A 72,089-nucleotide genomic window follows, 5' to 3' on the forward strand; every position below is an offset into this window, starting at 1 on the left:
ACGTCCATCAGAATTGATCTTCATATAGTATTGTTGTGGAAGTATATAATGATCTCCTGGCCCTGCTCATTTCACTCAGCATCACTTTATATAAGTCTCTCCAGGCCTTTCTGAAATCATCCTGTTGGTCATTTCTTACAGAACAATAATATTCCATAATTTTCATATACCACAATTTATTCAGCCATTCTCCAATTGATGGGCATCCATGTAGTTTCCAGTTTCTGGCCTCTATAAAGAGGGCTGTCACAAACGTTCTTGCACATACAGGTCCCTTTCTCTTCTTTAAGATCTCTTTGGGATATAAGTCCAGTAACCTTACTTTTTCTTAAGCTTTCCCTCCCTAGAGGGGACTTGGAATGACCAGGGCAGTTGCTTGTAGATTTAAGTCCAGTCCAGATTCTCAAATGATAAGCTCCCCCAAAACTCCACACTCTGGAATCAGCTTCAGTTTCTCTTTAGATAAGTCCCTATGTTCCCTGACTCTCAAAGTTTCAAAACTCTTCTAAGGAGTCTCTGTAAAAAGGTGTGGCCTATCTCCACCTGGCTTGGGAAAATCTAGGGAAATCCATTTTACACTTTAAAATCTTTATCCTTTCCCAAAAGCAGTCCACATAGAGAAGAGTACAAAATTTAGGGGTGGAGACAGGAGCCATTGCCATTTTGCTCCCAGAGGCTTGTGTCTCCATGTTTGATTTCAAATAGTTTACTGCCATTTCACAGATTTTGGGCAGTCTAGAAGAATGGAGTTTTTGATGAGGAAGAGAAGTTTTCTCCCAAAAATGTGACCTAAATTACTGTGTGTTTAAATTTAAATTGCATATGCTAGAATTACTTTTAATTGATGCATTTGGGAATAAGATTTTAGAAATATGTGTGCATTAATATTGTAATATTGCTACTAGAAGTTTAAATATGTGTTTGATTTGATTTTAACTGACTATTAAAACAAAGTTCTCTGGTAACTTACCTAAAGAGATCACTTTTGTATCTCCTAATTAGATGAAATCTGTTGCTTTCTAAGTTGTATACTGGGTAATTTGTAAAATTATAAGCTATGCTTTAAAATTTTGTCAACTCTGCTTGACATATATGTGTGTTGTGACAATTTTATGAAATTTAGTCCAAAGTTATTTAGATATTACCTATATTGTGAATCCTAAAAATTTTTAAAGGTGATTTTAAAAACAAGGGACAAAAATTATTTATTTGCAAAAGTAGTTGACAATTTGAATGGAACGTCTAGTTAGACTATCACAAGCTAAAGTTGATTTTTAAAATAACTTTTTTTTCATTTTACATATGTTAAAATTGGAAACTTGACTGTAAATTACTTGAGATTCCTATCTATTTGGCTATTTATGAAAATGGTGAGATTTCTATTTGTTATTTGAAGTTATTGTTATAATATTGAAATCTAAAAATCAATAAATATTATTATATGGACTGTACTGTTGGGAAAAGAGAAAGGAGTAGAACCTTGGGCACAGAAAGAGGAGTGGGTTGTTGAACTAGGGCCAAATGATGTGGTTTGAGTACCCAAAAATCATTTGGGTTTTGTAGCCACCAAATGATGAGAGTCACCAAAAGTTGGGACTTGATCATGTGGAGAATTCACAATGGCCATTCTCTTTGGCAAAAGGTAGATTTATTTAGGGAAGAGATTACAGACAAAATGAAGGGATATAATAGACATAAGGAATGATAAATGTGAAGTAGAGTGGGAGAGCATAGTAAGTAATTTTAATAATTAATTCTGGAAAGGACAAGTACCTTAGTCGAACTTGCCATTTTCAAGGAGAAAGGAAACACCTTAGCTGGCAGGCTAAATCCTGAAAGGGATTTAGCACCTAAAAAAATTAGCTATAAGAAGGAGAATTGGGATCAGGAAGCATAGTGGAATTAGGAGAAGCATCACATGGCATGGGGGAAGGGAAAAATGAAAGACACCATGAATCGGCTTGGGTTAACCCAAAGGAAGGTGACCGCCATGAGGTGGCTTATAGGTAGATTTTATTGAGAGGATTTGACCTCAGGGACATTATTGGGATTTCCGGCAGGGCAGAGCAGAATGAGACTTCTGCAGAGGGTGGGTCTCCAGAGTTTGACATAACTTAGATTTTAAATTGGACAACCTTCTCAAATGATGGGACCATGGAGCTAAACTTTCTGTATGCTTTAAGGACTCTAAAGTAGAATTTGACAGACAAGGGAAGTGGACTCAGCCCCTGCTCTGGAGTCCATTACCCTGGTTAGCAAATTTGCCAGGTTTGAAAAAAGCTTGGTTCTGGGTATAGAATTCCAGTTTCTTCACCTTTAGCTTTCTGAAGGTTTTGAGTTGGGATTTTTGATAATTAATCGGAAATTTAGGATTGGAAACTAATTCTGCATTTCATCTATTGGCTTGGGAAGGTGAAGTTTTAGTCTACCCTTCCCACACTACGTATGATATTTCCTTAGAAGTGAGAAATAAATCCATTCCTTGGAATTCACCACTTTCTCCAATTTTTGATATCAAGAGTACTTAGAGTAGGCTTTCATCCTGACAGTCCTGCATCTAGTATTGACTATGAGATTAGGAATTAGGATCTCTGATTAGTAAAATTTGCTGTATGGATGAAATCTCTTGGAATTATAGCTGATACTATTATAATTAAAGATGAATGAGGGGGAGGATTTATGCTTCAGGATGGGAAATAAAAATGCTGCCTTTGGAATTTCAAAGGTGTGTCTTCTCACCTAGGCACCCATTCTTGCAAGAATATAAAATAAATCTTTCTTGCAAAAGACAGAGAGAGAAAGAGAGAGAGAGAGAGAGAGAGAGAGAGAGAGAGAGAGAGAGAGAGAGAGAGAGAGAGAGAGAAGGGAGAGAGAAAGAAAGAAGGAAAGAAGGAAGTAAAGAAAGAAAAAAGGAAGGAAGGAAGGAAAGGAGGGAGGAAGGAAGGAAGGGAGGGAGGAAGGAAGGAAGGGAAGGAAGGAAGGAAGGAAGGAAGGAAGGAAGGAAGGAAGGAAGGAAGGAAGGAAGGAAGGAAGGAAGGAAGGAAGGAAGGAAGGAAGGAAGGAAGGAAAGTCTTCAGCATTTTAGGATTATATATCATTTACAAAGGGGCACATAGGTAATTCAGTGCTGGAGCTGGAGTCAGAAAAAAAAACAAACAACTCTCTGAATTCCAATTTATCCTCAGTGAGTTACTAGCTGTGTGACAAACTGGGCAAGTTACTTAACCCTATTTTCCTCAGTTTACTCATGGGTAAATTGGGCTGGAGTAGAAAATGTCAAAGTACTCCAGTATCTTTGGCAAAAAATCCCCAAATGGGGATGACAAAGAGTCAGAAGTGACTGAAATGACTGGGTGATAACAAAAATATTTTGAAAAGACATGAACAAGAATCACAAAGGATGAGAGCAGGTAGAGGATTGGAATATGCCGCAATGGAGAGTTTGGCCATTTCAATGAGGTCATAGACTCATCAGAATATTAATATATTAGATATGTTTTATTGTCACAACATTCCATTAATAATGTCAGGAATCTACTGTCCTTGTTTGAATATTTCAACCTTACAACCTTTGGTTAGAGCTCACACTTATTTCTGTGGCATTTAAAAATATGTTTTTTGTAAATGGTCCCCCAAAATGTTTAAACTTCCAGGAATACTTGCTTGAATTACAAGTGGCCCAGACCCTTAGAGGCTGGTGCCAAATCAAAAGTGGCTGCAAAGTACCCTGGCAGCTTGAACATCGAACTTACTTATTAATATTGCATTTCTTTAATCAAAACAGAGTTAGCTGGCTGATTTGAAATTATCAGGAGGGCCTGGATGTATTAGTTTCACATCATAATGTAATGTGTCGTGTGTTTCATTATAATGGTACATATGAATTCAATATGGGATTTTTTTTTATTTTATAAGTTAAATTATGTCCCTAATGGCAGCTCATAACAAAATGCCTTAAGGAGTCCTGAGACTTCAGGATATTCAGGCAGCTGTAGATTAAATTAGTTTAGGAATTGATTTCCACTTCAAATGGAGTTTTGCTAAATGTGAAAGTATAGATTGGGCTACTTTCTCAGGAAAGGTTGCTAGGCCTAAATTGTCCCCTCAAATTCTATTGCAGCTTATCTATTTATGCAGAAAAGTCTCCAGGTGTGATCCTTAAATGGGAGCTAGCAACATGTTGATTTTTCTGATACTCTAGTAGGGTCATGTTTTCAGCAACACATCTCCATATCCTTTGAGATACAGAGCAACAACATATTAAAGATTAAGTAAATAATGATTCTTCTGTACTCTGCTCTTATTTTGTGATATCTTGAGTACTGTGTTCTGGGCACTGCATCCCAGGAATATAATTGATTTAAAAAAAAAAAAAAAACATGTTTATTATGTGCTAGGAACAGTGCAAAAAGCTGGGCATGCTTACAAGTAAGCAAGTCAGTTTTGCCCTCAAAAAGTTTTCACCCTAATGGGGATAGATGACTCATTAAAGGGATGTGACCTGGGAAATGAAGTAATCAGAAGCATGGATATACTGGTCAAGAAAATAAAACAAAATTGAATTTATTATAGGTGAGGGATTCAGGGACAGAATCCAGACTACCAGTTGTAACGTGCTCTCCTGGCAGTTACAATTACTAGTCTGTCCTAGACCCACCAGAGTACCTTTGACCACTGTCCTTTGCAGTGTGAGCTCTACCCGGCTCGCCTCCTCTGAGGCCTTCTAAGGTCTCTGGCCACAATCTCTTGAATCTATAGCTTAATAACCGGTAGCGCACTCAAGAACAATCACGTGTAATCTTAAAAGCCTTTATTATACCTACTCACATAATGCCCTAACTGATGCCCTGACTTGTTGGTTCCCGAGTGAACACCTGGTCAGAAGACCCATGTGTTCACTACCAAAATCCTTACCTCTTTCGGCTACCCATCTTGGCTTGGCCACCCAGGCTAGGAGCCAGGGTGAACAGCACGAGGTTAAAGAGGGCGGTTGCTGCCTGCAGTGGGCTTATATAGGGCCTGTGAGGTCACACACACAGCCAATCAGCGAGAGAGTCACCCATTACGAAACTATCTCAATATGGCCAGGATCCCGCCCAAGGGCAGTCCTAATATCCACAGAAATTACTTCTGGGCCTCAATCCCGATGCACTGTGTCCGCCCATTTAAAGGGCCCTTACAACCAGTCGGGAGGAGGTGGACATGGTATGGATCAAGCTAAGATGAAGATCCAAATGATTATTGAGTAACATTCATGTCATCAGTTATAGTGACAAATTAGAAGGTTATATCACTCCAAAATATATTCATAAGGAGCTTTGGTAGGACCAAATTTCCAGGTAAAACGAATCTTTTCCAGATCTGTATGACACTAAGACTATGAAAAATCAGAAGGAATAATACAACACTTTTTTCCCTAACCTAGTTTTATGAGCAAATAACCAAGGAAATCACAACTAGGAACAGTTCCCCATTACTAAATGCTTTTGGTTATCTGCCAGTAGTTGCTGGGCAAACAAGAAACAATTTAGGTTTTGGGTGTAGTGCTATCTAATTCAATATAATGCAATAATGAATACTGAGCACCTGATATATGACAAGTTGCTTGAGGAAAAGACAATTCTCAGAGAGAGAATAAAGATTTTTAGGAACAACAACAACAGAAAAAATTAACAGTTTTGCAAGAATATAGAGTGAGTGAAAAGGAATAATGTACAATCGACCTGAAAAGTGGATTGGAGCCCACATAATTGAGACAGGCTTTCGGCCAAGTTGAAGAGTTTTCATTTTATTTTGGAGTGAGCCTTGAATGAGGAGCAATGTTATCAGGCATTTGCTTCTGAAAGATTATTTGGAAATATGTGAGAATGAATTGCAGGATGGAAGATCTAGAAACTGGATGTTCAATTAGGGTGCTACCGAAAAATCTAGATGAGAAATGATGAAGTGTTAAACTGGAATGGTCATTGGGAGAGTAGAGAAGGGAACATATTAGAAAGATGCTGAAGTAGATTTGACAAGAGTAGGCAAATAGAAATTGAGGAGGTGATATTCAAATATTCAAATATGATTCTCTGGTTGAAAACTTTGATATCTTTAATAACACAACTGTTTATTCAACAGAAATAAGAAAATCTAAAGAAGGAAGTGATTTGCAAAGGAGTTTGTGTTTGAGATAATAAAAATATCTATTTTAGGGGAGGAACTGTCTTTTTTAAAATTACTAGTGCTTAGTAAAATATTTGGCACATAATAGGTATTTAATAAATGTTTATCCACTAACTAATAATAGGAATAATCACAATAACATTAATGTAGCACTTCAAGGCCTGATATATCTATTATGTCATTTGGTCCTCAAAACAATCCTTTGAAGTAAAGGCTATCATTAGCTCAATTTTAAAGATGGGGCAACTGAAGCTAAGAGAGATAAAATAATTTGCTTTGGGTCACATAGTTAGTCAAATACCTCAGATAAAGTTTGAATTTAGGTCTCCTCAAAGTCCAGCCTTTTCTTTTCCATATCCCTTGCCAAAAGGACCTTCAGATTGTGACTTCCAAATAATACCATGGCCCCTTTCTAGAAGGAATTGAAATGGAAATAAAAATTTCCAAATCCAAGTGGATGATGTGAAAGAGGGAGAATAATACAATGCTCTTTTTTTCTTTTTTAAAGAGAATTAAGGTTTTAAATAAGAGAGAATCTAGACTAGAACCCTGAATCAATTGGGTGCGCTTATACAAATCATTTCACAGTTCTGGGTCTGAGTTTCTTCTTTTGCAAACTGAAAGAGTTTCACTAGATGACCTCATGGCTTTCTTCAAGCTAAAATTGATGATCATGTCTAGAAAAACTAGCCTTTGATTTAATGTTCCATAAAAAATTTGTCAAATAGTTCACAAAGAGATTTTTAAAATTTGAATTTATAAGTTTTAGTTTGGTTCAAACTTTGATTTTGGTGGTCTTTTTTTATTCCAATAACTAAGGCCTAAACATTCTTCTTTTTCTTCCTTTTCACCCTCTCTTTTTCCTTTCCCCTTTTCTGAACCTCAAACGTATTGCTTATCTCTACCTATTGTTGTTTTATTCAGCCACTTTTAGCTATATCCAAGTCTCCATGACTGCTTTTGGGGGTTTTCTTTACAAAGATACTGTAGTTGTTTGCCATTTTCTTCTTTAGTTCATTTTAAAGACGAGGAATTAGGACCAACAGGGTTAAATGGCCTGTCCTGAATCATGTAACTACTTAAGTTTGTGAGGCTGAATTTGAACTCATGAGGATGAATTTTCTTGTTTTCTTGTTTCCTAGCCTAGTATACCATCTAATATGCTACTTAGCTTCCCTTTAACTTTATATATGACGCCATAATTGCCAAGTCAACGTATGACACCATAATCATCAATTCCATCACACACAGCTAAGAAGAATCCCTTGCTTCCATAGGAAATACTTTGGAGCTCAACCAACAAGCTCTCTAAAATGATCGCAAGTTAATCATGGATGAAAAGTCCAACAATATTATTGACTTCCTTTTCTGTTAGGTTCTTACTAAGTGCTAATGAGATAATGAGATATTAGGTTCTTACTAAGTGCTAAGTTGGTACTTAACAATTCTCTAGTTTGGGCCTTTAAAGGGAGTTTTACCCCTTTGAACTTCTGGGGAGGAGCTTAATGTATAAAAGGAGCAAGTTCATTGGTAGAAGACAATGCGTTATCCCACGCCTATTCTCTGGGAGGATAAAAAGAGGCAACATTGAGTCTGAACAACATTCTGGATTGGGGAAGGACAAGAGCTGGAAGAGATTCAGAGCCAGGATTCCAGAAGAAGAAGAAGAGGTTAGCTGGAGAAGAAAACCAAGAAACCTTCTCACAGAGGAAAAGATTATACAGAAAAGAAACCTCCTCCCAGAGAAAGATTACAACTGAGAGACGATCAGAACTTTACACTTTTCCTGCCATGTCTTGAAAGTCACATTATTCAAGGCTCCCTAGTAGCATCCTGGTAGTATATCCCCTTAAAATTTCCCAAGATTTCTGTTATTTCTAGGTCCATTATAAAGAGTAGGTGGGCTGCAATAGTAAAAATTCCCTTGAGGCAACTGAGTATTTGTTATACTGGATAATTTGTTTTAGTGGATAATTTGCTGGGTTTGGAAATAGAAAACCTAAGTTCAAAACCTGTCTCAAATAATTCTAAGCTATGTGTGAACACAACCTTTCTCAGCCTCAGTTTCCTCACCTGTAAAACAAAATATCTACTCCATAAGGTTTTTGTGATCAAATGGAATGGTACCTATATAATATTTTGCAAATCTCAACATACTATATACATGCTACATACCTATAGTTATTAATATTATTGCTACCATCTCAGGCTCTCTCTATTAGATATCTCCAGTAAATCCCTATGACCTTCCCTTGTAAAATACAACCAACTGCCCCCCTCCAAAAACAACATACAAAAAGCAAAAAATCATTGATTGCTTTCTTTATTGATTGAAGAGTTTGATTTAGCAATATTGCTTCTTTTTATTAATTGGAGAGTTTGATTTAGCAGTGAAGATCCCTTCAATTCCAACAACAGATCCTTTTCATCAATTATTTTATTTTTAGTTAAAACTGAAATACTAAGCTAACCCTAGATGGAGAATAATGCCTTCTTTCACTTACTGGATTCTGAGAATTTACCAAAATAATACATGGAAGTAATGAGGGAAAGGGAAGGGGGAACCCCATTTCTCGGCGCATAGATAGTAAGATAATCCCATGAGGCGCAGTGTCCCCTGTAAATGAATTTACAGGCCTGAAAACCTAGATTGATAAATAAAAGGTTTAATGTAGAAATTTGGAAATAAAGCTCAGTTAAAAAGATTCCAGGGCCAGAGGGGGCTGTTGCGCGGACAGGAACCCTTACATGGTTGGAAGGATACTATGTGTTGGCTGGGAGGGCTCCTGCAAAGAGAGCACTATGGCTCATTTCTTTTATACCTAGAAGATAATGGGCGGTACCCCTAAATTCTTGGCGGGCTTTTCAGTTAGCTCAGATCAGGTGAGGGCTGGGGGAAGCTGAGCTGATAGTGGGGCTGGGAAAGGATATTCAAAGGGTGCCTTTGACCAGGATTTATGAATCAAGGTCAGCCATGGGTTGGGCAATTAGAAAGGAATCTTAAAGGGATCTCAACCTCTATCAGAAGAAGGGAGGCAGGGTGATTCAATGGAAGGAACATTGAATCTGAAATCCAGGGATGTAGATTCATATCTTAACTCTGAGGTCATTAACTGTATAACTGGGAGAAATTCATTTAATCTCCCTTGACTACAAAATTAGGGTTTTGGACAAGATGGCCCTGAGTTCCTCCCATAGATCTCTGAATCAGTTATTCTTTAACCTATCTTTCTCTCCCAAAGAAATTAATTTGAGCAGAGAATTTCCAGATTTAACTCTATATATGAAGATCATTGCAGAAAAGAAGCTTCTGTTTCATTAGAAAAAGAATGTAGATTTTTAAGTGAGTTTTCCTTTTCAAGAATATATCAATTACTTGCAATTTCGTTAATTAAATCAGCATTGTTTCCATAACCTCTTCTAAAAGAAGTCACAATACTGGTCAATTTAAATCCATTTGGTTCTCTTTAAAAAGCAGGCTGTCATCTGAAGGTACTTACTTTCTTATCTTGGGAAATAAAAAGAAAAAGAACTTTGGTACTTCCCAAACATCTTGTTTTCAAATACCAGGGATTTATTTTGCATCAGTTCAAACAGCTCTGCCCCAGAGGTATACATCTTTAGTGCTCTAAAAAGGCTGAACAATTCTATTCTCCTCTGTGTGTGTATGTTCATGTGTGTTCTGTGGGTTTTATTTTTTAAAAAGATATGGAAATTGCTTGAATATTTTGAAAAAACATCCATTAAGGGGAATCCATTTAAAGCACTAAGTGGTTTAATGGCATTTTTTTTTCAGGCCTATGGGAAAGATTCTAACTATGTCAGAAAATTAAGCTAACTGATAATATGTGGGAGTTCATTAACTTGCCATGAAAGGCCTAAAATACCCAAGACTGGTGTAGAAGCAAGGAATTTTTTTTTTCCTTAGCTGTGAGGAAATACAATGAATAATTATATTTTTGCCCCACTTTAAATGGAAAATGAATAAAACACATTTATTATTTGGAGCATCTAATTGCAGAATCATTTCAGTAAAATGGGCAAAGTACATAAATCAGTTACAAACTGTAAAAAGGAATGCCTTCAATAGAATATAAAATCCTTTGCATACATTTAATATGTCTTAGAGAACATTTCAATTAAAAGTGTATGAAGTTCTAAATTAAATTAAACATATACTCATCAGACTTTGGGATGTGTGGGAGGGGATAATTTCTAAGAGAAAACCTTGCTTTGGGTCTTGGAGACTTAGCAGACATAACTCCTGTCAAACTAGGAAGGAGAGAAAACAGTTAATGCAGCCATAATGGAGCTAGTACCTGCAGGGAGACTCTGGGTTGGATTCAGAGTTATTTGTCACCTGCCACTTAGATTGTTCTTATTGTTTTTTTTTTTTTTTATTTTGTTTTTTTTCCCCTATCTGGGGAATGCTGCCCATAACTTATTTTACTTTGAAAGATAAATATTGAGGGACCATCTGAGATTCATTTGCTTAAACCAGTACTACTGTTGTTGTTTGAACCAATGATATAATCAAAGGCCTGGTTTGAGGAGGAGGAGGAGGAGGAGGAGGAGGAGGAGGAGGAGGAGGAGGAGGAGGAGGAGGAGGAGGAGGAGGAGGAGAAGGAGGAGGAGGAGAAGGAAGAGGAAGAGGAGGACATCACAATAATAGAATTTATCTAAAAGTTTAAAGTTTATGAATATTTTCTCATTTGATCCTCACAACAATCTTGTAAAGTAAATGTCATTAATTTTGTCATATTACAGATGAGGAAACAGGCATGGAATTAGATGACTGTCCAAGTTACACAGGGAGTAAGTAACTAAGGCCATATTTGAACTCATCCTTTTGACTCTATATCCAGCACACTATGTACTGTGCTACCTAGTTGGCATGGCTCACACATAGATCATAGATCTAGTGCTAGAAGAAAAATTTGAATAGCATTGTCTGAATTCCAAATTGAATTGTTGGGAAAGACCTCAGCAGCCATCTAGTGGAGTCAACTCAGGAAACGAGTGTGTATTAAACACTTACTATGTCTAAGCTCTGGACTAAGCAGCCAGGGAATACAAATATAATAGGAAGTGTCTACCCTAAAGGAAGTTGGGAGAAGACAACATCCAAATGAAAATTAAAAAGAGGGAAGATGTATCAAAAACATCCTGCCAGGACTTAGTGGGGAAAAGAATGAGTGAAGTCATGGCTGCCTAGGTAGTTTCCAAAAAAACAAAAAACAAAAAAAAAAGGAGCTTCTGGGAGAATTCATCATTCAGAGGAGGAAATCACAGTGGTGGAGTGAATTTCCAGGGTGAGAAGATGACTATGTTATGATAGAGAAAATTAAGACTCAGGAATGGATTCCAGGAAGAATGAAATCTAATCCTTCTGCTAAATGTATTATGTGACTTCTAAATCTCTCAATTAGAAAGGGGAAAAAAAGGAATGAAAAGAAAACCTTTACATAATAAAATCATCCCTTCACACTCATTCTAACAACACCCAGATCAATTTGACTCAGAACACTGATAGCTGAGCAAAATATGGCCCACTCCCACTGGAGCACTAACACTCAAGGACCTCTTAAAATTTAAAATAATAACACATCTTTTTTTTTCTATTACTCAAAGGTTTCCAGAACACTTTCCTTGTAATAGTTCAGTGATGGGCTGGAACAATCAAACCAAAATCTACCTTTTTAGTATTGTCTCCAGCTATTGTAAAATACTAAGAAATGTACTTTTCTCTGGTTAAACAGGACTACTGTCACTCTTCATTCTATTATTATCATTGGTAATATGATTTCTTTAAAATCCAAACAATATCTCATGTCACAGAAGAGATATTGCAAGGGAATGGTTATATAAAGGAATGCCAGCCAGAGTTATATATAGCTAAAATTCTATTTTTCCTAATATGTAGCTAGGCAGGTCAGAGAAAAATTCATTTGGTCTACAATCAGGAATACCAGAGATCAAATCCATCCTCACACACTTACTATTAGATTAAACTTGGGCTAGTCACATCATTTCTAGTTATCTGTTTCCCCAACTATAAAATGAGAGTGACAACAACACCTACCTGGGAAGGTTTTGTGAAAGGGAAAAATAATATTTGTAAAGTATTTGGTATGTAGTAAAGTACTATATACATGTTTATTACATTGTCTCCTAACATTCCCCTTTCCCCAAGAACATTGCAGAGGCCAGGAAGACTAACCAGGAATAATGAAACTCTTTCAAAATGATCAGTGCTGATATTATTGATTGGCTAAGAGTATCAGGTAGTGGGATAAAATTACTTCCTAAAACCTAAGAAATAAATGCTGTAGTCTAATCATAGTAAAAAAAAAAAGTCATAATGATTAGATTATTATGGGGGACAACAAAGCAAAGGGTTCCTTTGTGTTCTAAGCCTAATAAAAGAAAGTTATGCCTGAACAAATCAGACATCTCTTTCTCCTCACTCACTGGAAGTGTTTTGGTGCTGATCATGCTGAAAACAAAGCAGGTGAACTATTCCTCAATATAGTTTTTTTTTTTGATAACTACTTTTATCTTGCCTAGAATTATAGCATAATAAAATTAGAACTAGATATCACCAATACTAGGCAAGGGTTTCACTCAGTCTTTGGCAATGGTACCCATATATGCAAGTCAACAAACATCATCTTGCTTAGAAAATCAGGAAAAAAAATAATTCATGCTTAAGCCAAAGTTGGATGGAATAATATATGAAATTTAGTATCTACTAAAGCTGAGAGAGAGGGAGAGAGAGAAAGGAAAGAAAGAATGTTTGTTTTTTTCATTTATTCCAGTCATGTCTGACTCTTTATGAATCCATTTGGAGTTTTCTTGGCAAAAATATTGGAATAATTTATTATTTCCTTCTCCATCTTATTTTATAATTGAGGCAAAGTGGCTTAAGTAATTTGCCCAGGGTCACATAGCTAGTAAGTGTCTGAGACTATATTTGAACTCAGGTCTTCATGAAACCAGGCCAAGTGCTCTATCCATCATACCACCTAGCTATCTTTGAAAATCCAATTGACAAAACTCTAAATATATACATTTGTGTGTGTGTGTGTGTGTGTGTGTGTGTGTGTGTGTGTGTGTAAATGGAATGCATGAAAAAACCACCACCACTGATAGCTCAAATGGTTTTGGAAGGTAGAGGGTAACATTAACTTCTATACAATTCTTATCTTCATATAGACCTAGAATTAACTATTGAATTATAATATGTTCATAAAGAAAACACACAAAACCAATATCAACAATTGCTAGGGCTCATCAATATAATTAGTCAAAAATTGAAATATTAACATTTCTGTGCTATGCATATAATCAAAAACCATTCTTAAATAGCAATAAACACTCCTCAAAAGAATTGCAATATACCAAAATATCATTCTAAATTTCTAATAATAGCAAAAATGCAAGTCAAAATAAACTGAGGTCTTACCTCACATCCAAAAAAACAAAACAAAACAAAACAAAAAACAAAAAAACAAAACAAAACAAAACAAAAACAAGCAAAGATGATATAAAATGGAGATAGGCAATAATGAAGGGACTATATAGATATATATATATATATATATATACTGGTGCACTTTTGTGGATATAGGAATCATTAAAACCATACTAAAAACAAATTGGAAGTATTCATAAAATATTCAAATGTCTATATCTTTTGATCTACATATCTTATTTATGAGGCATATATTCTAAGAAGGTCATTGATGAGTGAAAATTTCCTCATATGATCCCAAAAGGGTTAATGCAATATATTTGGTGGCAACAAGAAAGTGGAGCAAAAGTCCATCAATTGAAGAATGGATAAACAATCATAGTATATGAATACAATGAAAAATTACTACAAGATATTAAGATGACTAAGAAAGGAAGAAATGTAGAAAGATTTATATTATCTAAAAGAAAATGAAGATAGCAGAATAAGGGCAGTAATTTAATCAGTGACTTTCATAATGTAATAGAAAGAACAATCCAAAACCATCAAAAGTAAAGATTCCAAAAATTCCAAAAAAGCAAGTAGTGTGACCACAAGAAAGCAATAGGATGAGATACATAGATTTCCTGTCACTTGTTATTGAAAGGTTAAGATACATGCTTTTAGTAAGCCAATAAAGGCTAAGCATAGACCAGAATAATTTTTTCAAAAACAAAAATTTAGATTGTTTTATTTAACTATGTACTTTCCTATTGAACAAAGAACAGGGTATAACAATAGCAAGATAATGACTTTCTATATGAACATCGAGAGAAAAAGAGAGAAAGAAAGGAAGGAATGAGATAATAACAATAGCACCTAGTATCCTTATTCATTTTTATTATTATGGCTATCTTCTCAAAAAAAAAATCAACAAATTGCATTCAAACCTGACTGACTGGTATAAAAAAGTAGACTCTTTCCCACAACTGCCCAAATATGGCATTGATCAATGAAAACTTAAAAATGGGATTTCAATAAATTTCACCACACCAAACATTTATAGTCATTAAGTTGAGTATAATAAATGGCTTTCTAGATAGAAAGCTAGATAGGCTCTGATAAATTAAGAAAAGAGAATCCTCTGAATGGTGGCATAATTCAAATTTGTACTGCATTTTTCCATTGGGCTTGAGCCAATTATATTTTACATAATTATAACTTTAAATGGTGTAAATGCAAATACATAGGACCACTTCAGGGAATTCACTATTTCTGCTAATGATTATCTATCTGTAGTAACCACGATTGCTTTTTATGATCCACTAGAACAGGGTTTCTTGAATTTTTTCCACTCACAACTCCTTTTTGCCCAAGAAATTTTTAGACAATCTCAGATATATATATATATATATATATATATATTTTTTTATTTATTTATTATCTAAAATAGGAATGCAAAACTAAAAATTTATTGATAATAAATCATAATTTCATTACCCTTATACAATTGCGCATGAGGTCTTGAACCACAGTTTAAGAAGTTTTGCAACAGGTAATAAGATCACATCCAAATGCTATTATTTATTTATAAAATAGTTATTTTATTTTACTTTATGATCATTTATAGATTATTAATAAAATCAATAATATTATAGCAAATGATATCATAGAATGGTCATTATTTGAACTGCATCAAAGATATGAGAGACAATAATCAGCAGCAGCATGTCTATGTGCTATCTTCTATGATAGATTCTGGTGATAAAATACAAAGGTTGAATAATCCACACTCAAATAATTTAATTTCATGCAGCTCTGGTACAATCCCAAAATGAAAGGGAATCTCTCTACATGGAGGATAATACTAGAGGTTCAAGATGATATGAAATGGAAGTTCCTTGGAAAGACTGTTTCACTTCAGGATTCTTCACAACCTTTTACAAGGTCAAAAGATTAATATTGTTGTGGGGAAAAATCTTCCTTTTATTCACCTGCCTTATTCCCATCCTACCTTAAAAAGACAACTGTTTATAAATTATAGATACATATATATGTAATATTATATCTAATGTATGTATTTTACATTTATAATACATATTTAATGAGAATAATGTGATTATGTTTCATCATTTTTTAATTAAATTTTCTTTTAAAGAAAATTTAAAGCAAAATCAAACATTTATTTTTCTCCTCCTTCCCTGCAACAAAATAAACAAAACCAACAAACAAACTTTTTCAACAAATAATCAGTCTATAAAATAAATTCCTATGTTGACTATGTCCAAAAATGCATCTTATTTGCATGTGATTTCATCACCAGGAGACAGTACATGCAATAATATCATCAATTCTCTAGAATTTGTTTTTATGTTTGCATTGATAAGAAGTTTTGAGTTTTTGAGTCCCACAGGGTGGAGAACCACCAATCCATCTAAAGAAGAGTGAACTGACCAACAGATCAAGTCACTGTTTCTATGCAGATTCTTACTGGGATTCACCTATGAGGGGCTGCTGGATTCCCAAGCTGAGTGAAATAGGGTTAATCTACTACACTGCCCACATGAGTTAATGGTAACTCCTGAATGTCTTTGTGCTTCTACATAAGCTTTAAATTTCTTTCCAATTCCAGATGCATGTTTCTTTTCTTCTATATATTTTCTTGTGTCCTTTCAGTTTTAGGAATCTTCTATATACTCTTCTGTGCCAAGATTCTCTCATCAGAAATGTTCTGCTGTCAATTCATGAGTTCAGACTGAACATATGGGCGTACTATAATGATCATTCCATATAATGCACCCAGAGATAAAGTGCTTTTACAGAGAGAATTCTAAAAGCACCATCGCTGCTGCTTATATTGAATTACTACTATTTATAAAATCAATACTGATATATGATTTGCTAAGCTGATGGATAACAGTTTTTCCAAAGGATTTAAATGTAGAGATGGTTCTTACTTAGACTCGAAAAGAAATATCAAATAAGTAATGCAGAACAGGGACAAAAATTAAACTATTATAAACTCTTGAAGAGGAACAGTATTCCCTTTACCCAGCATGCACCCCTCCACACACAAATTCATACAAAAGATGGCATCAACTGTTGTTTTCCTTCCACTTCTTTGTTTTATCTTTTATTAAAGGAATGGGGAAAGACAGGATGGAAAAATCATGTATAAATGAGAGTCCTCACACAATATAATTTCCAAATAGAGCAAAATACACATTCTAGTCACGACATTTGAGTGGAACCTGACCATAGTTTATTGGAAAGATGTGTAGAATCAGGAAGCAAAGCTATTTTCCCCCCAGTGATTTCCCTGAAGCAAAAATCATATCATGTCACTCTTCAATTTAACAAACTAAAGTGACCTATTATTATCTCTAAGATAAAGGTTCTTAACCTATGGTTTGTGAATTTGTATCTTTATATTTTTACTAAAGTTTTTTTTTTTCATTTTTATTTTCAAAATATATTGTGTGGATAATTTTCTATATTAATTCTTGCAAAACTTTGTGTCCCAAATTTTTTTTCACTCTCCCCACTCCCTCCCCTAGAGATTAAGTAATACAATATATATTTCAATAAATATATTGCAATATAATTATTTCCCTTTATACTTCTTTGGAGTTTATTTATTTTAAAACATTCTGAGAATGGTTCCATAGGCTTTCCTGGGCTGCCCAATGGGTCTTTAACCAAAAAAGATTAGGAATCTCCCCCTACCAATCTTGGAAAAAATATCACCATCTTCATTTGGTACATAAATCTCTTCACAAAATGGCACCCTATTTTGCAGTTTCAGTATTCTAAAACCTGATTTATTTCTATACAATCTGTGGCCCAGTCATATGAGCTTGTTTCATGTTCCGTACATAAGATACTCCCTATCTTAGTTTTCAAGTAGAGTTCAAATCACAAGTATGGAGATGGATCAGAGCTGAAGGATAAGTTGAAAGGGGAGGAGAACATCTTGGTATTCAAGGCAGGGACTCAGGAATCATTGAGTCAGCTGCAGTGGAAAGTTGACCCCAAGGGACATATGTACAAAAATATTGATGTTAGCTTTTTGTGCAATAGCAAATAATTAGAAAATAAGGGGTTGCCCATCAATTATTAAAATACTTGAACAAATTATGATATGCAAAATTAATGGGATATTGTTGTGCCATAAGAATTGATGAAAGGAACAGTTTCATGAAATTTAGGAAGATTTAAGTACTAATAAAAGTGAAGTGAGCAGAAGCATGAAAACAATTTTTATAATAACACAATAACCATAAAAATAACAACTTTGAAAGACTTAAGACCTTTGATCAACACAAAGAACAAACATAATTCCAGAGAAATTAAAACGAAGAATCCTACCCATCCTCCTATCAGACTTGGGATGCAGAAACATACACAGACACACGCACATACATAGATGGATATAGATATAGAAATATAATTCTGGATATGTATGGTACATGACTATAAATATTTATTACAAGGGTTTTCTTTTTCTTCTTCTACTGGTTGTAAGGTGAAGGGGAGAGAAATTAAAAAATGAAAAATCTTTTTTTGTGGAAAAAATTAATAAAAGAAGAATTGATGTGGATCCTCATGAAATATTAAATTAATTTCTTAAAATAGTTTTAACAATTGATTCTTTAATACTTCAAAAGATCTATGATCTCAAAAAGGGAGGGAAGGTCCCCTTCATTGTTGCTATGGTAGGAACAATATATCAGGCCCTCCTCTATGCAAGCTATACTAAGGTTTTTTTTTTTTTTTTTTTTTTTTTTCCCCTTAAAAGGTTTTGAAGCCTTCCATAAGACTTAGTTGTCTCAAGAGACTAAGGAAATAACCTCCCAATGTTACTTTTTCATTGCCTGAATACCAAGCAGCCATGAGAAGTTGCAGGGCCTCTTTGATATTTGATACAAATAAGGTAAAGGTGATCTCTTAGCCAATTCAACTTAGGTATCTTCAAAGCATATATTTTTTTTTAAATTAATCAAATAAACATTTATTAAGCATCTACATGAGCCAGGCACCAAGCTAAGTATTAGGAATACAAAAATAGGTAATAAATAGTCCCTGTTTTGAAAGAGCATACTAATTGTGTAGGCAACATATAAACAAACATTTACAAAGCATAGATATATGATTAATAGAAAACAATAAACAGAAATACAACACTAGAATTAAGGGATTAGAAAGATTTCCTGAAGAAGGTAGAATTTTAATTTGGACTTAAAAGAAGTCAGGGAAGTCAATAATTGAGCACAGAAAAGTGTTCAAGCTAAAGGAGACAATCAGAAAAAAAATGCCTGGAGATGACACTAAATTATCTTACTTGCAGTACAGCCAGGAGATCACTGCCACTACATTGCAGAATAAATGTCAGGGAATAAGGTTAAAAAAAAAAAAAAAAAAAAACTTGAAAGGGGGAGGGAGCTGTTATGATGTTATGAAGGTCTCTGAATGCCATTTTGTATTTGTTCCTGGCAACAATAGGGAACCATAGGATTTTGTTGAGTAGGAGGGTGACATGACTTCATATATCTTTTAGGAAAATCCCCCTAATGGCCAAATGGGCTAGGACTGGAATGGTGACTGACTAAAGTCAGGCAGACTCATCAGTAGACTATTGCAATAATTTAGACCTGAAGTGATAGAGGCATTTACTAGAGTGATGGCAATGCCAGAAAATAAACATCTATGCAAGAGATGGCAAAGTGGAAATCAGCGGACCTTGAAAATGGCGAAGTGGGGTGTAAGAGACAGTGAGAAATACAGGACGACTTCTGAGTTCCAAGTCAGAGGGACTGGGAGGCTGATGTTACCCTCTGATTCAGGTGTTGAGAGGCTGACCTGTGATTCATTTCATTAATTTAGATCGGTTTCATCATGTGTAAAATGAAGGCAAATTGGAACAGATGACATCAGATTCCTTATAACTCTTCTCCATCTATGATCCAAGAATCATCTTTCAGTCTTTGTCATAAGCACTCAAGTCACTTGAGCTCATTTAGAAGAGGATTTAATTAATTGGTCTAAACATCTTTCACTAATGTTTCAGGAAATATATTATTTGTTGAGGCAGTGGTTGTAAAGGGCTAGAACTGAGCAAATGCACTTGGATAATGGAGCACATGAGACTAATTGCTAATTGGACAATTCTCTATTAACATGTTTGGAGGATGACCCTCCCCAGCTGTTCTGTGCTGGCTGGATCCTTGGGTGTGGACAAAGAAGGGGAAGTGGCATGAGTGGATGGAGTAGGAGAAGGAAATTGATTCATTCTCCTGGCAGTGGAGAGAGAGGAAGGAGGTGTGGAGATTGCTAGATCTAATCCCCTGACTGAGACCACAAAAGACCAAGAATAAAGACTTTTGATTATCCTGACTCCTGCTGATTCTGGGAAGACAGGGCTCCAAGAAATGGTTTGGAGAAAAAGCTGATCTGAGAGGCAGGAAGACAGGGATAAGTCCTGTCTTACATACCTACCAGGTGTGTCACCATCACAAATCCCATTGCCCCAGGCTATAATTTACTAAGCAGTTGTCCTGATTTGTGTTTATCTCAGAGAGTTAGTTCTCTTCTGGACTTGTCTATCTGAATTTAATCATAGATTAGGTCCAGAAAATCTATACTATAATCATGATTTGGTTAAATACATGATCTAGTTAATCATATAAACTCAAATTCTATAGCATATCCAATAATGTCATATTGTATACTGGGGCCAAAGATTTTTAAAATACAATTATTGTCCTAGCCATGCTTTTCCCAGAAAATTGTAGCTCTTCATGAGCTTAGAATAATTAAAACTACAAATAACTCAGGAGCAGCTAAGAGGTTTAACTTGAACACAGAAGCAATGATTATTATAGAGTCAGATATTTAGATCTGGAAGGGAATTACAGAAAGGCACATAGCAATGCCTTGGTTTGGACTTTATGTCACAGAGAGGTTAAATGACTTGTTTGCCCTTCCATGTCTAATAAACATTTGAGGTTAGATCTGAGCTTCCTCATACTAAGACCAAAACTTATTCACTTTCTCATGTTCATTTCTGTGACAAATGGCACCAAAGATATCTAGAACTTGTATGAAAAGAAAAAAATCATAATATCCTAGGGTAGGGCTAGAAGAGACTAAAAAGGTCATTTCTTAATTTTTATTTTTAAGAAATTTTTAAGAAATAAGGAAAGTAAAGCCCAAGAAAGTAAAGAAACTTTCCCAATGTTATATAGACATTAAATAAAAAAGATGGGAATCTGATCCAGGTCCTATGACTTGGCTTGGAAGTTATTTCTCTCTGAATGTGGATAAAAACATAGTATTTTGATTTTTTTTCTTAAAGGAGGTATTTGCTTTATTTTTCTTTTTTTCTCAGTTTTTCCCTTTTAATCTGATTTTTTGTACAGCATAATGAAGATGGAAATAGAAAACTTGCACATTTTAACCTATATTAACTTATAATAACCATATAATTTAACCATATTAAAAATAATTTATTATTTGCTATCTAGAGGAGGAGGGAGGGAAGGAGAAAAATTTGAAACACAAGGTTTTTCAAAGGTGAGTGTTGAAAACTACCTTTGTATTTGGAAAAATAAAAAAGCTATTATTAAAAAAAAAAAAAAAAAGAAGTTATATCTTTGATTGCCTAAGGTATAAGACTAGTAGTGCTATGCCTAGGTCAAAGATTGTATTTAGCACTGTAAAAATGTCACCAGGGTTTTTACATGTGTGAAAATGTATGTAGTATATCTTTTTGTGATAGCAAAGAATTGGGTAATGGCTGAATAAGTTGTGGTATATAAAGATAATGGGATATTATTGTCCTATAAAAATGATAAACTGATATTAAAAAGACCTGGAAAGATTTACACTAACTGATGCTGAGCAAAACAAGAAAAACCAGCAAAACATTTGTACACATTTATAACAAGAATGTACAATGATCAGCTATTGCAGACTTGGTTTCTTTTCTTTTTTCAATGATCCAAAGCAATCCCAATATACTTTGGGCAGAAAATGCCATCTGCATCCAGAAAAAGAACTAAAGGGACTGAATGTAAGTCAAAACATACTATGTTCATTTCTTTCTTCCTATTTTATTTTTCTCTATCAACGTGATTCATAAAGTAATAGGTATTAAAAATAAATAAATGTGTAAAAATTAAAATTAAAAAAAAACATAATGAGGTTATTTTTATTTTCCTAACTAGTAAGAGTTTTCACTAAAAGGGCTGAATTGGTTTTGGAAAAAAAAAAATATAAAATGAAATAAGTAGAGAATAGTTAGGTCATTAGTATTATATGTTACACATTATATCAACTATAAGCACTATTTCAATAGAATCCCCCTCATTAGTCTGAAAATTTGCAGATACCTCACATTTGAATGCAATAAATGAGGTAATAAAATTGAAGTAATAAATGATACTACAATGTAACATTATAGTGTGTATACTTGTATTTAAAAATATTAACCTAATGAGATTTTCTCATAGTGAAGTATAAACATCTGGTTTCATTAACTAATGCAACCTATTAACCAAAACCTGTTAGGTTTAATCTATATTGAATATATTCTGACTCGGTGATACTGTGTGAATGAGATGAGGTGAGATCTTGCAAGACAGTTATGGAAATCGAGTAAAGCTTCATCTACTTCAGAGTTTGAGTAGGCCTGAAGGACTCTGACCATTGAGTCAAGGGCATAATTGCATTCCCCTCTCATGATATCTCCTCCCTATTTCAGTCAAATATGGGCAACTATGTACTTATTGGTCAAGTTCAATTTCATGGGCAGATCTTGAGTTTAGCATGTAAGACTCTCAGCCAATGAGGATGAGGGTCAGTGGTGAGAGGGGGTATTTTGCACTAGGGATTAAAGGTGCTGTCCTGCCCACAGGAGGCGCTTGCTCTCTTCCATTGTCTGCTCGAGGAGTGGGACGCCCTTCTCCTGAGAATGTACAATAAACTTTGATTTTTTCTAGAGCTCTCGCCAGCTTTTTTTATTAAATGGTGACCCCCTCACCATTTCAGTCCCACACATGTGTAACCCAGGACACAAAAAGGGAGAAAGATTATGACAGAAAAATATACATACACACAAACCATATTTTTGGTGTCCAAAAAACTGCAAATTAAGAGGGTATGAATCAATAGTATATTAATTTAATACAACTGGGCTCTTAGAAATGAAGGAAGAAATAATCTCAGAAGTCTGGTCAGATATATAAATTCACACAAAGAAAGGTGAGCAGAAATAGGAGAACATTATCAGAAAATGCTTTAGGAAAGTTTGATAACATTGTTACACATAATGATCAATCAATTCCAAATAGCTGACCATAGAGAATACTATTCACCTCTTGACAGAGAAGTCATGCATTATATGCAAAATATAATAACTTAGATGATAAATGTGAACAATTATTCTGCTTGATTATGAATATTTCTTACAAAGGCTTTCTTTTCCTCTAAGGAATTGGAAGGTGCTGTGAAGAGGTGGGAGGAAGGAAAAAATACTTGATAATTGAATAAAAAAAAAAAAAAACATGTTTTTAAATCTTCAGTATCTGACCTTTGTATATCTGTATGCATTACAAGTATTTTTTCTTCAAAGAATTAGGTATCAGATATTAATTTCACTGCTCTTCTAGTTCTTTCAACATCAAGAAACACTGTGACAACCTCTCCAACTTCCAGATACTTCTCAGAGTCTTTGTTTATTTTTCATAGGTAGTACTGCTTCACAGCAGAACTATGTTTATTCTTAGTGTTATCCACTCTGTTTGGTTAGTTGGTTCCCTTTTCATTTTTAACTCTGCTTTGCTTTGTATTTCAGTAAGATTGATCAAACTATATATTTTTTCCCAAACTATAAAATATCTACTCAAATCTATTTACAGAACTATTTTCATTATCTATGAAGCTTGAAGTGTTAGCCCCATTTATAAAATGGTTAAGAATTGTAAGAAAAAAAATGTTGATGTAATGACAAGTAGAATTGTTCTATAATTGTAGAAATTCTTGCATCATGCCATGAGAATTTAAGACATTTAGAAAGGAAATAGAGATAATTATATTTCATTGACCTTGGAATTATCTGATACACTCTGTTGAAGACTAATAGACAATTTTCCAGGATAGACATCAAAAATATATTATTTAATGGATGCTTCATATTTCATATGACAAAGGACTTTATCTACAATGCATTCTTAATCAGTGACTGTGTGTCAGGCATTTTACCAAGAACTAGGAATAAAGGATCTCTCATAGAGCTTATATTTTAATGATAGAATACAATAAATAAATGGAAGCTCAAAAGGGGAAGGAAGTAGTAGAACTAAAATACAGGGGGCCTGATAGAAAAGGTAATGTCCAGAACTTCAGGAGTAAAGCTTGTAAAGAAATGAAGACATGCCTGACTTGAACACTTTCCTCAGAGAAAAAAGTCAATTAGAGAAGGGCTCCACCATGGCAGACTATCTATATCCAGTGTGAAAAGCCCAATGATGGAGGGATCTGCAAGAGTGAGACCATTTCTCTAGCACAATAAGGAAACTGCACAAAGTCAAGGATGAAGCCTGAGTATTTGATGACAAATGTAAAACATACATTAATACCCAAAAGTGACATGTTAAATAATGTTTTAGAAGTAAAACTGGAAAATATATTGAGTGTTCATAAGTTTAATTATTTTGTTCTGTGCCAGTTCATTTGCCTACAAATAGAAGCATATGTTTTTGATTGTTTTGAAGTTCTGAGGTTTTATCCTGCAAAAGACAAAATACTCCATGGTCTTGTGTTTCTTTTTTTTAGTCCATCCATCATTTTTGTTCCATCTTCAGAAGTCCTCCTTCAGCAAATACATAACAGCTGGTCCATCAATATCACATTTTCTTTTAAACTCGCCCCTTTTTTCTCCTTTGATATCAGAGTGACTCCAAACAAAAAAGCAATTGCATAGTTGGAAGGGAAGCAAAAATCTGTGAACATCTGAAAGAACCATAAGGGGCTTCTGGAAATATGCACACACACACACACACACACACACACACACACACACACACACACACACAAAACAGATCAAGCAACCAAAGCCCCTTCTGTCATTTACTTCTTTAAAATGACTTTACTTTGTTGAATATTCCAATGCCCCAGTGGAACATTAGTAGGAGTTCTTTGATGATTTTTGAAGTTTTTTTTTTCCCTTTATTATCCACGTTAATAGCAAGTTGCTAGAAGCTTAAATTATTTTAAATAATAAGGTAATTGTTTCTAAAATGGTTGTGCACAATTATTCTAACGTAAAAGGACTGAACAAACATCAAAAATGATGGTAGGTTTAATTTCTTATTTTCATTTAAGAAAATAATTTGAGTGACAAAGCAGTAAGTAGGAAGAACACTATTTCTGTATTCAAAGTCAAATCCAATAGTTGGCATTCCCTAACTAAGGATCTTTGGGTGAATCATAAACTTTCTCAGTTATAAAAACAAGAAGGTTGAATAAGCTGTCCTATGGATTATTTCAGCTCTACATTTCTGTAAATAGTGTTCCTAATAGAAATATTTGAGTTTTCTACATAAGATAGCAAAGTTTGCTAAAGATCACCCATTTCAATCTAGTGATTTAATTTTAAAGTTTATTAAACTGAAGTATAAAGTGATTCAGTGAATTGTTCAAGATTATTCATCTGTAATCTTGTTTGTTTATTTTCTAATTTGGTACTAGCATGGATCATATAAGGCTGAAAGAATTGGGGATGTTTAAGGGCTAGTGCTTCTGTAGCACTTAGTATATTCCAGGTACTATAATAAATGCTTTAAAATTATTATCTTTCTTGATCCTCACAATAATCCTTGGAGGAAGATACTTTTAGGTGTTTTGTGCAGAGACAAGAAGATCCAGGGGGCACACAACTGTTGGTCTCAAGAATATGAAAAATTGTCAGGTGGAAAACAGATTATCCTTCTTCTACTATATCCCAAAACAGAAGTGATGAGAAGAAATTGCCAAGAGGTAGATTTATACTTTGTTTCCAATAAATGTTCATAAGGATTGTAGCTATCTCCAAATGGAATGGACTGTCTTGGAAATAATCAGGACACATTTGATAAAAAGTGTTCTAGACAATAGGCATACAAAAATAACATTGAAATAATCTGTGACCTTGAGGACATTATATTCTAATAGAAGACAATATAGGTCCACATAGGTATATAAGAGACATATACAATAAATACCACGTAACTGGGTGAAGTTGGGGGACTATATGGAGAAGATTCTAAAAGTTGGGTAACCATAAAAGACTTCATTCAAATGAGGTACTTGAACTATTGAAGGAAACCAAGGGTTAATAGAAAGAAAAATGTGAGTGGAAACCATTCCAGGCATGGGGAAATGATAGCTGAGGGAGATCAAGTTCCAAGTATAAGAATCATCAAGAAAACCAGTATGATTGGACTAGAGATTTTATAGAAAGCAGTAATGTGCAATAATGGTGGAAAATTTGGATATAATTAATCTGTAAAGACTTTAACTGTCAGGCAAAATTTCTATTTGATTTGCGGTTCTTGTTCATTATTCAGGAACTTCTAGTTCCATCTACAGATGGTAGGAGTGGGACAAGACAGAGAGGAGACAAGTGAAATGGTCAAAATTATTTTAGGAAAACCAGTGGATGAATTGACATGAAGAGAGCTCTGAAGCAGAAAGACAAAGAGATTAATGAGATATTCTGAGAAAAAACAGTGATGAAATTCTGAAATGGGGTGGGAGCTGTGGGGGTGAAGAAAAGGAGATATATACAGTAGATATTGTGGAAATAGAAGAATCAAGATTTTGTTATTGATGCATAAATGAGAGTGAGGAGACAAAGATGGTTCTGAGGCTATGAACTTGGGTGAGTGGATGGATGGTGCTGCTTCCAGGAGAGATAATGGCCTTCTGAAGAAGAATGGGTTTGAGGAAAATAGTGAATTTTGTGAGAGAGGATTTTCCCACACTTTACATCAGTGGTTTTCAAACTTTTTAAATAGGGGGACAGTTCACTGTCCCTCAGACTGTTGGAAGACCTGACTATAATAAAAACAAAAACTCACACTCTGTCTCCGCCCCTCAACCCATTTGCCACAACCCAGTGGGCCACATAAAAGTCCTCAGTGAGCCACATTTGGCCCACAGGCCATAGTTTGAGAACCCCTGCTTTACATCTTTAAAGAAGACTAAGTGTTGTGATTGTTATTGTAACATGCTGTTATCTCCAGAAGCTGCTGATCACTCTCTGGGAGGAGATCTCCTGTGTCAACTCAAATCTCTTAGACAGATTACAGGAATTGTAGTCTCCAGACAGTTGCCATTAACTCTGGTGCAGAGAAGTGATTTCCCTTCCTGCAGAGAGCTGCCTCAAGTCTGGTCTAGAGCAGAGACTCCCCTTTCCTCCAGAGCTGCCCTCTTTTATCCTCCCAGAGAATGGGCGTGGGATAATGCAAGGGCTTCTGGGAAAAATTACTTCAACCAATGAACTTGCTCCTCCTAAGCATGCAAGCTCTTTCCCAGGAATTCACAAGTCAAACTCCCAGGAAAGGCCAGAACTAGAAAATTATTAAGTGCTAAATCGGTACTAGAAAATTGTGTTAAGTACCGACTTAGCACTTAGTAAAAACCTAATATCTCATTATTTCATTAGCACTTAGTAAGAACCTAACATTTATAGGAATTGGAATGAGGGGGAAGGGGATTTTATGTTCAGTCACAGGTTGGCCAACATACAGGATTCTTTATTTTATGTCACATTCCATTTTGGCATTCAGTCTGGTGAAAACTATAGAACCCTGCTAAGAGTAAAGATTTAATTGAGTAAAATAAAATACAAGGTATTATGAAGAAAACTATTCATGATGAAATACAACTATCAAAATAAAGACTTTTATGATATTGGGTTAAGAGTTCCTGGACTATATAACCCATAAGACCATATTGCATTTTTTTCATTCTGTCTTCAGTGAATCAAAAGATAAGGGACACCCACAGAAATCTGAACTGAATTGTTCTATGGAAATTCACTCTTTTTGCATAATACATAAAACTATGTCATGTTTTAAAATTTCCTCTGTATTCCTGGTTATTCAGCTCCTTATTTTCCCGGAGGCTCACACAGCTGGACAAGAAACTAAGCCAGGAGGTCTCCTTGTCATGAGATTTGTGCCTCATCAAGGCCAGCACAAAGATCAAAGGAGAAAGGAAGATGCAAGACAGCATGTCACTAAGCGCTATCTCTCTTTGTCCATTCTCATGGGATGTCAATATTCATTCCATGGTCTTTGGACCACAAAATCCAAACCACAAGACTTTACAATCTGGAGTCCATGGAAACTAGGAAAGATTAAAAATCCAGATTTTGGGGGTATTGACAAGAGCCTAGGAAAGCCTAAGTCATGAGCAAACCTCAAAGTATGGGCCATGAATATAAATATCGGAAGATTTTACTTAATATTCTGGTACATCATATAAATGTATTCCAATGGAAACTTTTAGGCAACCCAATTAACACATGTTCAAATAAATGGCACTTTCTGCAGGAGCCATTTCCCTGTCCCTGAACAGCTCTAGTACTGCTCACTAAGGTAATTTCCCATCTATACCATATTATCTTCTATGAACCTATTTATTTACTTATAACCACCACAAATTTTTTGACAGCTAGGACTATTTTGGATTTTACTTTTATCCCCAGTCTTTAGCCCACAGTCTGATACATATTGAGTCCAAAATGAGCACTTGCTGATTGATTAATTTATTGAGAAACAGGGACTTAGAATTTGTCATTGCTTTTACTTTTGTGGGGTGGAGAATAGTAGAACAAAATTTCTGCTTGTCTTCTTCAATTTACCTGACACAAATCTGAACTGAGGTTCTTCCTACTTTTTCATCTCCCTGCTACATTTTCCAATATAATTTACTTTCACTAACAGGATTATCTTTGCTTTCTTTCCATCCTTCAATATAAATGTGCTCCTGGGCTTGCCCAATTTTTATTGTCACCTCAACTTCCTTGCTAATCTAATCGTTTCTTCCTGCTTCTTTAAATGTCTATACTGGTCCCTACAGCTTAACTTTCCCCTGCTTTAAAAAAATATTTTATTAATTTTCTCTTTTTCACACCTTTGCTTGTCATGTGACCTGAGCTTTCTTGGCAAAACTGCTTCTTATTCCTGCATTCGATATTGCTGATCCAAGATTTTTCTCTCTAGAAATAGAGGAAAGTGCTCAGGGATCATTTATTCCAACCTGTCCCTAAACCAGAAGACCCAATCCAACATCCCAGGAACATAGTCATCTATTTATACAAAGTCAAATGATCTGAAGTTTTACTCTATCTTGGGATGATATGTTTTTTAAATTACATTTTCCCATGTTTTCAATAATGCCTTATATTCCCCCCCTTCACATTTTTCTAATTTTCTACTATCCTTGGGAAATAGGATCATAACATAGGATCATAACATCAAAGTTTTAAAGATAGAATGGCTGTAGCTCTTGCACTAGAAGATATAAAGAGGACCATATAGACTGACTTTCCTCACTGTACAGATGAGGAAACTGGGCCCAGCAAAGTAAGTGACTTTCTGAAGATCATTCAGGGCATAAATGGCAGAAAAGGGAATGGAATTTTCATCCTTTGCTCAATATGTAAGACTTTGCTTCTTATCAAAGGAACAAGCAGACTACAGAATTAACCCACTATGGAATTATATGCTTATTTGTGAGCTCTCTCACTTTTGAAATTACCTTGTAGATGCTTTGCATTTTCTTATGTGCATATATTATATATTATGTAGCATCAATCAATAAATCAACATTTACTATTGCATGATACTTTTTCTGGATATCTTTTGTTTTTCCAATAATTCTGAGATCATGGGGTTCCTCTTTTCATGGGTAAATAAAAAATAACTTTCTCAAAGCCAGACATACCTCAAAGTTCTGTAGTGAGAACTAAATGAGATAATGAATGCAAAGTATTTTCACATACATTAAGGTGTTATATAAATATTAGTTACTGTTATTAGTAATTGCTACTATTGCTATGTTTTTATAACATCCCCAAGTAGAGTACAGCATCTTGTTGGCAAATACCATGTTTAGTTTTCCCTTTCTATCTTATACTGCTTGAGGATAGAATAATCAATCAATTGGCAAATATTTATTGTATCTATTTCCACCAATTTTAACCCAATATATTTAAATTCAATATATGTTCAGCTGAAGCTATTTATCTTTCATCAAACTGATTGTTGACCTAAAGTCAACGAATTGCTTATTGAAATTTCCTTAACATCCTGTCTGTTCATTTACACAGATCAGCTCCCTTATCTGGAATGCTATTCCAGCTCCTCTCTGTCTTTCAGATTCCCTGTCTTTATTCAAGATTCAGTTCAGGTATCATCTATTCAGGAAAGCCTAACCTGATTCATTCAATTATATATACTCTCTCTTAATGTAGTTACCTTTCTCTCCATATATATATATATATATATATACAGATATATATATACATATATATATATACATATATATGTATATATATATATGTTCGTTCTCTCTCTCTCTCTCTCTCTCTCTCTCTCTCTCTCTCTCTCTCTCTCTCTCTCTCTCTCCTCCCTCCTCCCCTTTCCATTCCTCTCCCCTCTCTCTCCCCTTCCCCCCCTCTTCCCACGCTTTCTCTCCAGTGCTCCAGAATCACTTGTTTTCTATGCTTTAAGTAGAAGTGTTTTAAAGTGATTTTTCATTTGTTTATTCATTCCATTAATTAAGTGATTGATTTATTGGTTAAGTCATATCTCCTTTCCCTATTTCATTTCTTTCCTTAAATTATTCTTACCATACATATGTTGTACCCTTTTCCACTTAATCCTCATACGTTCAAGTATTAGCTCATGGCAGGTGGGGAATTATGTCAATTTCATCAGTATTCCCAGGTCAGGTCAAAGTGCCTTTCATATAATAGGTGTTGAATGCACATGTGTTTACCTAGATTGCTCAGAGGATAGAGTGCTGAGCCTAGAGTTGAGAGGATCTGAATACAAATATGGCCTTAGACACTTCCTAGCTGTATGATGCTAAGAAATTGCTTAACCTCTGTTAGCCTTAATCCACTGGAGAAGGAAATGGCAACCACTCTATTATCTTTGCCAAGAAAACCCCCATGGACAGTATGGTCTGCATGGTCACAAGAAGTCAGACATGACAGAACTGAAAACTTACCTTAAAAATTACCTTAAAAATTCAAATATGCTCAGAAATTGTGCTGTTTTAATTTTTTTTGTTTGTTTTACTAACAAAATATTGCAAACTTCATTTTAAAAAACATTATACAAACTTTATGAAAGATAGAAAGGGGCAAAACATATTCCAAGAGCCCCATTCATTTAATCAAATGTAATATTAATCACAATCTATAGTCAGAAAATAGAGAGAAAATTAAATTAGCAATACATACATATGTGTAGAGGGATATATAAGTATATATGTATGTTTCTATATTATATAAATACACATATATGCATATGCATTTATATATACAGATGTATGCATATATATGGATAGCTATGTATTTATATATATATATATATATATATATATATATACATATATATATATATATATATATATTTATATATGCCATGTGACACAGTACATTAGTGTGCCTCACTTGGAGTAAAGAAGATTCTTTCTGAATTTAAATCTGCCTGTAGATATTTGCTAGCTTTGTGATCCTGGGCAAGTCACATAGCCCTGTGTGTTTTGGTTTCCTCATCTGTAAAATGAACTAGAGAACTGGAGAAGGAAAATGGTAAACCATTCAAATATCTCTGCTAAGAAATCCCTAACTGGGGTCATGAAGATTCAAACACAGCCAAAATGATTGAACAATAACAAATGCAAACATTCACTTGGGGAAGTGGGGAGAGGGAGGGAAAGAAAGTGAGAAGGAGAGAAAGAAACTACTGGAGGGGATAGGGGATAACATAAACAACTGACAACACTGAGAATATTTAATATTTTTTGAAGGAAAATTAAATTACACACCCAAGGCAAAATGGTAAATATCAAATATGTTAGAATGAAATTAGATACATAAAAATTTCTTTATAGAAAAAAATAAATTTTAAAAAAGAAGCTGCATTATTATTCTTTTAGAGCATTGGGTTAAGTGTAGGAGCAACCTCAGAACCTATCTAGTCATTTCATGACTTTTCAGATGAGGATGAGAGAAATGAAAGTGAAGCAATTTGCCTAATTTCACATTGGCAATACTTCAGTATTGGAGTTAAAATCAGAAGTCAAAGACAGGATTTGAATCCAGATCATCTGATTTAATATATGGTGCTCTTTATCTTGTTATCTTGTACCTTCCACCAGAAGCCTTCTTACAGCATAGAAAAATTAACTGGTCATAGAATCAGTTGATTGAAATTCAATCCCAGACCCTATCGTTGCCAAACCTTTTATAGGTGACTATCTCAATTTGTCATCTCAATTACCTCTTCTACAAAATGGGGATCATGATATTTGTCTTGGGCTACCTGCCTTATGCCATTGCAAAGAAAATGCCTTATAAACTGAGCAACCTAGGAGGAAGGGGAGGTGCTATCTTTTCCCATTGCAGTGGATTTTAGGAGTGCCTGGCTTCTTGTGTGAGGGGAGGAGATAACAATAACAATAGTCCTATTCCACAGTGGAGACTATCTGCCAAATACTTCATTACTACTACAAAATAAAAATGAAATGATGATAATCATATGATATTCACTCTTCAGTAAGAAGATTCTAAACACCTAAAGAGCCTGGCATTTCTTTAATGATCAATTTTGTCCATTCATTCACCACCTCCTTACTAAGGGCTGCTCAGCCATGCTGCTGGATTGAAGCTTACTTTTTATCAACAGCTTTTTGTAAAAGTAGAAATAAAATGGATATTCAACCAGGAAGAAAATGCATAAAGGAGAAATAGACCAAAACAAATCATCCACCATGGAAATATAATACACACAACATCAGAGGTGATGGTAAATTAAAAATTAGAATTCAATTTAGTAAACATTTAAGCTTCTATTACCTGTCAAAGATATGAGATAGGATATATAAAGGGGAAAAAAGGGAACAGCCGTAACCTCATATGGATATTATCATTAATTACAATTTATTCACTCCATTTTTATCATTATGTGCATAACTTCCATTTCTATAGATCCAATGCAAGTCTCTTTCCTGAATTTTAGCCTTGTATTACCAGCTTCCCACTTGAAATCTCTAGATTTCAAATACATAAATAAGTGTGCGGAGAAATCATATTTCTTTCCAAAACCACTCATCTTCTAAACTTCCCCATTTCTATTGGAAAAATTAGCATCCAGTCAGCCAGGCTGACAACATCACCACTCTATCACTGTACACAACCACAACCACAACTCATACCTCTATCTTCTCTTTCCTTATAGTCAACCCATAGTCAAGTTGAGGTATTACCACCACTATGATATTTCCCTATCCATCCACCTTCCCTCAGCTGACATGACCACTGCAACTCCCTTCCAGTTCAAACCTTCATCACCTCTTTCCTAGAATGTTACAATGTTTCCTAATTACTCTCCTTCCTTCATCCTTCTCTTAACCAACCCATCCTCTATGTATTTTCTAATGTGATATTCCTGGTCGTATTACTCAACTCAACTCCAAAATCTTACAATTACCTGTAGAGTAAAATATAAACTCAAAGCCTTTCCATAATCTTGTTCTAGCTAGCTAGCTTTCCCAGATGGGAATATAGTGTCCTGTGCCACATATTCTATGTTATGAGCAGATTGGTCTTTTTCTTATATATACCATCCAATCTCCCATATCTGAACCTGAATACAGTTTTTCCCCCATTATTGGAATATATTCTATATTCACCTTGCCTCTGAGAATTCCTAATTTCTCTAAAGCTCAACTTAAGCATCACCTTTGACCTATGGCCTTTTTCACACACCACCCCTTCTTCCTTCATTTAAGCACTTTGTATTTGGTATGGAAAAGTTTCAGTGAATTTTTAAGCTATTAAAGTTCTACCCACTCCTATTCATTTAGACCTTTTAATTATTTTAATTAATTTAGGACACCAAGATTTGGGGCAATCTTGTATGTGTTATAATTGGTTCTGTGTGTATATGCTCTCTCTGTAATAAGATATAAGCTCTTTGATATAGCCTGTGTTTCATGGTAGTCTCTATCCACAGTCAATCCATTGGTAACAATGTTGTGGCAGGTATTGTGTTAATCACTAGGACCTACAGGTATTGTGAATGAAACCATCCATAACCTCAAGGGAGATTATCTCATACATAGTCGGTGCTTAATAAATTATTTGGAAAAAAAATAAACCTAAATACTGAATAATTATAATGACTAAGAGTAGAGCTAATACATCTTATTTACCCACTTAACAGGGGTGGGATACTATGAAACCAGAATATTATAATCAGAATCAATTTTTTTTTGTTATTGCTTCCAAATTGTTTCATTTTTCAAGTCTTTAAATATTTCCTTAGACAAGGGAGGAAGGAGGAATACATTTTGACCTCAAAGACAATGGATTTAAAAACAGACAGCACATTAATGGTCACAAAATTCAAAGGCCTAATTCAGGAGATAAGGAAATTGAATAGGGGAAAAAAAAGATGAAGTGTCTTGTCCAGAGACACAAATAGTATATGAAGCAGAATTCAAATGCTGATTTTTCTGATTTAAACTTCAAAATTCTACCTATTATGTTACCAACTAGATCATATTGCTGGAAAAACAAAAGATATCCAGAAAAGTTACATGAAACGATAAATATTGATTTATTGATTGATGCCACATAGTATACAATATCTACATAGGAAAATACAAAGCATCTACAAGATCTGTTCAAGAGTGAGAGGGAACACAACTAAGCATAAAATTCCACAGTGGGTTAATTTTTCTGTGATCTTGTTCCACTGATGAGAAGCAAATTCTTACTTATTGGCAAACGATGAGAGTTCCAACCTCATTTCTGCCATTTATTCCCTGTATGGTCTTCAAAAAGTCACTTACCTTGCTGGGCCAAGTTTCTTCATTTGTACAATGAAGAGGATCAACCTATATGACCCTCTGTATATCTTCTAGTTCAAGAGCTACAGACATTCTATCTTTAAAACTTTGATGTTATGATCCTATTTCCCAAGGACAGTAGAAAATTAGAAAAATGTGGAGGGAAATGTAAGATATTATTGAAAGTCATGTGAAAACGTAACTTGAAAAACATATCATTTCAAGATAGATTAAAACTTCAGATCATTTGATTCCGTATAAATAGGAAGATTTTGGCAGTCTTTGTCTTATTGAAGAAAGGAGCAATGATTTACCATTTCATTAGTGCCAAACAAACATTAGTTCTGTCAAAACAGAAAAGAGCTACTTTTCAAATTGAATCATCAAAAACAGATTCACTCATGCTGTGTCATTTGTTCTGACATGTTTTTACATTTGATAATTAATATATGCTTTGATAAGCATGCTAAATATGAGACTGGAATGGCCATTTTAATTATGTGTTCCTTCCCTTTTTATGCAATATTTTTTTTTTTCTGGTGAGGTGTCTTACAAAATAGAACTCAGCAGGGCTGCTTATAGTGCCAAAGGAATTAATAGCATATTCAATATTCTCTTCAAAAGTTTAATGACATAATTTTACATATCATAGGAATTACTTAAAATACAAGTCATAATTCTGTAAGGATAATCTTTTGACAAAAAGGCTAGAATGGTTGCCTTATATCAAATAAGAGAAAAATTAATGGGGATAAATGTAAAATCCATAATTAAGATTCAAAAAATCAATTATATAAGTACAACATCAAGGAAGGTGGCTTTGACAGTGATCAGTATATATGAGAGAGAGGAAATGAGTGAGAAGTTCTTGAGCTTACCATAAGTCAAAAGTGTGATACAAATTGGGAGAGAGAGAGACAGTGAGAGACAGAAAGACAGAGAGACAGGGAGAAAAATAGAGACATAGAATGAGGAATAGGAACTGAAAGAAAGGAGAAAGGGGTAGAGAGACAGAGAAGAAAGGGGAAAAGGAGAAAGAGAAGAGAGAGAGAGAGAAAAAGAGAGAGAGAAAGAGAGAGACAGAGAAAGAGAGAGAGAGACAGAGAGAGAGAGAGAGAAAGAGAGAGAGGGGGGGGAGAGATGGGGGGGAGAGATGGGGAGAGAGAGAGGGGGGGAGAGAGGGGGGGAGAGAGGGGGGGAGAGAGAGGGGGGGGAGAGAGAGAGAGAGAGAGAGAGAGAGAGAGAGAGAGAGAGAGAGAGAGAGAGAGAAGGAAGGAAGGAAGGAAGGAAGAAGGGAGGGAGATATTCTGTGGACTGCATCTACATCTTCTCAGATCATAGGCTATTGAAAATTTGAGCCTCTAGTCAAATGTAGAGCTCATCTTGGCATGGGTTATTCATTTAGTAAGTGAAAGTCAGAGGCAAGTTGATTAAAAAGTTGATATACTTGGGAAGATCTAGGATGGTCTCTATGCTTTATTCTAATTACTTCTTTGGCTTTCCTTAAATACTAAGTAAAATTACACTTTCTCCTGAAAGTCTCATCAATCCCTCCCTTCATTATAGTGCTTTCCCCCTATAAATTATTTCCTATTTATCTTATATATTTTTTTTCTTTGTAATAAATTTGCATGTTGCTTCTCCAATTGGATTGTAAACTCCTTGAGGGCACAGATTAAATCGTTTCCCTTTTTTGTATATCTAGTGCTTAGTACAGTGCCTGGTATATAGTAAAAATTTTAATAAATGTTCACTGATTAACTGATTAAATCCCTTCCCTGACACATACTTCAGGGGCTAGTCATAATCGTGGTAGAGTGACAACTAGGTGATAGAATGGTTAGAACAGTGGGTCTGGGATCAGAAAGACTTCAATTAAAATCAAACATCAGATACTTAAAAGTCTTATAACCCTGGACAAGTCACTTATCTCTGCTTCATTTTTCTCACTTATAAAAAGGAGGAAATAATGGCACTTATTTTCCAGTATTATTATGTGTATCAAAAAAGACAATACGTGTAAAGTGCTTATAACAATACCTAGCACAGAGAATATATAAATAATTGTTTTATTTTGTTATTCTGTCCTTTTCTAGGCAAATATTTAAAACTACATATTACAGGGGTGGAGCCAAGGTAGAGCAGAAAACTCTGTAATGTACTCTAAACTTCTCTCAAATCAAAAATAGATTAAGCTTCTAAAATTGTTTTGAAGTCAAAGAATCCCCAAATATTTGGAGTACAACATAATTCTAGAAGAAGTTACCTTGGAAGAACTTCAGAACAAATCTGTTTCAATCAGACAGGGGGCCATTCTTCAGAGCTCAGACCCCAGCACAGGGAGAGGGGACAAGGACCTCGGGCATGGAGTCAATGAGTGGCAGTTCCAGTACCTGGAAATCTTCTGTGAGCCCCTTAGATTACTCTGTCCTGGTTGCAAGCAGGTGGCTTGGTAGATTTGCTACTAAAGGCAAATTGTAAACCACTGAATACCAGGAGAATGTTGGACTTAGCCACCATTACCTAGCACCTGAAATCAATCAGCAGAACTGCCCCAGGGCAAATTAAAGCAGCTGTTATTCCTTTGCATTAAACAGACCTTAAGTCTTTACAAAATAAATAAAAAAACAAAAAGAACTCTCACTCACTACAGTTAGTCTCACTATAGACACTACAGACATCTTTTGTGGAGAGAGGGAAGAACAGATCTCAAATCCTGAAGTTCCTAAAGGCAAAGCAAGTCCAGAAGAAACCCCAAAGAGAAACATGAACTGGTCCCCATTTCACAAGGCTTTCTTCAAAGGTTGCATAAAGGATCTTAAAGGAGAGTTAGAAGAAAAATGGGGTAATGAAATGAGATCATTGCATGAAGGAATGGAAACATTTAAAAAAAATAATGCAAGGAACAAAAACATTTAATTGGCCAATTGCAAAAGGAGCTAAAAAAGAAATAAGGAAGGAAACTATATCTTACTAACAAATACCATAGATATCAAAGCATTATTGATACTAGACATATATGCACCTAGTGGTATAGCATGGAAATTCCTAGAGGAGAAGTTGAGAGATGCAAGAAAAAAATAGACAGTAAAGCTATGTATGTGGGGGATTTCACTTAATCTCTCAGAATTAGATAAATCAAATCACAAAATAAATTAAAAGAAGTTAAGGAGGTAAAAAAAAAATGTTAGAAATGTTAGATATGATAAATCTTTTGAGAATTTTAAATGGAGACAGAAAATAGTTTACTTTTTTCTCAGCATTTCATGAAATTTATACAAAAATTGACCGTGTGTTAGGGCTGAAAAAATTATATAGTATTAGAGTTAATTTTTCTTTAAATGTTTGGTAGAAATCTCATGGAAATCCATTTAGTCCTGGGGATTTTTTCTTATGGAGTTGATTAACAGCTTGTTCTATTTCTTTTCCTAAAGTAGGATTATTTAAGTAATTTATTTTTTCTTTTGTTAATCTAATCAATCTATATTTTTTTGTAGTTATTCCTCCATTTTACTTAAGTTATCAAATGTATTGACATAAAGTTGGGCAAAGTAACTCCTACTTATTGTTCTAATTTTCTCTTCATTGGTGGAAAATTCTCCCTTTTCATTTTTGAGACTACCAATTTGATTTTCCTCTTTCCTTTTTCTAATCAAATTAACTAGAGATTTATCTATATCGTATTTTCATAAATCTAACTTTTAGTTTTCTTTATTAATTCAATAGTTTTTTTTATTTTTTTTACTTTCAATTTTATTAATCTCTCATTTTATTTTTAGAATTTCAAGTTGGGCATTTGATTGGGGATTCTTAATTTGTTCTTTTTCTAGGTTTTTCAGTTGTAAGCCCAAGTCATTGATTTTCTCTTTCTTTATTTTATGCAAGTAAGCATCTTGAGATATAAAATTTCCTCTTTTTACTGCTTTGGCTGCAGCACACAAATTTTGGTATATCGTCTCATTGTTGTTATTCTCTTGGATAAAATTATTAATTGTGCCTATGTTTTGCTGTGTCACCATTCATTCTTTAGGATGAGATTATTTAGTTTCCAATTACTTTTTGGTCTACTTTGTCCTGGCCTTATAGTTCATATGATTTTTATTTCATCATGATATAAAAATGCATTTATTATTTCTGCCTTTCTGCATTTGATTTTGAGATTTTTTGCCCATCAATCGGAGAATGGGTTAATAAATTAAGGTATATGAATGCTCTGGAATATTATTGTTCTGTAAGAAATGACCAGCAGAATGATTTAAGAGAGACTTGAATAGGCTTACATGGACTATTGCTAAGTGAAATGAGCAGAACCAGGAGATCATTGTACATGGCAACAAGACTATGCAATGATCAATTCTGATGTACGTAACTCTCTTCAACAATAACATAATTCAAACCACTTCCATTTGTTCAGTGATGAAGAAAGCCATATACACCCAAAGAGAGACCTGTGGGATCCAACTGTGGACCACAACATAGCATTATCATACTTTCTGTTGATGTTTGCTTGCATTTTGTTTTCTTTCTCAGTTTTTTTTTCCCTTCCTTCTTGATCTGATTTTTCTTGTGTAGTAAGATAACTGTATAAATATGTGTACATACATTGGATTTAGCATATAATTTAATGTAGTTACCATTCATTGGACTACCTGCCATCTAGGGTAGGGGCAGGGGGAAAGAGGGAAAAAGTTGGAACAGAAAGTTTTGCAAGAGTCAATGTTTAAAAATTACTCATTCTTATGTTTTGTAAATAAAAAAAAAAGCTTTAATAAAAATAAGACTATACATTTCATAAAAAGTAATAACCTGTATCAGTAGAAGGGATTTTCCCCATCAAGGCATTATTGATGCTAGTTGCAATCACAGATCTAGATTTTACCTCAAAAAGTATAGCAATAGTATTGGATACAGAGCCAACATTAGCATCAGAAAGACCCATATTCAAGTCTTGCCTCTGACATATGCTGACTCTCTTGACCATAAGTAACATAGAAGGGACCAGTACCTATTCGTAGTTTCTTTCTAACATCGAGAAAACCATAGACCCAATCTGTACTCCCATATATCACAGTCATGTGGTATGGTGGGAAGATTAGTCTTATAGTACCAGAGAATCAAGATTCAAACATTTCTAAGTAACTCAGAGAAACTCATTTGACCATACTTGACCTTAGCTTCTTGATTCTCAAAATGAAAAATTTTTTTTGTTTGTTTGTTTGTTTTTCAGAATGATTTCTCAGGTCATTTCAAACTTAAAACAATCTCCCTAAATATCTTTCTTCCCTATCTCATTTTATTATCTATTCTTGTCTTCAAACAGATCATTCCGTTTTATGGGGAAAAACATTAAAATTTTGAACAATTCTATGTTTTTGAGGCTGATTTTTCTAATCCTTTCCCTTCTCCTTTTTGAAATAAAATAATCAATTACATCATTCAGAACCATTATCACTATGCCAGTATTCCTAAATGAGCAACATCCCTCCGGAACTGACATCTGAGATGCAAGAAACATGGATAACAATGTTGCCATAGTGATAAAGATCAAAGGAAAAGAAAACTGACATTTTTCTCAGAGATTCCCATTGATCCACCTAGCTTATAAATTTATTTTTGGTGAGGCAAAGAATTCTCTAAATGTATGGTTTCTCCTTATCAGGATCATTAAAATATAAGAAACTATTTTAAACTCACCAAAAAGTAAAATTTCAACTATTTCTTATTTCTATGAAGAATGAATTCATTGAGTTCTATTTTCAGATACCTCCTTCATGCTAGTTTAAAGAATACATTGGACGTGATTCCCTTTGTCCTTCTTTGTCAGTGTGAATAAATTAGACATATGTACAGTACCCAGTACAGAGAGCAATAAGTAGCTAGGTGATAAAATAGATAGAGCTCTGGACCTGAAATCAGAAAGACTCACCTTTGTGAATTCAAATCTAGCTCAGTTACTTACTATTTGTGTAACTTCACAAATCACTTTACTCTGTTTGCCTCGGTTTCCTTATCTGTAAAATAAGTTGGAGAAAGAAATGTCAAATTACTCTAGTATCTAAACCTCAAATTGGGGTCACAAAGAGTGGAACATGACTGAAAAACATGACTAAACAAAGAGCAGGAAGTATCTACATAGCAAAATGTAAGAGTTTAAAAAGTTCATAGAGATCATTTCATCAAAATTTCTCATTTTATATATTAGGAAACTGGGCAGCAGAAAAGAAAAGAAAAAAAAAAAAAAGATTGTCCCACAATGCTCTTTATTAGCAGAACCAACACTCCAAGAATTCTGATACCCAAACCACTGTTCCTTCTATAACATGGTTCTGAAACTGACACTAAAATCTCTTTTAAGAATAGTTCCTAAGAAAAGGAGAAATCAATGAACTTTTTATTCAATCTTGAAAAAGATTTTTTAAACTAAAAACTTACTCTTGGGCCCTTAACAAGCCTATTTGAACTCAACTGTAACTTTAGGTGAAACCTTTTATATCTCTGGACCCCAGAGTATGCTCCTTTATAAAGGATTTTAAAGAGATGTTTTCTAAGATATTTTTCAACTCATGGATCTCTGATCATAAGCCATCAAAATCACAAACTAAACTTCATAAAGTAGATTTAGTCAGTCCCTAAGGGAATAGTCATTCTTATAATGTAAATCTTAGGTAGCAGGAAACCCAAAAGGATTCATGAAGCTTCAAAATTCTTTCATTTCAAGTCAGAGAGTTATCTTTATTGTAATAGAATCTGGTAAAATCAGAGTGTGTGTGTGTGTGTATGTGTGTGTGTGTAGCAATAAGTATCTTTTCTGCTGAGCTATCTCTCAAGCTCAATATAGAATGGGCTTTGCTGAAATTTAAAACCACATGGGGAAATGAAAAAGGACTGCCTCCCTGGTAGTTCCTGCTTAGGGAATGTAATGTTTTGTTTCTCTAGATTGTAATCATTCTCTGTGAGCAGGTTTCTGGAGGCAGCCTTAGTTTCAGTTTAATTCAATAATGCAGCCAGGACTTAAAGTCCGGATCCTTTATCGTGTCCTTCAAAGTCTTGAACCTTTTCCTGGGGTCTGGCTAGCTTTAATAGAGGCCTATCTCTTTCCTTGGCTCCCTGATGAGCTCTTGTCCGAATGTCTCCAGCTCGAATGAAGGTTGAAGTGGGAATGAATCTGACTCCGCCTCCAAGAGTGTGGGATTGTGGGTTTCTGCCTTGTGAATCTCCAGGAAATCAATCCTAGTTGTGAATCTCCCAAAGTCCCTGAAGTTCTCTCCTTGACTGAATCTTGACTCTCAATCTCCTTCCAGTGGGCTTGTCCTTTTATATGCTCTCTAAAGGTGTGAAGTCTAATGTGTGAACCAATGAGGGAACTCCTTTTAAGGTGTGAACTAAGTATATAAGTACATAAATACCTTGTAAGAATCCTAATGGAAGACTGAGGCTAAATGTTCTAGATTAATTACTTAAACTTAGGAGTTCTGAACTGTAGGAGAGCTAAAACCAATCAGTCAAGAGTCTGCACTAATTGTGGAACCAATAAGAAGATGGTACCAGCCTAAAAAAAAATATATATATATATATTAATACATCTAAATTGGAATAATAGAGTAGATTAAAATGTCTAACCTCATTGTATTTGAAATTAATAAGGAAGTTAGGAGTCTACGTGGACAGAGCGCATGAATGTGAGTCATTTATGTTACAAGGTTCTAAGACATGAAGAGTTAAAAAAGAGGGAGACATTGGAAAAGGGGCAAAGATGAAAGAAGAATGGGGGATGTTTTCTTCAAAAAAGTTATCAATAAGTGGAGGAGAGAAATAGGAGGAGGTTGGTGGGCAAAGCTTGAATTTCACTCTCATTACAATTACTTAAAAGAGAGAAAAATATATATGCATTTTCAGTGGGGTACAAAAATCTACCTAAGAAAACAGGGATGAAGAGGAAAGGGTATTAAGAGAAGAGAGCAAGATAAAAGGGATAAAAAAGGAGGCAATGGTCAGAAACAAAGTCGGCTTTTCAGAAGGGAAAGTTTGAAAAGATTAAAACTAAAAAAAAAAAAAAATATGAAGTGAAATACCCAGTTAGCAATCATAACTATAAATGTGAATAAGATTAACTTCCCATAAAATGGAAGTAAATATCAGAATGGAATAGAAACCAGAATCCAACAATACATTGTTTATAAGAAACATGTTTGAAACAAAAATGCACTCACAGGGATAAAATAATGGGCTTCAAAAAATATATGCTTCAGCTAAGATTTTTCTTTAAAGCAGAAATTATGACCTCAGGCAAAGGAAAAAATAGATGTAATTAGGGAATATTCAAGGAAACTACACTTTTAAAAGATACTCTAGACAATGAGGTATATCGGTGCTAAACAAATATGCACTAAGTGGAAAAGCATCCAAATTCTTAAAAGAAAAATTAAGTGAATTGTAACAAGAGGAAATAATAAAATTATTTATGTGGAGGAATTCAATTTACCCTTATCATGGCCAGAGAATGTAAAAATAAAATAAATAGGACAGACTTTAAAGAGATGAATACATTTTAGAAAAATAAGCCATGATAGACCTCTGAAGAAAACTGAAAGGGATTGGAAAGGAACATACCTTCTTCTCAGCTGCACATAGAAATATTACAACATATATTGAGAAAAAATTTCACAAACACAGAAAAATAGAAATATTGATTATGTCCTTTTTGAACCATAATGCAATAGATTAAAATTTAATTAGAAATTTAAATTATTTTCCTAAAATTGAGTGGATCAAAGAACAAATCATAAAACAATAATTTCATTATAAAGATAATGTCAACAATGTACTAAAATTTGGGGCTTGCAGCTAAAGAAGTTGTTAGGGAAATTTTTTATCTCTGAATACTGAAAGAGAGAGAAAAAGAGAGACAGAGACAGAGACAGAGAGACAGAGAAAAGGAAAAAAAATATCAAATTAAAAATTACCAATTAAGCACCAAAATAGAAATTCTAAAATTCATCAGAGAGAATAATCAGATTTAAAATTGAAAATTAAAAAAATGAATTACTAATTAAAATTAGGATTTAGTTGTATTAAAAAAAAAACTTTAAAAACAGATAAATCATTGGTTAATTTGATTTTAAAGGAAAATAAAGTTACTAGTATCAAAAAAAAAAAATGAAATAGGTGAAATTACCAGTAAAAGAGGAAATTAAAATAAATATAAGGAGCAATTTTTCCATTTATATACCAATAAATCTGATAATCTAAGTGAAATGGAGGGATATTTATAAAAATATAAATCTCAGTTTAACATAAAGGGAAATAGAATGTTTAAATAAACTTATCTTAGAAAAAAAAAATTGAAGAAGTCCTAAATAAATTTCCTAAGAAAAATTTCCAGTACCAGATAGATTTACAAGGGAATTCTACCACACATTTAATTTCAATTAATTTCAATGACATATAAACTATAAGGGAAAATAAGCAAAAAAGGAATCCTGCCAAATTCCTTTCATGACACAAATCTGATTTTGATAACAAACCAAGAGGAACAAAAAAGAGACAAAGCAATATATAGACTATTTTCCCAAATAAATATGAACATAGACATTTCAAATAGAATACTAGTAAGAAGATTACAGTAATATATTATGAAACTTATTCACCATGACCAAATGGGATTTATACCAGGAATAAAGGGTTGCTTCAATATTAGAAAAAAACTATAAGCATAATTGACCACATCAATGATAAAACAATAAAAAATCATGATTATCTCAATAGATGCAGAAAAAGCTTTCTGCCAATACAACATTTTTTTCTATTAAAAAAAATCACTAGAAGGTATATGAGTATATAGATCCTTCCTTAAAATGATAAGTAGCATCTATCTAAAAGCAAGTGCAAGCTTTATCAATAATGAGTATAAACAAGAATCCTTCTTAATGAGATCAAGGGCAAAACAAAAATATGTTCATTATCACCACTATTATTGAAGATTGTATTAGAAATTCTAGCTATAGAAACTGGAAGATGAATGGATGTCCATCAGTTGGAGAATGGTTGGGTAAATTGTGGTATATGAAGGTTATGGAATATTATTGCTCGGTAAGAAATGACCAGCAGGAGGAATATAGAGAGGCCTGGAGAGACTTAAATCAACTGATGCTGAGTGAAATGAGCAGAACCAGAAGATCGTTGTACACTTCAACAACAATACTGTATGAGGATGTATTCTGATGGAAGGGGAAATCTTCACATAAAGAAGATCCAACTCACTTCCAGTTGATCAATGATGGACAGAGGTAGCTACACCCAGAGAAGAAACACTGGGAGGGGAATGTAAATTGTTAGCACTAATATCTGTCTGCCCAGGTTGCATGTACCTTCGGATTCTAATGTTTATTGTGCAACAAGAAAATGATATTCACACACATGTATTGTACCTAGACTATATTGTAACACATGTAAAATGTATGGGATTGCCTGTCGTCGGGGGGAGGGAATAGAGGGAGGGAGGGTAATTTGGAAAAATGAATACAAGGGATAATATTATAATATATATATATAAAATAAAAAAAGGAAATTCTAGCTATAGCAAAAAAATGAATAAAATAGGCAATGAGGAAAGCAAACTATAATTCTTTGCAGATGATATTATGGTACATTTAGAGAATGCAAGAGCATCAACTAAAATCTAGTTGAAACAATTGAAAATGTCATTACCACATCATGATATAATCAGGATAAGTGTGATTAATTCAGTTTTATAATTGAAGAATATGAGATTTGGAAAGTTTATGTGACTTATCTTGCTAATAATAACAAATGGCAAAGTTATGATGAGAATTCGATTTGCTTTAAAATTTTCCAGGTTTCATCAACTATGCCATCCTGGCTCCTCCGTGAAATCCATTTTGATCTCTCCATCTTCTGTCAAGGCATAGTAGAAGAACATGATTTTAATTTAATCAGCCACTATAAAGGATATTTTCATCTGACCATTTCTAGTGTAGAAATTCCATCTGTTGATTGAGATGAGTAACTTTTTTCTAACTTATTATCTTATAGATTTTCCTGGAACTAAGAATAAAAGTAATTTGTTCCTGTTGACACAATTGGTAGGAAATAGAGTCAGTGCATAATCCCAGTAATTTCATATTCCAAGGAGAACTTTCTATTGACTTTTTCATAATATACTTTATAAATTAAATTCTGACTTCTAAATGTAATTCCATAAATTCTAAGATTATAATGATTTGGATTTTTCATAAAGTTAGTATTAATCAGACCTAGGTTATGTCACAATTATGGATGAAGAGTCAGAGGACCAGGATTACACCTTGCTTCAGACACATTACTGGTGACCTGGTGCCTGGAAGAGAGCTTCTTTGTTTCTTTGCCTTTTTCCCCTCATTTATACAAATGTAGATTTGAGACTTGATCACCTTTAGGGTCCTTTGAGTTCTAAATCTATTACACTATACTTGAAGAGTTCCCTCTTATACACAAGTATACCTGTCCACAAGCATTTTATTATTTGATCAAGATCTAGTGGGAGACAAAACCAAGTAATTATAGTGCCACTTCCTTTTGGAAAGGTCAGTATCCCCTCTGTTTCATCTCTCAGCTGTACTAAGATATCAGGTATTTCCAATCCTCTATGATCATTTAAAAAACAATTACCAATGATTAAGTCAATTTATTATGTATTTCACTTCTCCAATGATTTCCCTGCCTATTAATTTGCACACACTCTATTTCCCTAGTAGGCTTTAACCTTGTTTCCTTCCATATCCAGTTGGCAAGGTTTTCATTATATTATAATTGCATAGATTTCTGTTCTCTATGCCCTTATCCAAGAAAAATACATTAAAAAAAAAACATTTCCCTTCATTTTAATACCATCATTATCTTTATGCCAATCTTCATTTAATGCTTAAGTTGTTTTTAACCCTACAGAGTTGAAAAAAATAAAATGTCTTAATGTTTTTAATCTGCTTTCTTAACTGTTTCTATTTCATTCAATTATCTTTCATTTTAGCAAAAAGACACAACTAATAGCCTACATTCTCATGGGTCAAGTACAGAGGTAAAAAAATGAAAATATCCCTGTCTTCAAAGGGCTTATTATTAAGAGAGAGATTTTATTGTTATATCATTAATTTTTATTAAGAGAGAATATATACATATAGGAATATATGCAAAAACGTAAATACTGCATCAGGATACAAGAGCGTTTGTGTGAGTGTGGATATATGTGGTATGTATATGTTTGTGCTGTGTGTATGTGATCAATTAATCAGCCAGCATTTATGAAATGCTTTGTTCTATGGAATAGGTTTTGGAGCTACTATTGGGATACAGTGACAGAAAGGAAATAGCACTTAGGCTCAAAGAGCTTGGAGTCCCCTGGAAAGATTCAGTGGGTATAAAAGTAAGTATAATGCATAAACACTATAACAAGTCATTGAAGGTGAGACCCTTAATGTATATTCCAGGTTGTTTTGTTTTTACTTTTAAACATCTTCCTAAAAATACATATGGAAAATGTAACAATTGGCTATAAAAATCCTGGTCAGTAATTTATTAAATTTTAAAATTTATTAAATTTATTTTCCCATCAACCTTGGAGAGACAGGGAGGACATGCTAAAAAAAGATGCGCCATAGGGCATCTTAATATAGACTCTCAAGTTATTCTCTTTTGCTTAGCCGTAAAGCTCTTTACTTAAAGCCATAACAAGGGGAATTCATCTTCATATATATATATATCTGCTAATGTGTAGTCCTCTGAAAAAGGAGGAAATTGGAGAACGGAGAGAAAAATACAGTGGTTTAAACAAAAGTGCTTTAGGAAGAAAAGACTGGTGTTTTACAGTACATTGTTTAATTTCTGAATTGTTCTTTTGATTTTATTTCTAATTTATTATTCCCACTCACTTAGTTGGGACCCCCCCCCACATAAATCACTACAGCTAAAAATAAAGAAGCAAAAATCCATCCAAATAATATCATTTTAGAAATGTGGCCCTTATTCAATCAATAAATATTGATTGAATGTCAAAAACATGCCCTAGAGATTTTACTTTGCTTTCTAACTTTTGAGTTAATTTTCAGGAATTTTCAGGAAAGGCAAATGTCTTTGATACAGATTAGAGAAATCTAGACATAAAGTAAAAAGACCTGGGTTCAAATACCACTTCTGGCATTTGTGATACATCTGAGTAATATAGATATATTCCTTTTTGAACTTGAGTTTTCTTAAGTGTAAAATGCTGAGACTGTCCTTGGAATTTCCTTCCAAATCCATACTTATAAAAAGAAATCTCTAATATTTCTTCACTTAGAAAATTGCCTTAGACAATGAAAAGTTGAGGGGCTTGCCCTAAGTCATACAATCAAAATGAATGAGAAAAAGAATCATTACCTGTGAATAACTTTCCAAATTTCCTGATTGTATCCAAGCAATTAGAGAGGCTACTTCTCACTACGTTCAGAATTGAGGATGATAACATGTGGTCTCTGAATATATTTTAAAAGGTTAGAAGGCAACAAAAATACAACCACAAGGTAAAATACAAAGTAAAAGAGGAGTATTCCATCAGAGAAAAACAGACTAAGGAAATAAGACAGACACATTACAAAAAGGTAGCAGTAAGAGAGAGAGCTTCATGAAGGACAGGGAAATTTAACTGTGTTTTAGTAGAAACAAGTAGGACTCTTGTAAAAACTGAGGCTAGAAGTAGTAAGGACCTGAACTCATGCTGTGAAAAGAATGAATGTGAGAGATGCAGTAGAGACTAAATATACTCAGGCAACTGATGGTTTCCTATCTGATTGAAATCAGGAGATCTAAATAGACTACCTATCAACTCAACCTACTTAATCAACTTAATCCTACCTAAATCAACCTAAAATACTTGAATTATGATCTTGACAATTCATTTCAACTCCTTGATTCTTGGTTGCCTTATCTACAAAATGTAAATAATGAAATTTATTCTGTGGGACTTGCAGAGGAAAGCACTTAAAAAAAGTGAAAATACTATTCTTTGATTCATATTTAGTCTCCACAGTTCTCTCAGGATATGGATAGATGCCATCACAAGTTTACTGAAATTGCCTTCAATCAACACATAGCTGAGAAGAGCTAAGTACATCATAGATGATCATCACAAAATCTTCTTGTTGTGTACAATGTTCTGCTCACTTTACTTAGCATCAGTTCATTCATATAAGCAATTTTTATTTCTAAAGGTCACTGGCTATATAACTGACACTGAAATTTGAGTATGTATCCCAACAATCTACTTTTAAATCAGGCAAATACTTCATGATAATATGCTATTATAACATTTACAAAGCACTTTTCCCTCAAAATACCTATAAAATAACATCTTTGTCACACTCTGTAGTCTCATTATTTGAGTCTTCTTCCTACTTCTCATAAATGTCTATCTTTGCACTCACTGTGCCCAATTCCTGTGCCATGACTTCATTAATTTATGTTTTGTTTTGTTTTGTTTTGTTTTAGAATCCCTAATTTCCTTCAAAACTCAGTTCAAGTGCCACGTTACACCTGAAACCCTTTCTTATCTCACCAAACCCTCTGACCCCTTACTCCAGCTACTACTGTATCAAATTATATATATATATATATATATATATATATATATATATATATGTATATATATATATATATACATATATACATATATATATATATATATTCATTTGGTCATTTATGTATAGATTTTCTTTCATCAAATAGAATATAAACTTATTGAAAGCAATGGATGTCTTTTTTTCATGTCTTCCAGAACGTAGTGTATTGCCTGGCCCAGAGTAGAGTAGATACTTCCAAAGTGCTTATGGATTGATGGGAACTTTTGCTATTTCCAGTTAAAGGTTGAGAAAACTGAGACAAAACTTGCAAGTTCACCCAGCTAAGAAGTGATAGAGTCAGGGATCCAATCCAGGTCTCCTAGCTATGTCTCTTCCTGTTTCTCCTATACCACAACTGCTTCTTAGTAACTACATTTAAGTATATTAATTTGGATGGAATTCGAAAATAAAAAGGTTCCAAGACTTTATAAGCTGATGCTTAAACTAGGAATTTAAATGCATGCCCCATGCTGGGATATTTTGTGCTTTTCTTGAAGCTTGTGTGCTAGTTTTCCTTTGAGATTTTTGTCACACTGTATTAGGACAAATTCCTCACCACAGGGAATATGCCCAATATGAGCAACTTGAAGAGGTTTCTTTATTCTTTATCAAGCAAGATGTGATGAGCCAGTCTCTACCTAGAAATGTCATCATTTATGCAGCTGTCAGCTAAATGTGATCCTGGGCTGGGTACAAAGTAATGGACTTGAGCCAGGATATCTAATATCAAGATATCTAAAATCCCAGTCTCAGTTTTTCCAATCCCTAACTTCCAGTGACATAGCAACAATACTGTTGAATAGCTATTAGGGAAAGATAAGGCCTCAGAGAGGTTGTTCTTAGGATGCACAACAGAAACTGGCATTGACTACATCATCATAGCCTTTCCCTAGATGTGTAAAGGAATATAAGATCACAAATCCAGAGCTAGAAGGGATCTTAAGGATCACTGAGTCCAATCATCTCCTTTTACAGGTAAATAAATCAAGGGTAAGTGATTTGTCTGAGATGATTGTGATAGTAAACATCTGAAATAGAATTTTAACCTAGGTGTTCTTCATTGCAAAGCAAGTATACTATCTTCTACCTTGGAGATCAGCACAGGCCAGAAATGCCAACAAAGAATCCAGGAGATTATGGGATTTATAGAGCTAAAAGACATATTAGAAATCCTCTACTTTTTAGAGATGAGAGAGCTGAGGTCTTGATAAAGTATAATAATCTGTCTGAGAACATATGGACACAAGCACAATTCATTAGACACTGGTTTCTAATAGAAGCATCTTTCAAAATAAATAATAGAAATTATAATTTTGGAATTAGGAACACCTGGGTTCAGGGCCTGCCTCTAGTAAATATTGTTTATAAGCCCCTGGACAAGTCAACTAACTTGTCAGTTTTTCAGGCAATTTTCTAAGGTTATAATTTACACAGAGGGATTTCATAGTAAAGGAAGCTCATCTTTTCTCTGCCATAATGTTCCCAGACTTGCCTAAGAAATCATCTTCATTCTATCATCCTCGCTGCTATCAAAAATGTCCTAATTTCTTTTTTCAGTGATTCTATAAAGGATGTACTTATATTGTAATACTTTATTCAATTGTTAAAAAAGTCACTTTTTTCTGCACAATAGCCATTAGAATATTTAATAAAGAAGAATAAATGCAGGACAACTTGTCCTAACACCATTTCTATTTTGCCTTCACTGAAAAGATAAAAGATATCCTCTTCCTCCTTCACCTGTTCATCAGCATCATCCTTGGTTTTTATGTCACTTTATTTTGCAAAGAACTTGAAATATATTTCCATTTTAAGTGCACACAGAAAAGAGGGCCAGGCACAAACCCCAGCATCCACCCACAAACTTCACTATGGTCACCTCCCACTCTGTCCTCAATCCTCAAACTCTGCATCCTGTGAAATATCAAAGTTGGCCTCTCAAACTAATTCCATGTTTGTTCTCATTCTCCAAAATTCCTGGAAACCAAGAAGAGCTGAAGCCATTAGTGATGCCCATGCCTATTAAGAGCCACATAGCATGGTGCCCACTTTTATTTTCCTCTGCCTCCACATCCTGCTATTCTATCTCCCCATCACTGATCCACCAACAAGGATCCAGAGTAAAATAGTGTAAAATAGAGTAACTTATTTAAGAGAGATTCTGCTGCTGAACAGCAAGCAGCCAGGTGTGAAATTGCGGATTGAATCAGGCTTTCCTCTCTGTTTTTCTTTTTTTTTTTTTTTTTTTTTCATTGGCATTTTTTTTCCTCCTGGAAATAGTGGACCTATTTTTTATGTTGGAGCAATACCTTTTTAAATTAATTCAATTCAATTAAATAAGCATTTGTTAAGAATTCACTTTATAACAAGCAATAGGAACTATGCTCAGTACAGAGAATGCAAAACCAAAAATAAAACAATCCCGGCCTACAAAGACTTTATATTCTGAGTGTGTGTGTGTGTGTGTGTGTGTGTGTGTGTGTGTGTGTGTATGTGTTTATGTGCTGGGGAAGAGAATAGATGGGCAACCTGTGTACAAATACAAGACTATCAATGCTGTCCAGTAAAGCAGCATTTTATTTCCTCCCCCCAGAAGTAGCATGGATGATTTTGTATGTAAATCCTCTACTCTGCTCTGATACCTTTCTAAATCTTTAAAGCAGGTTTGCTACAAATCTAAGGAGTAAAATGAATTTGCAAACTCTCTGTTTGGACCATTACTACAAATTAAACTTGGAATCTAGAAAACTTGAGTTCAAATCTTCCACTAAATGTTTACTGGTCAAATAACCTTGGACAAGTCATTGAGTTTCTTTAAGCCTCAGTTTCCTCATTTGCAAAATGAGAACCGAAATAGACACTATCCTGCAAATTTGATATCATAGTTCAAATAGACTAAGTAAACAATAAACTTTAAAGTACTCCCATAATTATTAGGTATTAAGTGCTCTACTAATGTCAGCTCTGGGGAGAAAGTCCTTATGTAAGGAAGGGAAGTTAGTCACTGCCACTCAATAGAATATAAATTACTTGTGGTATAGTACATATGTATATATATATATATATATATACATATATACATATATAATCTTAACACAATGCTCTTCTTACAGTACATACTTACTATATCATACATAGGGTATGGTTGAGCTCTTTTCAAATTACCCCAAACCAAGCAATTAACGTCAAGTAGGAAAGAGGCTGAAATCTAAGAGATCTGTAATGATGACATGGCAGAGGAAAGTTTCTACTCTGGCCAATCAAGAATTACATGTAGGGGCAGCTAGGTGGCACAGTAGATAGTGCACCAGCCTTGAATTCAGGAGGACCCGAGTTCAAATCTGGTCTCAGACACTTAACACTTCCTAGCTGTGTGACCCTGGGCAAGTCACTTAACCCCAGACTCAGGGGGAAAAAAAATATTACATGTCTTCTGACATACAGGATATTTGTATGAATGTTTAGACTTAACCTGCTTACACAGACAAGTTCCTATAAATAGCCCTTCAGTGATGAAAAAAAAAAAAAAGGAACTGGGAACCATATGGCCATGTTCTTCCCCTTCGTTCAACCTATGTAGAGTTTTCATTAGAATACAATGAAAGTAGCTGAAAACAATGAGAAAGAAAATACATATATACATGATTACAAATTGAATTGAACTGTAATACAATGAGGAGTCAGTTATAATAGAAAGGAAAGAATGCTGAACTTTCCCATCAAGAATAGAATTCAAATCCTGTTTCTCATACATGTTATCCACTGTTGCATAAGTAATAGAGTCTACATATGTGTGTGTTTGAATCCTGCCTAATACCCTTACTAATAATAAGCAAGACACAATCTCAGATTCTTAATTTCTTCATATAATAAGATGGAATAAGAATAGGAACTTTTATACCACCTTCCTCACAGCTTCAAAAGGAACCACTTTGCATTTCTTAAACCACTATGGAAATATTTGATTCATAGTATCAAATAAATCAATCATATATCTTCCTCTCATAACTTTTCCTAATATTTCCCATGTGACCTAATTACACAATCAAATATAAATCGCAAATACAAAAGATTTCAGAAAAATTTAATTTTTCATTTTGCATTCATTATACTCCTTTCCGACCTAGGAGTCTGCCATCCCTCTAGTTCAAACTGTGAATACAGAAACTGATGGTACCTAAGTTGCTAAAATTTTTCAGTTTCCATTGATTTTTATAAACTGAGAAATATAGAAACGTATAATATCTCTTTCTGATATTTTTAACGGCAAGAAATTTTCCCTTCAATCAATATTTGCTATGCTATTTGAATGAAGCCAGAGGACATTTAAGTCTAAAATATGTGAAGGGAATATAACTTTCAAAAATTACAAAAGAAGGTATAGCTCCCTCTCACTGGTTTACTTTTGAATAATCAGGCAGGCTTATAATTGGTGCTAATAATAGTGAAGCCAAGATATATATCCTTCTTGTTGCTATTAGTGACAATTCTAAATTAATTTATTATTCAATGCCATACCAATCAAATCAGAAAAAAATTGATTTTAGGGCTAGAAAAAAATAACAAAAGTCTTCTGGAAGAACAAAATTTCAAGAATATCAAAGGCATTAATAAAAAAATACAAAGAAATAAAGTGTCCTAGCATTATCAGATCTCAAACGATATTGTAAAGCAGTAATAATCATCAAAACTATCTGGTATTGGCTCCGAAATAGAGAGGTGAATCAAAGAAATAGATTAAGTACAAAAGACACATTAATAACTAGAATATGATAAGCTTGTGTTTGATAAACCCAAAGTTCCCAGCCTTTGGGATAAGAACTCACTATTTGACAAAACTAATTGGAAAACTGGAAAATAATAGGACACAAACTAACTATGTATCCTAACATACCATAGTCTGACCATAATCTCACACCATACAGATAAATAAGGTTAAAAATAAGGACATGACTTAGATACAAATGTTGATACTATAAACAAATTAGAAGAGGAATAGTCTACCTGTCAAATCTTAGGAGAAAGAGAAAAATTCATGACCAAACAAGAGAGGCAAATCATTACAAAATGTCAAATACCTAATTTTCATTTTATTAAAATTTAAAAGCTATTTGAACCAAGTAAAAACCAAATTGCAAGCAACATTAGAAGGAAAGCAGAGAAAGAGTATAAGTTATAAAGAACTCATTTCTTCCATATATTGAGAAATGAATCAAATTTATAAGAATACAAGCCATTCTCTCCAATTGGTTAAACAGTCAAAAAATATGAGGAGGCAGTTTTCAAATGAAGAAATAAAAGCTATCTATAGACTTTTGAAAGAAGTGCTCTAAATAACCCTAAAACAATTTTGAGGTACCATCTCACACCTATCAGATTGACTAATATGACAAAAAAGGAAAAATGACGAATATTTGAAATGATGTAGGAAAATTGGGACACTAGTTAATAACCTGTTGGTGGAACTGTGAACTAATCCAACCATTCTGGAAGGCAATGTGGAACTTTGCCCAAAGGACAACCAAACTCTGTATATCCTTTGATTCAGGTAATACCATCACTAGGTGTTATTAATATCATGAAAAAGGGAAAATGACATATGTACAAAAATATTTATAGCAGCCCTTTTTGTGGTGGCAGAATATCGGAAACTGAGGAGATGACCATCAATTGTGGAATGACCAAATAGGTTGTGGTATATGAATATAATAGAATACTATTGTATAAGTAGAAGCTGCAGATTTCAGAAAAACCTGGAAAGACTTACATGAACTGACCCGGAGTAAAGTGAGCAGAAATAGGATAACATTGTATATTGTATCAGCAAAATTATGTGATGATCAGCTATGAATGACTGAGCTCTTTTCAACAACACAAAGGACACACAAAGGAAAATGTTGTCCCACATTCAGATAGACAACTGATGGACTCTGAATTCAAAGTATTTTTACTTTATTCTTTCTTTTTTTTTCCTTTTTGTTTACTCATAACTATGACTAATATGGAAATGTTTTTATATGATAATATGCATATAAACCATATCAAATCGTCTACTCTTTTTGGAATAGAGGAAGAGCAGGAAGAGAAGAAAAAATTTTGGAACTCAAAATTTTATAATAATAAATGCTAAAAATTATCTTGAAATGTAATTGGGGAATAAATAAAATACTATATTTAAAGAGAAAGAAATAAATGTGGAGCAAGATGGCAGAGTAAAGGCAGGAATTTGCCATATCTTCCCAAACTGCACTAAAGTCCTTTAAATAATGATCCTAAACAAATTTTAGATCATCAGAATATCCAAAGAAACAGAGTAGAATATTGTCCATGTAAAGACAATTTGCAAGTTCAGAAGAAAATATCTGTGACATAGGAATGAGAGTCTAGCATGTAGTCTCAGTGCAGGTTGGGATGCAAATCTCCAAATTAATGACAGCACTGGCAGTTTCTAGACCCTTCAGCATAGAGACACCAAAGGCAGCTTGAAAGATCTGCAAAAAAGGTTTGTCAGTATGTTGAGGGGACGTTAGGAAACTTGCAAACTAAGAGTGGACATAAACAGTAGTGGCAGTGGCAGCTTCTGGAAGCCTCAGCTCACAGGAAGTCTCTTTAGTATCAGTGAGGAAAATCTCTGTTGCTTTAGCACACTAAATCTTATAGCTACACTGGGATAGGAACCCTCCTAACAATTCCAGGGCAGAAAAAAGATGGTCAGATTCCCAGAAGGATTTCCTAAAACAGCTTCACAAAATCCCTGAAGCTTGAGATCAGATCATGCTTTAACAAAGTTAAAAGCCAAGTAATAGGCTAGGAAAATGACAACAACAACAACAACAACAACAACAACAACAACAAAGTTTTCTGACTACATAAAGTCACTATGATGACAAGGAAGATTAAAACACATACTCAGATGACAACAAAGACAAAGCTCTTGTATTGCAAGCTTCCAAGAAAAATAAGAAGTGATCTCAGGATATGGAAGAGTTCAAAAGTGATTTAAAAAATCAGGTAAGAGAGAGAGCAATAATTGGGAAAAACTAAGAATGGTGGAAAAGGAAATGTAAAAAACTAATGAGGAGAAGAATGCTTATAAATAAAAATTGGCCAAATGGGAAAGAAGCTAAAAAAGCTCATTGAGAAAAAAATAATTCCTTTAAAATTAGAATTGAGCAAATAGAAACTAATGACTTTATGACAAAGTAAGAGACTATAAAGCAAAATCAGAAATTGGAACAAATAGAAAACAAATGTGAAATATCTTGTTGAAAAAACAAATGGAAAATAGATCCAGAAAAGGTAATTTAAAAATTGTTGCTCTACCTGAAAATCATGATCAAAAAAAGAGCCTGTACATCATCATCTTTCAAGAAATTATCAAGGAAAATGATCTTGATATTCAAGAACAAGAGGGTAAAAATAGAAATTGAAAGAATCTACCAATCACCACCTGAAAGAGAGCCAAAAAATGAAAGCTCCCGGGAATATTATAGTCAAATTTTGGAACTTTCAGATCAAAGAGAAGATTTTGCAAGCCTCCAGAAAGAAACAATTCAAATATATTGAAGGCACAGTCAGGATAACACACGATTTAGTAGTTTCTACAATAAAGTACCAGAGCACTTGAAATATATTACAGAGAATATTGAAGACAGAATTACAATCAGAATTCAGCTATTCATAAAACCTGAATATAGTCTTAGTAGAAATAATGGTCATTCATGAAACAGAGGATTTTTTTAAAAATTATGGTTGAAAAGACCAGAACTGAATGGAAATTTTGATTTTCAAATACAGCGCTCCCAAGAAGCTTAAGAAGGTAATCAAGAAAGGGGTATCAGACTACAGAAAGCTAAGAAGAAAAGGAGTAGAAAGGGAATATAAGTATAAGTTATAGATATCCTTAAGGAATTTAACCACAAAAGAGAGAAGAAATATTGAATATTTTATTTAAAAATCCTGGGAACTAGCCACTATTATTAATCCCATTTTCCAAAGAAAGAAACTGCAGTTGAGAGAAATCAATTGACTTGCCCAGGGTCATCTATGTCTAAAAAGGTTGTCCATGATGCATAGACTGAGGATAGAAAAGAAATATAGATAGATAGATAGATAGATAGATAGATAGATATAGATATAGATATAGATTTTTTTAAATTTTACAATAATCAATATTTTAAAAATAAATTATTTTAAGAGTCCTTTCTTCCCTAGAAGCAACAAGAAGAAACTGTAGGTTTCAAGAGCCTTTAGAAGAGTACCGTGGACAAATAACCCCCTTTCCTAGGGATCTGAGCTAATACTGAATGGATTTTTATCTGTCACTGATTTCTAACAAAACTTATTTTGTAACCTTGGTATTTATTTCTGTTTTGTTATTTCTGTGTTTCTTTAAAAAAAAAATCTTTGTCACTTCCTTATTTATTCATGACACTTAAAATGTTTGGAGTCATTGTAACACATGGATCAGCAGCATTAATAAGTCTGTCTCATAAACTACTTATCATTGTGGGCTAATATATATTTTCCTCCTTGAAATTGCATTTGTCATTTCCTTTTGAGATGGCTTCTAATCATTTTGGAGGCAAGCGCCACACTGTATCTTATTTCTCCATGATTTTAACATTATGAGTGACATTCTGTATTTCTTAATGCTGCTTTGAGGAAGACAGAATCCCTAATAAACTTTCACAGCTCATTGACATTGAACCAACTTTCATTCTTCACAACCTCTTAAGCTATATTCACTTCAGAATTTATCCTCATCTAGGCATCTTTTTTTTCTTTTTGAAAAAGGAAGTAGGAGATCTTTTATTTTGTACTGCATTAGTCACAGTTTGCCAAATTATTTAAGAAATTGTCTAGTTTTCAAAGGTTCTTAAAAGAGGAGAACAAAGAAAAAAGTTATGATTTTAATACTTTGAAGATTTAAAGGTCACCAAGAGTACAAAGCATTAAAGAGATAACCAATTTATTCAAATGAATCTAAAGTTTGGTTATTTCTTTACTGCTTTTCACCCAAAAAAATGGATCTCCTATAATTTTCTTCATAGTAACAAAAACAAGAAAATCACTCCTATGTTTAACAATTAGCATCTGCTAAACATATTGAGGTAATCTAATCAAAGTTATTTATTCCAGAAAAAAAGAAACTGATACCTTAAAGCATTAAGGAATACATCTTTACTTATATAGAAATCAGAATTCATAGCTTGGGTTCTCTGAGTCAAAACTCCTGATAATTCCATTCTTATACCATGTTAATTATCTGATGGAAAAGAAAAACATAGAAATGCAATTATGTTGAAATAACAACCAGTTATTATAAAAGTATGCATATAAGTATGCATGAGTTTACATGTCTACAAGCTAGAAAAGAACAAGAAACTCACATCTGTTATATAGCAGCAAAGTTAAGTCATACTGAAGAAAAAATACTGGTATGGGCAGAATGAAACAGGTTCTAATCTTTGATTTGTTATTAATGCTGTGACCTTGGTCAACTTCATTAATGTTTTAAATTTTGTGTATATATATATATATATATATATATATATATATATATATATATATATATATATATATATATATATATATATATAATTATATATATATATATATATATATATATATATATATGTACATATATATATGATGAAAGGTTTGAATTATATAACTTTTAAAGTTCCTTTTAGTTTAAAAATGCCATAATACTAAATTAAGAAAATAAAATTTTGAATTTTAAGTTTCAGGAATTTTTCATGTTTTAGAATGTTTTAAAACATACTTTAGATTTATGCATGAAATGATTTATTACTACTTTACTCAATATAGAAATTTAACAAATTCCTTTCCTTTTGAACTAATCATTTCTTTTGAGTAATGATAAAAGAAACCACATCCTGGGGCCTTAAACTATGTGCATTTAAAGTTGATATGGACACCCAGAGACACTGCAAACCAATTTGCCATCTTCTAACCTAAAATTCCATGCTGGGTGTGGAAAAACAAAACACAGCAAAACAAAACAAAGCAAACCTCTAGGAAACATTCAAAGGAAGGAAGGAAATCATCTCTTCAGTGAGGTTTCATTGGGTGGGAAGAAGATGCAAGTATTTTCTCCTATATTTTCTCACTTTGTACAATAATTTTTGATATTTTAGTGGTGGGGATGGAACCAAGATGGCAGAGAGTAGACAGGTCTGTGTCTGAGCTCTCCCCATCATTCCTCAAATCACTACCAGATCAAGTCTCTGAATAGGTTTTGGAACAATAGAACACAAAACTATTTGGAGTATAACAAATATCCAGCCTTCTGCTCTTCTAGGTTTTGGAAGAACTTGTAGAAAAGGTCTATTTCAATTGGGGCAGCCAAGCCTAGGCTCAGCATAGGGACCCAGGGTTGATGGGGCGTCCACACTGGGGAACCTACTGGGAGGCTTGTAGTGAAAATATAACAGCCATTGGCTACTCTGTCCTTGATTCGGAAGCCAATGGATCAGGAGACTAGCTGTGAGACCTCCAACACAACTATGAAAGGCAAATAGTGAGCCCCTGAGCCCCAGAATAAGACAAGGACTTGGCTACATGCACCTAGCATGAGAAGGAAGTCAGCAACACCGGCCTCAGATCATGTAAAGCTGCTGTTGACTTTAGAGGAAGTTTGGGACAATCTCCCCTTTGCCTTAAGAGCAAACCTCAACCTTTAAAAATGAGCAAAAAAGCAAATGGGGCTATGTCAATAGATAGCTTGTATGGAGACAGAGAAGAAGAGATCTCAAATCCTGAGGAAATTAAATGCAAATCATCTCCAGATGAAGCCCCAAAGAATAATATGAATTGTTTTCCATTTCACAAGAGTCTCTTGGAAGAATTCAAAAAAGATCTTAAAAGACAGTTAAAAAAAAGCAGGGAAAGGAAGAGGTTGGAACAGAAAATAGAAATTCTCTGAAGAAAACTCCTTAAAAATAGATTTGGCAAAATGGAAAAAAATATATCTCCTTTTTTTTTCTGAGGCAATTGGGGTCAAGTGACTTGCCTAGGTCACACAGCTAGGAAGTATCAAGTATCCGAGACTATATTTGAAGTCAGATCCTCCTGACTTTAAGGCTAATGCTCTATTCACTGTGCCACCTAGCTGGTCCACATATAATTCCTTACAAAATATATTTGATGAAGTGGAAAAAGCATATAATATATAATCAATTGAAAGAATAACAAGTGCTTATGGGTAGGCTGAGCTAATATAATAAAAATGACAATAATACCAAAATCAATCTACTTATTAAAAATCATACCAATCAAACTCCCAAGAAATTATTTTACAGAACTAGAAAAAAACAATATCAATTTCACCTAGAAGAACAAAAAGTCAACATTTTCAAGGGAATTAATGAACAACTGCAAATGAAGTTAATCTAGCTGTACCAAACCTAAAACTTTCTTATAAAGCAGAGGTCATCAAAAATATTTGGTACTGGCTAAGAAACAGAGTAGTTGATCAGTGGATTAAGTTAGGTTTACAGGACACAATAATCAATGACTATTGTAATTGAGTGTTAGAAAAACCCAAAGACTCCAGCTTCTGAAATAACAAAAATTGCTGGGAAAATTGGAAATTTGTATGGCAGAAACTATGTATTAACCCACATCTAGCATCCTGTACCAGATTAAGGTTGAAATGGGTTCATAGTTTAGGCATAAAGAGTGATACTATAAGCAAATTAGAAGGATAGTTTTCCCCTCAGATCAGTGGAGAGGAAGGAGATTTGTGGTAAAATTTTGGAATTTTGGAATGCAAAATGGGTAATTTTGATTATATTAAGTTAAAAAGTTTTTATACAAACAAAACTAATGCAGACAAGATTAGAAGGAAGAAATAAACTGGAGAAAAGATTTATATTCAAGTGTTCTGATAAAGGTCTCATTTCTGAGAGAGAGAGAGAGAGAGAGAGAGAGAGAGAGAGAGAGAGAGAGAGAGAGAGAGAGAATTTACTCAATTTTATAAGAATTCAAGTAATTTTCCAATTGATAAATGGCCAACAGATATGAAGAAGCAATTTTCAGAAGAAGAAACTAAAGCAATTTTTAATCATATGAAAGTGCTCTGCTTTAAATAAAAATTTATCAGCAAAAGTCAAATTAAGACAACTCTGAAGTACCATGACATACCTCTTGGATTGGCTAAGATGACAGGAAAAGATAATGATGAATGTTGGAGGGCATTTGGGAAAACTGAGATACTACTACATTATTGGTAGAGTTGTGAACAGATTAAAACATTCTGGAGAGCAATTTGGAACAATGCCCCAAAAGCTATCAAAGTGTTTATACCCTTTTATCCAGTAGTGGGTCTGTATCACAAAGAGACCACAAAAAGGGAAAAGGATCTTTGTCTTCAGAAATATTTGTAGCAGCCCTTTTTGTAGTGGCAAGGAACTGGAGCCTAAGAGGATGCCCATCATTTGGAAAATGGCTGAATAAGTTATGGTCTATGAATTTTATGGAATATTATTGTTCTATAAAAAATGATCAGCAGGATGATTTCAGAGAGGCCTGGAGAAATTTATATGGACTGATGATGAGTAAAGTGAGCAGAACCAAGGGAACATTATACACGGCAACAAAATTATATAATGATCAATTCTGATGGACATGACTCTTTTCAACAATGTAACCAGACAGAAGACAATGCAGATCACAATAACATTTTCACTTTTTGTTGTTGTTTACATTTTGTTTTCTTTCCCAATGTTTTTTTTTTTATTTTTGATGATTTTTCTTGTACTACATGATAATTGGGGAAATATCTATAAAAGAATTTCATGCTTAACATATATTAGATAACTTTGCATATGGGGGAAGGGAGTGAAAAAAATTTGGAACACAAGGTTTTACAAGAGTTAATGTTGAAAATTATCTATGCATGTGATTTGAGAATAAAATGCTTTAATAAATAATTATATTTTAGTGAGGATATTCTTGTTCATCCAGGGTTGGACTAAATAGACCTTGAAATCTCTTGATCTGAGAAATGGTGACTTGTAACTTTAGTGGTAGCAAATCACTACACCATGGTGGAACTTCATGTAGCACAGTTATTTCCTCACTCCATGAATGTAGAGTCCAACTACTAGGCTTCTCAGCTCAGTCAACATTATTCCATAACATAAGATTTCATTTTGATTCCTAAACTTGAACAACTTAGAATTATTTGCTTTTTAAGTCTCTGATTTCATAGGTCTTGCCATCCATCTGTCAGTCCTTGCTCCTCTTCCTCCTTTCTTGCCATCTTTCTCAAGAATGAATGAAATCTTCTGTAGATAGGTAGACTTCTTGAGATTTTAATGTCAGGAATTCTAATCCAAGCTAGGATTGAGAGGAAAGCATTTGCAAAATAAGTGAATTTCAGTATTCCTTGATTACCTCTTACCTAATATTTATGGAAAAATTAGTTTTCAATTGGATTATCCCCTTCTAATATTTGTCATTCACAATCCACCTTCCACACAGCTGCCAATATTGATATTGCTACTTCTCCTACCTCTTCTCAAAAGGCTTCGACAGTCTCTTATTGCCTAAAAACCCCAAATTTCTATAAATTTGAAATAGACAACCCTTCATATTATAGCTTTATCCCATCTTTCCAGACCAATGTCATATTAGTCTCCCTTATCAAGTCTATCTTCCAACTAAATTGCCCTATTCTGCTTTCTAAATATTCCATTCCTTGTTTTATCTATTTGACATTCTACAGACTATTACCCACATTTGGAATAAATTTCCTGTTGTACTTTTCAGAATCCTTGGCTCCCTTTTATTTTTAATGGCTAAATTTGGATACCACTTCCTTTATTTAATTCTTTGCCTTTGCTAACTTAATCCTGTATTTTTCCCCTTTTCATTTGTTTCTTTTTCTTTTATTTCTGAGGTATCTTGAAGATACCAAGCACTTAGAAATACATATCAAAATAAATTGCATAATCTCTTCAGTGTATAGCTTTGTTTGCAACATGGCTATAACCCAGATCATACATAGAAGCACTAAGTCAAGTAATATCCAAAATAAATAAGATGATAATCAAGGTAAAAAAGAAGCTCTCTAACCTCTAGAGTATAGAAATGTTATTTATTACAAAGAACTTGCAACATGAAGTTCAGATAAGAACTAAGGAATCTGAAAAAAACTTTAGGCAATAGTCCTAAGATAGTGCCCTGTAGCAGACCACATACAAATGGCTTAAAGTCAGCCCAGGATTGAACTGATATAACATCTTAGTCAAGAGTGGCAAATAAATAGGATAAGACTAAAATTAGTATATGTGATTTTAAGGTCAGTGCTATGTATGGGCTACCTACATCAGCATTGTGCTCTTAAATAAGGATGCTTATTCATGAGCTGGTGATATGCTGTTAATTATGTTCATAGAAGCTCAGGTGCATGCTGGGCATTTTCAAAGTTCTGTAAATGTTTGGAGATGGATAGAACATAAGATGTTTTTATTCTATCAGCTTCCTCCCCTTTCCACCCTTCTTTGAGAAACAGCAGGGCTCTGATTGTCCAGTAGGACTTGGCCAGAAGAGTGATAAAGGAATAATAAGAAACCTTGATGAAATTTAAACAAAGAGCCAATACTCCATTGTACAAGCTGACTAGAGCCTGAAAAGAGAAAAGCCTGTGTAGATATGAGAAATGGAACCTTAAGTGCTCACAGTAAGAAACAAAGGAAGAGAGGAGGCACAATGATGAGTAGAGTATAGAGAGTCTTTCTTTGTATCTGGCCTTCCCTTCTCTATGACACTGATCTACAAGAACAACCAAACAATGGCAAGAAGCTGTCAGGGGCTTTGCCCAGGGACACTGAACAGAAAAGTGACAACCTTCAGAAGTTCTAGTAGCCATGGAATCCAGAGTGCACACTGCAACTTTAGTTCTGTCCCTCTTAGGGAAAAACTCCTTAGTCCCACATTTCTGAGTCTTCAACTAAAGACTTGTTCTGCTTCAAGGATGACTTGGATGTTAAGTTGAGCTCATTACTGCAGGATTTTGCTCATTTACAAAAAGAGTAGCTATGGAAACTAAACAAAGCAAGCTTTGTCCTCTCTAGAGATATGGGCTGTGGAGCAATCTGTACCTTACTGGGAACCACCTGGATCTGAAAAAAAGATGGAGCTATAGAAGTCACTATATGCATGTGTATATATCAAATGTCATAGCATATATCATCAACTAAGTGACTTTTATTTGTGTAAACACATATGCAAAAGTATAATTATGTATATTTATGTGTGTATATGTATCAGCTTCCTAATAACGTTTATGTAAATTTAGATATATATTAATATCATAAGTATATTGCATTGTGTACATATGTGTATGCCATGGGCATATTGATTAGCATGTATGTATATACATATATGTACATCCATATGGGTATAAAACATATAAAAGCTTCTTTGTAAGTGACATGTGCTGTATTTATATATATATATATATATATATATATATATATATATATATGCACATATATACATATATATATATATATATATATGTGTATGTGTATTTATGTATATATCAGATATGTAAGAGTGCAGTGCATGTATGTGAGTATATACCCATATATATATATATATCACCTAGTTAGTATCACTTATGTGTGTACATGGATATTGTGCACAGGAACACATGTATATGTATACATCTATTCACAATATCAGTTCAGTATATTATGAATACACACAGCTATTCACAGTGATTATTCATAGAGTATTATATGTATATTGCAGACGTACATACAAAAATGCATATAGACAGAAAGACAAAACTATAGATATAGGCTTAAATACTTGTTACAAATATGCTTCTATCTATAACATGTGTCATCTATAACTTGTTACATATAATATGTATAAACATATATTCATATATAATACAAAAGTACTTATATTTACAAACATGTCTCTATAACTTGTTACATGAATAACACATGTATCTATGAACATATAATTGTATATATAATTTATATATACTTGTTATAAATTATGTACAACATGTATTGAGGTTTTTAAAGGACTAATGTGTTGTGTGCCCTTATTAATATATCCTGCTTTTTTTTTTTAAATTGTCAGCACCATTCAGAAATGGTCACATTTGCTAAAGTTCAGGGAAATATAACAAGTTGGGAATAAAGGAGTGTACTGGTTTGATTAAATCCACCATAAAACACATCTCCTAAATAGTGAGTAACTGTGTTCCCTAAGAGGGACAAAGTTGCAGTCTGCTCTCTGAGAAACATGAGGGTTTAGCACAATTCCATAATCTCTATTTAATTGTCTGAGGAATATAATTATTGGGTAAGCACTAGTTTTAATGTCTTCTGAGAGCAAACCTGGCTTACCTCACCATAGTTATGTTCTTATAGTCTGACTATAGTCCTTTCCTCTGTTTCCATATCAGTTTCAAAGATACTAGGATTTCTTTTCTAGTTATACTAACCAGTGCTTTTGATGGTCATAAAGCCACTTGTTAGCTTCACTAGAATAGAAATTCTATGGAAATGTTAGAACAGGTATCTAAGAGTAAGTACTAGGTCATGATAACAAAAAAAAAAAAAAAGATAGTAAAAGATAAAAGGGGAATAAGTTAACCATGGCATGAGGAAGACTTTGGTTTAGTTCCACGTGGGATACTTGCTAGCTATGTTGTTCTGAACAAGTAACTTTATCAGCCTTAGTGTCCTCTTTAGAATAACAAAAAAAGCCAATATTGATTGAGCATTTCAAGGTCTGTAAAAGATAAATAAATGAGGTGTCTATGTTACAGATTTGCTGCGAGGCTCAAATGAGACAAAACACTTTTCAAACCTTATAGCTCTTGAATGATGTCAGCTATGATAATTGTGGATGGAAAGGCAGTGGAGTTAACCAGAAAGACCAATGGCAATGAACTTTCTTCCTAGCAGTAACTGTTAATGATGGATCCAAAATTCAGGGGCAACAGATAGACTGATATTAGTTATGTCACAGAGGAGGTAGTAAAGTTGTCAGTATTTAGGCATTGGGCAAGAAAGTTTGAAAGTAGTGAGGTTCATGCTTTTCAACAGAGTTCATTTAACAGATTTAGAGACCAAAAATATGACAAAGAAAAGTGTGAAAATCTCCAGAAAAATCTCACTAAAGACTTTTGTTTCAGGATCACACCTGAACTGAAACTCTTATGTGAGTGCCAAGGAATTCTAAAAATTGCTTAAACATTGTAAGTCAAATTCTTATAAGTTTCGCATGTGATCTTGAAAATTATTTTCTTTGTTCTTTCTTCTATCCACTCCATTATAGGAAAGGGATAATGCAATGGTTATATCCCTGTAGCTTATCTATCAAAGATGAAATGTTTACTTGAAATCGCAGCCATAAATATCTTTTAGTCTATACTTCACCCCTGTGATCGGTCATCCTAACTGTCAGAGACATGAGTTGTGATGAGAGTTGGCAGAAGAGAAATGTGAATCAAATACAATTTCAAAAATAGCAGTAGACTGTGGTATAGAAAACAAACTTTGATAAAAACAGCTTTTCTGATGGTAGGAGCAGGATATTATGGAAGAAAAAGTCAAATAGACCAGGGTTCAAATCTTACTTCTTCACCTTTTACTTGTGTGACTTTAAGTAACTCAGTTAATGTCCTGAAGTCTCATTTCCTGATGAATAATGGAAAATTATTTCACTGAGCTAATCCGTGTAAGTACAGTTGTAAAAAAGAAAAAGGCCTTGATCTCAGGGAGAATATATGTTCTAATGCGAAGGAGTCTCCCCGTTTCTCTATAAAATGTGGGGGAAAGATAAATCTGTTTTTCTGACATTATTTCTTTAATCAGTTCACAGAGTTGCAATTATTGATATTTTTTTTCCTTCTGAGGAAAATCATAAGAAGCATGAAGACCAATTGCCACAGATCACTTGAAAAGGATTGAATTGAGGAAGAAAGACACTTCATTTGAAAAGCCATTCAAGAGTTTTCCCACAGGTTTTTTAAGAAAAAAACTATTTGGAGGTTGGTTAAGAGTCACAGAATTATTCCATATCAGGATAGTGTACTTAGGATAGATGAAAATAAAGAATATAGTAAATACTTTAAGGCAGAGGGCAATTCTTAAAGCCTAAAGCTTACCCAATGTTTCCTAATTCTGAGTGTCCTTCATGAAACTCTCTTTTGCAAGACAGTTCTTTCTTGAGGATCTGTATTAAAGCATTGTTCTGGATTCAGTGTAGAACAGTAAAAAATGATTCTAGACTTGGATTTTGATTTATTGACCATTCCTTATTCAAATCTTCCTGCCATTTGCTTCCTGTTTGGCACTGAGAAGACCATGCCCTCCCAAAGCCTCAGGTTTGTTCCTCACCTGCAAAATAAAGGGGCTAGAAGAACTCCAAGATGGTCTCCAGCCTTAAAACTGTGTCATTTGTTATGGCAGAAAGACTTGCATAGCTCAATGAAAACTATGATCTGTGCCATGCAGAGCTATCCAAGACAGATAAATCCTAGTGGAAAATTCTGACCAAGGGTAATCTACTACAGAAGGAAATGGAATGGCAAACCACTCCAGTTTCTTGCAAATAAAACCTCATGGATGTGATTAAAATAATCAAAGTTAAGCTGCTCAAATCAAAAGATATGCAACATGCAACTGGGGGCGGGGCAGAGATAAATTACATAATTCTAAAACTAATAAAGCAGATGGTCCAAAGCAGAAAGAAAGCTCAGCTGTAAATGTGTTTGGGGACAAAAGGAAATCCCGATGTTGAAAAATCAATTTTGTATAGGAACCTGGAATGTAAAATCTGATAACCAAGGTAAACCGGTTATAATCAAACAGAAGACAAAAAGATCAGATATTGGCATCTGGTTGTCAGGGAACTTAAATAAATGGGACAGGGTCACCTTAATTCAGATAATCATTACATACACTACTGTGGGCAAGAATATCTTAGAAGAAATGTAAATAAAATGGTGAAAAAAGTATACTAAGGTATAATGTCAAAAAATGACAGGATATCTGCTTGAATCCAAGGCAAATTGTTCATCACCACAGTAATACAAGTCTATGCTGGAACTATTGATGCCAGAGGCTAAAGTGGATCAGTTCTTTGAATACTTAAAACATCTTCTGGAAATAACATCAAAAAGATGACACATTGATTGGGGAGGATTGGAATTCTAAAGTAAGAAATAAAAAGATAATTGGGATAACAGACAAGTTTGGCTTTAGAGAACAAAATGAAGAAAGGCAGAAACTAATCAAATTTTGTTAAGATAACTCAATCTTCATAACAAATACTCATTTTCAACAATCCAAAATGAAAATCTACACATGGACAGCACCAGATGATCAAAATTGAAATAAGATTGATCATATGCTCTGGAGTCAAAGATAGAAAAGCTCAATATATTCTGCTGAAGATCATGAGATTCCTATTTCAAAACTCAAACTTGAATCAAACTGCATAAGTATGACCTAAACAATTTCCCTTATGAACATAAATTGGAAGCAATGAATACTTTGACTGGATTAGGCTGAAAAACTATGGACAGAAGTTCACAATATTATATGGAAAGCAGCAAGAACAACACAAATTTCCACAGAAGAACAAGAAAGCAAAATGGCTGATGAGGCTTTACAAATAGCTGAGGAAAGAAAAAAAGGGAAAGTTAAAGAGAAAGGGAAGGTTATGCCCAACTGAATGTAAAATTCCACAGAATAACAAGGAGAGAGAAGAAGATTTTCTTAAATGAGTAATGAAAAGAAACAGAAGAAAACAACAGAATGGGAAAGATATAAAAAAAAAAAAAAAAAAAAAAAAAAAAAAAAAAAAAAAAAAAAAAACTACAACTAAAAATACCATGCAAAAATGGGCATGGTAAAAGACAAAAAAATAGTATAAACTTAACAAAAGTAGGAGAAATTAAGAAGAGCTGACATGAATGCCCAAAAGATTATATAAGAAAGATCTTAACATCACAGATAACCACGATAGGAAACTTCTAGCTCTGTGGGCCTGGGCCAGACACTTAATATTTGTGTTCTCGGCTATATAATGGCAATTATAATAACATCTTTCCCCCAGTATTATAAGGCCCAAATAAGATAATATTTCAAAACACTAGCACACTGTAGGTGCTTAATAAAGTTTTTTTCCATTACATTCATATACCACAACTTATTCAGCTATTCCCCAGTCGATGGGCATTTTCTCAATTTCCATTTACTTGCCTGGAAAGACTTACCTGAACTAATGCTGAATGAAATGAACAGAACCAGAACATTGTACCCAGTAATAACAAAACTGCATGATGATCAACTATGACAGATTTAGCTCTTCTCAGCAATGCAGGGATCCAAGACAATTCCAATAAACTTGGGATGTAAAAATGTCATTCACAACCAGAGAAAGAACTACAGAGACTTAATGCATATTGAAGTTTACTATTTTCATGTTTTGATTGTTTTTCTTTAACCTGGTTTTTTTCCTTTTCTTCTAATTTTTCTTTCACAGCATGAATAATATGGAAATAAAGTGACTGTATATGTATAACCTATATCAGATTGTCTGCTGTCATGGGGAGGGAAAAAAGGAAGAGGGAGGAATGAAAAAGGCTCCTTAAAAGACATGATTTTTGCATAGAATAAAAGATTTGGAACTGAAATGTTCTTAAAAGTTATATATGCATGCATGTATACATATTCCTATATTCCTATGCACATGTATATTTAATATACACATGTATGTGTGTGTCTACATATTTACATGTATATTGTGTATATATTATATGTATTTAATATACATGTATATGTATTTAGTATCTGTGTTATGTGTTTATATATACAGTGAAACCATTTCCTTCTTCTCCCTTTAAAATATACATATAATTTATATATAAAGTAATATGGAAAGTAATAATCCAGTGTCACATAACCAACATGTACTAGAGGAAAGACAAGAAACCAGATACTCCAAACTCTAAAGGCATCCTTCTTTCCACTAGACAACCCACCTTTTAGAGGATATTTGAATTGTCCAAAAGAAACCAACCGAACAACCCATAAGTTAGACCAAGCCAAAAAGCAATGACCTGAGTTCCCCTCTGACTTTCTTCTGTTCCTGCAACCATCACCTGCACTTCAAACAGCACTCCTACTGACTTCTCCAAGAACACTTGAAAAAGTCTGTTTCAAATAGAAGTAATTAGTCAGTGATTAAGAATTAGAGAGTAATTAGCACCAAGTTGAAATGTCTTTGTTTGTATAAGAGCTGCCATTTGGCCAGAAAAGAAATGTTAAGAGGAAACTTTTGGGGTTTTGGAAGATTGCTAAAGATTATTTTTTAAGTTTTAAGGTTAATTGATTCATGAGCTAAAAGTTCAGAGCTGTCAGTGGAAAGACAGCCTTGCTAGCTATACGTGAAAGTTCTGCTCATAAGACTCCTGCAGTGAAAAGGAGGATGACGGAGCTTGGGAGGGTGCAAGGAGTTTCATTCTCATACTTTGGTGCTTTTGAAAATCTGCTTTTCCTTCCTTTGTTCTGTAGAAAGACATTTAAATCTCACTAGATTGCTCTAGCCACCTAGACATTAAACCTGGAAATGGGGATCAAGAAAGTATTCCTCCTTCAGGGACTCAGTAGGGCCCACTACTTCCCCTCTCTCCTATATATTTTCTTCCCCCAAATGGAAGCTGATATCCTTGTTTCCTCACATGTCCCAATTTACCACAAATTTATTCTGTTTCCCACCTGTTTTCCCATCTGGCCTGTCACTGTCCTATAATGGAGATTTGGCCAGATTATATGTGAGTGCTCCTTGTTTCAGGTACTTTAAGAATGTTCTGTTCATTTCCTTGTTACTCGAAATTGTAGCTTGCAAATTGTTGACAATATATTTTGGCAGCATAGAGCAATGGCATCCACATGAGACTTAGAGCCAGAGGATCATGGATCCTAGATTTAGAGGTAGAAGGGACAATATAAGTAACTTGAGTTCTCCCTCCCTTTTTATAGATGAAGAACTAAGGCCAACTGAAGTTCAATATCTAGACCAGAAGGACCCATAGCTTGTAAATGTCTGAGATAAAATTTGAATCCAGGTCAAGAGTCCAACACACTAATCTATATGGAACACTATCTCTGGCTTAAATTTTAGAGTGCTGAATTTGAAGCTGAATCAGAAATCATTTAATGCTACCTTCATTTTATACATGAGGAAAAGATAGATCCAGGATGGTAATATGATTTGCCCAAGGTCACCCAAATAACAATAAGAAGAGCTAAGGCACCCCACATCCTCTGAGTCCAAATCTCATATCCTTCCACTGAATTAAAAAGCCTTAAGCTGAGAAGAATGAGGTTCAGCTAGGTTACAAGATTTGCCAACAATCACAGCAGAATATGTCATTTGAATTCAGGTCTTCTGACTATGGAATCAATGTTTTTTGTTTGTTTGTTTGTTTGTTTGTTTTTTCCCCTAAATCCTTAAGAAAAAAGTTCTATGACAATTGGAAATGGATAAATATATTTTGACTGTCATTAGAAAAGTTCCATATAGAAAACATTGCTGCTTAAACTTTCAGCTGATTGGCTGGGAGATCGGTTTCCCTAGATCTTCCCAGGAGTCTTCTCTAGTTTTCCATGATC

Source organism: Sminthopsis crassicaudata, chromosome 2 (assembly GCF_048593235.1).
Source record: "Sminthopsis crassicaudata isolate SCR6 chromosome 2, ASM4859323v1, whole genome shotgun sequence".
NCBI lineage: Eukaryota > Metazoa > Chordata > Mammalia > Dasyuromorphia > Dasyuridae > Sminthopsis > Sminthopsis crassicaudata.